Source organism: Carcharhinus amblyrhynchos, chromosome 29 (genome assembly GCF_965287045.1).
Source record: "Carcharhinus amblyrhynchos chromosome 29, sCarAmb.v2.hapA, whole genome shotgun sequence".
Taxonomy (NCBI): Eukaryota; Metazoa; Chordata; class Chondrichthyes; order Carcharhiniformes; family Carcharhinidae; genus Carcharhinus; species Carcharhinus amblyrhynchos.
Window position 1 is genome coordinate 4,780,358 of NC_137352.1, and position 72,089 is coordinate 4,852,446.

Below are 72,089 nucleotides of genomic sequence, written 5' to 3' on the forward strand. Positions count from 1 at the left end.
GCTGTCACACTCTGACTTCCCAGCATCAAGAGTATGAACTGTAAATAATCAATGTGGATACAGTGCTGTGTCAGTTGTATATATGATTGGAATTACATTGATTGGGGTTGCAGTGATTGAGGTTACAGTGCCATGTGAATTGTATACATTGATTGGGATTCAAGTAATTGGGGTTGCAGTGCTGCGTGAATTGTATACAGTGCTTGGGGTTACAGCGCTTGAGGTTACAGTGATTGGGGTTACAGTGCAGTGTGAGCTGTATACAGTGATGGGGTTACAGTTATTCGGATTACAATGATTGGGGTTACAGTGATTGGGATTACAGTGATTGGAGTTACAGTGATTGGGATTACAGTGCAGTGTGAGCTGTATATAGTGATTGGGGTTCCAGTGACTGGGGTTGCAGTGTTGTGTGAGTTTTATACAGTGATTAGGGTTACGGTGATTTTGGTTACAGTGCTGTGTGAGTTGTATACAGTGATGGGGTTACAGTGATTGAGGTTACAGAATTTGGGGTTACAGTAATTGGAGTTACATTGATTGGGATTACAGTATTTGGGGTTACAGTGATGTGTCAGTTGTATACAGTGATTGGGGTAACAGTGATTGGGGTAACAATGATTGGGGTTACAGCATTTCAGGTTACAGAGATTGGGGTTAGAGTGATTGGGATTACAGTGATTGGGGTTACAGTATTTGGGGTTACAGTGATTGGGGTTACAGTGATTGGCATTACAGTGATTGGGGTTATAGTATTTGGGGTTACAGTGATTGGGGTTATAGTATTTGGGGTTACAGTGATTGGGGTTACAGTGATTGGGGTTACAGTGATTGGGGTTATAGTATTTGGGGTTACAGTGATTGAGGTTACTGTATTTGGGGTTACAGTGATTGGGGTTATAGTATTTGGGGTTACAGTGATTGGGGTTACAGTATTTGGGGTTACAGTGATTGGAGTTATAGTATTTGGGGTTACAGTGATTGGGGTTATAGTATTTGGGGTTACAGTGATTGGGGTTATAGTATTTGGGGTTACAGTGTTTGACGTTACTGTATTTGGGGTTACAGTGATTGGGGTTACAGTATTTGGGGTTACAGTGATTGGGGTTACAGTGATTGGCATTACAGTGATTGGGGTTATAGTATTTGGGGTTACAGTGATTGGGGTTATAGTATTTGGGATTACAGTGATTGGGGTTATAGTATTTGGGGTTACAGTGATTGGGGTTATAGTATTTGGGGTTACAGTGATTGGGGTTACAGTGATTGGGGTTATAGTATTTGGGGTTACAGTGATTGGGGTTATAGTATTTGGGGTGACAGTGATTGGGGTTACAGTATTTGGCATTACAGTGATTGGGGTTATAGTATTTGGGGTTACAGTGATTGGGGTTATAGTATTTGGGGTGACAGTGATTGGGGTTACAGTGATTGGGGTTACTGTATTTGGGGTTACAGTGATTGGGGTTATAGTATTTGGGGTTACAGTGATTGGAGTTATAGTATTTGGGGTTACAGTGATTGGGGTTACAGTATTTGGGGTTACAGTGATTGGGGTTATAGTATTTGGGGTTACAGTGATTGGGGTTATAGTATTTGGGGTTACAGTGATTGGGGTTACAGTGATTGGGGTTATAGTATTTGGGGTTACAGTGATTGGGGTTACAGTATTTGGGGTTACAGTGATTGGGGTTACAGTATTTGGGGTTACAGTGATTGGGGTTACAGTATTTGGGATTACAGTGATTGGGGTTATAGTATTTGGGGTTACAGTGATTGGAGTTATAGTATTTGGGGTTACAGTGATTGGGGTTACAGTATTTGGGGTTACAGTGATGGGGTTACAGTATTTGGGGTTACAGTGATTGGGGTTACAGTATTTGGGGTTACAGTGATTGGGGTTGCAGTGATTGGGGTTATAGTATTTGGGGTTACAGTATTTGGGGTTACAGTGATTGGGGTTACAGTATTTGGGATTACAGTGATTGGGGTTACAGTATTTGGGGTTACAGTGATTGGAGTTATAGTATTTGGGGTTACAGTGATTGGGGTTATAGTATTTGGGGTTACAGTGATTGGGGTTACAGTATTTGGGGTTACAGTGATTGGGGTTACAGTATTTGGGGTTACAGTGATTGGGGTTACAGTATTTGGGGTTACAGTATTTGGGGTTACAGTGATTGGGGTTATAGTATTTGGGGTTACAGTGATTGGGGTTATAGTATTTGGGGTTACAGTGATTGGGGTTATAGTATTTGGGGTTACAGTGATTGGGGTTACAGTGATTGGGGTTATAGTATTTGGGGTTACAGTGATTGGGGTTACAGTGATTGGGGTTATAGTATTTGGGGTTACAGTGATTGGGGTTATAGTATTTGGGGTTACAGTGATTGGGGTTACAGTGATTGGGGTTACAGTGATTGGGGTTATAGTATTTGGGGTTACAGTGATTGGGGTTATAGTATTTGGGGTTACAGTGATTGGGGTTATAGTATTTGGGGTTACAGTGATTGGGGTTACAGTGATTGGGGTTATAGTATTTGGGGTTACAGTGATTGGGGTTATAGTATTTGGGATTACAGTGATTGGGGTTACAGTATTTGGGGTTACAGTGATTGGGGTTATAGTATTTGGGGTTACAGTGATTGGGGTTATAGTATTTGGGGTTACAGTGATTGGGGTTATAGTATTTGGGGTTACAGTGATTGGGGTTACAGTGATTGGGGTTATAGTATTTGGGGTTACAGTGATTGGGGTTACAGTATTTGGGGTTACAGTGATTGGGGTTACAGTATTTGGGGTTACAGTGATTGGGGTTATAGTATTTGGGGTTACAGTGATTGGGGTTATAGTATTTGGGGTGACAGTGATTGGGGTTACAGTATTTGGCATTACAGTGATTGGGGTTATAGTATTTGGGGTTACAGTGATTGGGGTTATAGTATTTGGGGTGACAGTGATTGGGGTTACAGTGATTGGGGTTACTGTATTTGGGGTTACAGTGATTGGGGTTATAGTATTTGGGGTTACAGTGATTGGAGTTATAGTATTTGGGGTTACAGTGATTGGGGTTACAGTATTTGGGGTTACAGTGATTGGGGTTATAGTATTTGGGGTTACAGTGATTGGGGTTATAGTATTTGGGGTTACAGTGATTGGGGTTACAGTGATTGGGGTTATAGTATTTGGGGTTACAGTGATTGGGGTTACAGTATTTGGGGTTACAGTGATTGGGGTTACAGTATTTGGGGTTACAGTGATTGGGGTTACAGTATTTGGGATTACAGTGATTGGGGTTATAGTATTTGGGGTTACAGTGATTGGAGTTATAGTATTTGGGGTTACAGTGATTGGGGTTACAGTATTTGGGGTTACAGTGATGGGGTTACAGTGATTGGGGTTACAGTATTTGGGGTTACAGTGATTGGGGTTATAGTATTTGGGGTTACAGTATTTGGGATTACAGTGATTGGGGTTACAGTATTTGGGGTTACAGTGATTGGAGTTATAGTATTTGGGGTTACAGTGATTGGGGTTATAGTATTTGGGGTTACAGTGATTGGGGTTACAGTATTTGGGGTTACAGTGATTGGGGTTACAGTATTTGGGGTTACAGTGATTGGGGTTACAGTATTTGGGGTTACAGTATTTGGGGTTACAGTGATTGGGGTTATAGTATTTGGGGTTACAGTGATTGGGGTTATAGTATTTGGGGTTACAGTGATTGGGGTTATAGTATTTGGGGTTACAGTGATTGGGGTTACAGTGATTGGGGTTATAGTATTTGGGGTTACAGTGATTGGGGTTACAGTGATTGGGGTTATAGTATTTGGGGTTACAGTGATTGGGGTTATAGTATTTGGGGTTACAGTGATTGGGGTTACAGTGATTGGGGTTATAGTATTTGGGGTTACAGTGATTGGGGTTATAGTATTTGGGGTTACAGTGATTGGGGTTATAGTATTTGGGGTTACAGTGATTGGGGTTACAGTGATTGGGGTTATAGTATTTGGGGTTACAGTGATTGGGGTTACAGTGATTGGGGTTATAGTATTTGGGGTTACAGTGATTGGGGTTATAGTATTTGGGGTTACAGTGATTGGGGTTACAGTGATTGGGGTTACAGTGATTGGGGTTATAGTATTTGGGGTTACAGAGATTGGGGTTATAGTATTTGGGGTTACAGAGATTGGGGTTATAGTATTTGGGGTTACAGTGATTGGGGTTATAGTATTTGGGGTTACAGTGATTGGGGTTATAGTATTTGGGGTTACAGTGATTGGGGTTATAGTATTTGGGGTTACAGTGATTGGGGTTACAGTGATTGGGGTTATAGTATTTGGGGTTACAGTGATTGGGGTTACAGTGATTGGGGTTATAGTATTTGGGGTTACAGTGATTGGGGTTATAGTATTTGGGGTTACAGAGATTGGGGTTATAGTATTTGGGGTTACAGTGATTGGGGTTATAGTATTTGGGGTTACAGAGATTGGGGTTATAGTATTTGGGGTTACAGTGATTGGGGTTACAGTATTTGGGGTTACAGTGATTGGGGTTATAGTATTTGGGGTTATAGTATTTGGGGTTACAGTGATTGGGGTTACAGTGATTGGGGTTATAGTATTTGGGGTTACAGTGATTGGGGTTATAGTATTTGGGGTTACAGTGATTGGGGTTACAGTGATTGGGGTTATAGTATTTGGGGTTACAGTGATTGGGGTTATAGTATTTGGGGTTATAGTGATTGGGGTTATAGTATTTGGGGTTACAGAGATTGGGGTTATAGTATTTGGGGTTACAGAGATTGGGGTTATAGTATTTGGGGTTATAGTATTTGGGGTTACAGTGATTGGGGTTACAGTATTTGGGGTTACAGTGATTGGGGTTATAGTATTTGGGGTTACAGTGATTGGGGTTATAGTATTTGGGGTTACAGTGATTGGGGTTATAGTATTTGGGGTTACAGTGATTGGGGTTATAGTATTTGGGGTTACAGTGCGGTCTTTGCTCCTGTTGTTGTGAATGAGTCTGGGGCTACCGCTGCCCTTTGAACCCCCGGCGCCCTGACTTCCGGTTGGAGACGTGGCCGCCGCCGCCATCTTGCCGGCGCCCCGATCGCCGCCGAGAGTCCGCCCGCCCGCCGGTTCCAGCTCAGCGGCATCCCCCTCGGTCAGCGCCGCGGCAAGTTCACCCAGCCAAGGAAGAGGTCTCCAGACGACTCCAAGATGGTGAGAGAGCGCACAGCGCGGCCTTCCTTTTCTCCTCCTCCCCTCTCCGCTTTAGGAAAGTCCAGGTTGAGCCTGAGCTAGGCCGCAGTCCCCTTCAGGATCAAACTCCCCATTCCTTCATCAAAATACCCCCCTCAGTGTGCTTCAAATGGTGGCTTGAGAGGTGGGGAGAGAATCTGGCCTCAATACTGAGCTGAATTGCCTGTTTCCCCTTTCTGAACTGTCAGGACATTACTGATAAATGTATTCCTGCCTCCTAATTCCTGATTAAATGAGTACTGCTCACTTGTAGTAACCTATGAGTCCAGTCTGTCCTTAGGTTCGGTCAAATAACACTTATTTTTCAAACAAACTTTACTTCGTTCGCATTCTCCACCCAAGTACTCAAATTATGACAGTGTGGTTTAAATGTTGGTTTGAAAGGTGGGTGAGAAAATTTGAACAGAAATCCCCTTTCAGGACAATCACTATCGGTAAATGCTATTCCTGTCTCCTAATTCATGTTTTAAATGAATGCATCTTCTTTCTTATGCCCCACAAAGTCAGTCTGCTCTCAGCTTAGGTTAAACAGGACTTTTTTTTAACAAACTTTTCTTCGTTCAGTTAACGCTTTCCACTGAAATATTTAAATTATATTCTGGTTTAAATGATGGTTTGAGAAGTAGTTAAGCAAATCTGAACAGAAGATTACCTCTTTTCCCCTTTCAGAACAATCAAGACACTATTGATCAATGCTTTCTTTTTGCTTGACTCATAATTCCTGTTTAAATGAGCGCAGTTGGGTTCTGATGCCCCACCACGTCAGTCTGCTCTTAGGCTGGATTAAATAATACTTCTTTTCTTTAGCTATCATTTTCCACCAAAACACTCAAATTATGTCAGTGGGGCTGACTGCAAAAAATATGCTGAACATATACTTCATAGGGTATCGAGGCTTGAAAGCCCTGGTTGGAGATCCTTTGTCAGAGCCCTTGCTAATGAATCTGAAACGTTTTTTTTATTTTTGCAGCTGTTGTATTACCAACAATTTCTGATTCTATTTCAACCGTCTACCGTTTCTTTTTCTTGGTATTAAATCTGTTTCCTTCGGTGTAGAGTAAGTTTTAGTGTGGAGAGAGGGCGGTCAGTATCCAAATGTGACACATCATCATTCCACATTAAAACAGTTCAAGATGGAACTGTGTAAAGTAGCTCACCTACTTGTGGTGTTTGGAAGTTCATGTTGGGGTTTAAAATGGAATGTTATCTTTTTAAGCAATATAATGCTCGTTTTTCCTCATTTATGCCGAAACATAAAAGTTAGGAGTTAGTCTAAGGTATAGTTGGTGAACTTTGAGTTTCTGTGTTATTGTCATTAGAATATATTGCCCTGGTCATATTCATATTTGTTTTCTGTCATACAGGTTTTTTGAGGTTGCAGTATTGTTGGGGAAAATGTAAACTTTAGGTTCCACCTGTTTGTCACTTGAGACAGTTTGTTGTGTAGCTGCGCTCGTGATTTTGTTAAATGTGTGCTAGATGTTAGCATTTGAGTATTTATATTGATCCTTCTATGTTGATAGCAAGCTACAATTTAGATTTTAAATGGTGCAAGCTGAGATTTTGCTGTGTTTTTGGATTAGAAGTGTAGAAAGTGGTGTTAGAGCTTAAAGTGAGGGACAATTTTCCCTACATGCTTTTTGGAATGACTTCCTTGCTTGACTTTGGTTGTAAAGTTGCAATTCCTTGATGGCTGCTGTGCAACTGTAAAGTATCAAGGCGTGCTGCTGGTGATCATGAGTTTTTGAAAGCTGTGTGTAAAATGTGCTCTATTCTACTGTTAAATGGAAATTTAAAACAGCAGTGTTATTTGTCTTTTTTTATCCCTTATTAATGTATGAACTGACTGCAATACTGAACATAAAGGCTTCATATTTAATGCCAAGTTTCTACTGAGTTACCTGATCTTGGGCAAGACCAAGTGCCATAGTGCCCCTCAGCTGGAGAACAGTGTGGAAGTCAACCAGGAGGCTCGGCCTTTTGACTAACTTCAAGCATGAGATCAGATGTAATGCTTGTCCTTCTCAGCTTGGACCTGGTATCTTTCTTTTGTGGAGACCATGAATTGGATTCAATTTTAATAGGTTTTTGCAACAAGCAAGGAGATGGATTAAGGGCTTGCCCTGTTCACTCTGCGCAATAGCTTTGTAACTTTAAGACAGGATTAACATTTTTTTAAAAAGGTCATCACTAATTGGAATCCAGTCAGTGTTGCTGTAATTCCCTTCCCAACAGCACTGTATGTGTGCCTACAACACATGGACACAGTTCACTACCTCAGGAGCAGTAGGGATGGCCAATAAAACCACTTCCCATCACTGAATAAAAAAAGTCTGGAAAATGTTATCTTCGTTAAGTGCTGTGGAAACAAGACTAAGAAAATTCAGGATAAAAAAAGCAGTAGAAAATAAGGATAAAAACAAAATGCCACAGACACTGGAACATACAACAAAAACAGAAAATGTTGGAATATCTCAACAGGTCTGACAGCATCTGTGGGGAGAATAGAGCCAACGTTACGATGACCCTTCGTCAGAGCTCAGCTGAACAGTTAGATTTGCTGAGATTTTCCAGAAAATGTGGATAGGGACACGGTGTATTTTCTGCATCAATTAAGGAAAATTACATTAACAAAGGATGCTTAGTTGAGTATATTCAAGACTAAGATCAGTTTTTGGGCACTAAAGGAGTGTGGCAAAGTGAAGATAAAAGATCAGCCATGATCTTATTGAATGGCAGAGCAGTTTTGCGGAGCCTTAGGGTTGCATCATTTAGTGTTCTGTATCACAATTCTTGGTGTGTGTATTTAGGAAGTTGGTGTAGGCGCAGTGAGCTTGCTTGTCTGTGTTTCACTGGCTTTATGTACAGTGAAATATGAGGCTTGCTATCATGCATGCTACTTAACTCAGTGGGCGGAATTCTTCCAAGCCCCTGCTGGCGTCTTTGGTGGGAGAACATGATGGGAGGGGCAGAAATCATTTGCATGTCTGTGCGAATTGCAGCAGGATCTTTGCTGGTGCCCGCTTCAGTAGGTTCCTAGTGAACTATCTTCATCCTCAGGACACCCATACAGAGAATTTGTGGAGATCCATCTTAATTTCCAGGTGGTCCACCATCTTTCTCCAGTAGTGGGTCAGTGATGTTGGACACCTTTTTGATGTGGCACCCCACATGATGGCAGACTAAATCCCATCCAGACCTGGCCTGCCACTGAATGCGGTACCAAGCACTCTGGTAAATCATTTAACGAGGCTAGTTTAGAAGATTTGGTGTGTTTTCCTGCTGACTACCGCAGCAGGAAGCACTCTACCTGAGAAGCAATTCCTCCATCTTTGGACACAGTGCAATTTAGCATGGCCAATGCACTTAACCTGTCTTTTGGATGAGGAGGAAACCAGAGCCCCCAGAGGAAATCCACACAGATGTGGGGAGAACATGCTGACAGTGACCTAAGCTGGGAATTGAACCCAGGTCCTGGGTGTTCTGAGGCAACAACACTGTGCCATCCAAGTTGTGTTGCATGGAGCTGCAGTGTGTAGACCAGCTGGTTTGACTTTTTGGGAAGAAAGAATTTGTAATTGTACAGCATCTTTTAAATCAGTGGAATGTCCCTCAGTGCTTCACACCAACCACCTGCAGCCAAAAATGGATGAGCAATCTTGATCTCCTCCTGGGATTCCCATTATCACAATTGCCAATCTTCAGCCAATTCAATTAATTCTACATAGTATCAGCAAACGGCTGAAGCCCCTGGGTTCGCCAAAGAATATGAGCATTGACAATATCCAATTTATGATCCTGAAGACTTGTGCTCTGGCACTGGCTTCATCCCTAGCCAAGCTGTTCCAGTGCAAATACAACAATGGCATTCACCCAACAATGTGGAAAATTTCTGAGGGTTATAGAAGGTATAACAAATCCAATCTGGCCAATTACTGCCCATCAGTCTCAATCATCAGTAAAGTGATGGAAGGTGTCTAAGCAACACTTGCACAGCAATAATCTCACTGTTCACTTTGAGTTCTGCTGGGGCCACTTAGTTCCTGACTTCGTTACAGCCTTGGTCCAAACATGGACAGATGAGTTGAACTTAAAGTTATGTGAATGAGGCTGCCCTTGATATTAGGTTACCATTTGACTGAGAATGGCACCAAGGAACCATAGATTTAAATCACTGGGAATCTGGGAAATCTTTCCAATAGTTAGCACTAAGGAAGATGGTCTCGTTGAAAGCCAATCATCTCAGTCTTGGGACATCCTGCAGGAGTTCCTAAAGTTACACACTAGGCCCAACTCTCTCTGGCTGCTTCTTCATAAGATGGGAAATGGGAATGTTTGCTGATAATTTTGCAATTTTCACCATTTGCAACTCCTACAGAAACAGTCCACGTCCATATGCAGCAAGACCTTGACACATTCGGGCTTGATCTGATAAGTGGCAAGTAACATTCACATCACACAAGTGCCAGGTAATGACTGTCTCCAACAAGAGAGAATCCAACCATCTCCCCTTGGCATTCATAGAAACCCTACGGTGCAGAAAGGGGCCATTTGGCCCATCGAGTCTGCACCGAACACAATCCCACCCAGGCCCTACCCCCATATCCCTACATATTTACCTACTAATCCCTCTAACCTATGCATCTCAGGACACTAGGGGTAATTTTAGCAAGGCCAATCAACCTAACCCACACATCTTTGGACTGTGGGAGGAAACTCACACAGACTCAGGGAGAACGTGCAAACTCCACACAGACAGTGACCCAAGCCAGGAATCGAACTCAGGTCCCTGGAGCTGTGAAGCAGCGGTGCTAACCACTGTGCTACCGTGCCCTGGCAGTGTCATTGTTGAATCCGCAACTATTAGCATGGAGGTTCCCATTGACCAGAAACTGAACTGGGCCAGGCATTTAAACATTGTGGCTACTAGAGCAGGTCAGAGGCTGGGAATCCTGCAGCAAGTAACTTGCCTCCTGTTTCCCCAAAGCCTGGCCACCGCCTACAAAGCACAATACAGGAATGTGATGGAATAATCTCCACTTGCTTGGATGAATGCAGCTCCACCAACATTCAAGAAGTTTGACACTAGGACAAAGCAGCCTTCTTGGTTGGCACCCTGTCCACCAGCATAAACATTCATTCCTTCCATTACCAATGCACAGTGACAGCAGTGTGTACCATCTACAAAATGCACTGCAGCTCATTGCCAACCTTTCTTCAGCAGTGCCTCAACCACCTTGGAGAGGCTGCAGTTGCAGGGAAACACCACTGTCTGCAAGCTCCCTCTTGAGTCACATTCCATTTTGACTTGGAACTATATTGCCATTCCTTCACTGTCACTGGGCCAATATTCTAAAACATCTGTCCGAACGGCACTTTTAGTGTACCCGCTACACCCATGTAAATTGCTGCAGTTTAAGACAGTTTGCTGACATTTTATCAAGGGCAATTGTGGTGAATAATGAATGCTGGCCTTGCCAGTGATGCGCTCATCCCTTAAGCAAATTTTAAAAATAAATTACTTTAATAAAGTCTGAACAGGCAGGCATTTTTTTTTGTAAAGACTATGGTCTGGCCTGTTGGAAATCTTCCAAGTTATGACAGGGTTTGATAGTGTAGACATAGGGGTCATATTTCCAGTTATAGAGAGTTCAAAGCACAGGATCACAAATAAATGATTGTCTCAAAGAAACCCAGTTGAGAATTCAGGAGTAACAGTTTTCTCCTGAGTGGTAAAAATGTGGAATTGGCTATCACACGGAGTAAGTGGTGATTCAATTGCTAGCTCTGTCACTAAAGAGTCAGAAGTTCAGTTTTGCTCCAGAGACTTGAACAAAAATATCTAGGATGGCATTCCAGTACACGACTGAAGGAGTGAAGCACCATTGGAACTACGCTCTTTTGGATGAGATGTTAAATTCTCAGGTGGGTGTAAGATTCTATGACACTTTGCTGAAGCACCTATTCCACCTGTATTGACCAATATTTATTCTCTATCAAGATCACTTAATGTGATCTGATCATTGTTGCATTGAATGTCTGAAACGCCACCTTCTGCTCTGAAGTTCTCTGTTCCCATTGCTGAATGTGTGAGCTTGCTGTGCATAAATTGGCTGTCACATTTCCTAAATTATGACAGTGGCTAAATTCTTAATTGTTTCTAAACGTCTTTGTTTTTCCTGAGGTTATGAAGTGTGCTGTAGCAAGTCTTTTTCCTTTGAGATGAATAGTGTAAATGCATTTCAGGAAAATTAAGCAGGGGAGAAATTAATAGAAAGTTGTCCTGATAGTGTGGAGACATTTCATGCAGAGAATAAAACATTGGCTTGGACGAGATGCAACAAACTTATGTTGTCGTGCCACAAGTATTTGTATGCAGAAAGATGTCCGAATGTGAAATTATCCTTTTAGTAGTGTTGTAGCAGGAGATGAGTGCCTCTTTCCTCTTGAAAAAAAGCATCTGCAATAATGCAACACTTCACAAATGCTGTATCGAATGATTTCCTTTTTACAAGTTCCAGGGCTGGAATAATTCTTGAATCCAGTCTCCTGACAAGTGAGTGTGCTGTCACTGAACCAAGCTCTTTAGGTGATTGCCGTTTTATCAAAAATCTATTAATCCCAGGTTTAGTGTTAGTAATTGATCTAGCATTAACTGTAACTTGTGAAAGACTGTTCCAAGTTTCCGCTGCCCTTTGTGTGGAGAAGGATATTTTATCTTTAGTCCTGAAATGCCTAGCTTTAATTTTTAGGCTATGGTCCCTAGTCCAAGTCATTTTATTCAACTGAAATATTTTCTTTCTATCCGCTGTTTCCATTTAATGCCTCAACTGCAATCAAATTTCTTAACTTTTGGATTTTAGGAAATCAAATCTTCTATTCGTTTGCATTTTAATTTGTATAGTGATTTAGATTTGGTATTATGGTCATTTACTCATCTTTGAGATCAAAGTGGAAGAAGAAGAGTTGTTTAAAACACTAGGCTGTAACTTCCATGTATACCAATGCCACCATAAGGGTACACCCTGAAGATACACTGGGAACCCCTCAGGCCTTCACAGCTAAGGGTCTGCATGGCAAATGCTCAGGAGTGCTGACATGCCCAGTGTAATTATTAGGTGCTAAGAGCCATCTGGAAACATGTTTAAATTGTAAACTTCACATGATCCTGACAGGGTTGCATCAATAGTTACTCAAAAAAGTTTGGAATTTAAACCTCTTCTAACTTCCGTGTAACAACTATGAAGACCCTGATTGACACCATCTTTGTAATGACCTGATCCTCCCCCAACCCCACCCCCCCACCACCACCACCATCACCGTGGATACCCCCTTTCCTCATTACCTCCGAATCTCCCATTCTGCTCTGCCCCTCAAATCCTTTCCAGTTGCATTAGGCACTTACCCTCTCCCTGGCCTGTCAAGCACCTTTAAATTTCAATGAGACCTTTAATGCATCTGATTTAAGGCAGCTAGTGCCACTTAAGAAAAAAAAGTGGGGGCTTGATGGAGCTGGACTTTGCTGGGGAAGAGCTGCACTACCTGGATCTCTTCCAGCCTGAGTTGGAAGGTCTGGCAAACATGACATAAGAATTTGAGCATAGAGTGGCAGTCTGAAACTGATTGGGCCACAACTTCCTCGTAGCAGCAATTATTCTCCCTTAATGTAACTTGAATACCGGACAAGCTGATTACAAATTGAAAGCGGTTTGATATTCCTTAAGTTCCCTACACATTTCGGTGCTGATATATTGCAGTATGTAATGAACTTGTTACCGGGCAGTGCTCATTCTACAGTATTTGCATACTGGGAGAAGCATAGATAACTACAGCTAAGACCTGGTTGCTTTCTTAAACTTAGAAAATAAGGGAAAGTTTTTGCTAATATTTCCTCTTTTTTTGAATCAGAAATAAAGTGCATGAAGATTTTTGTTTTGTAGGAAGTAATGAGTTTAGTGACTTTCTTCAGTTGGTGGTTTTATTCTCATGCTTCTTATAGGGCTTTACTCGTAATCCATTTTTTTTTATCTTTATAGCCTCTGCTGGTCAGAAGCAGGATGAGTTTTTTCCCATATCACTGTGAATACCTATCTCAAAGCAGCTGGTATGATGGATTTGACAGTGGGTAAATGGGGCAATTTACTACCTTTATTTAAAATTCTCTTGATGGAGAAGCACTTCACCTCAGCAAGATAAGTAGTAGGATCAGGAGTAAGTCATTCAACTCCTTGACTCTGCTCCTCCATTCAATAAGGTCATAGTTGGTCAACCTCAGCTATGTCTCCCTGCCTATGACACTTCAGATTGTTGGGGTAGCTATGGAGTTTAAACCAGTAAACCCTTACTTTACAGTGCTGCAATGTACAACATTTTTTCATCATTTTGTAGGTTTAATTTCTAGAGTTTTGGCATTTAGAATCCAATTTCGAATGGATGTGAAGGTGATGGTATAGAAGTGCACTCAGTTACTCAGCAAAGGTTCTGTGAATCATCAAGAAAATATAAATTTTATATTTGTGCTGTGAATATGTCCTGAGCTTGAATTAAAGCAATTCTTTCGTGCACGTAGAAGGAGCTTTATTTTGCATCTGATCTCGAACCTAACTTGGAAGCTTGAGGCCAGTATTGCAGAAACGATTTTTTTTTTCGGTTACTGACATTTACAATCTTAAGCAAAGTTTGCCCAAATTTTTAACACGCTTTTTAACTTTACACACTGAGGTCCAGACAGAATATTAATATAAAGTTATGAACTTTACCAGATCTCTCTAACTCAGATTACGCACTGCTAATTCTCGCCTTGTGATCATCATGCAGCACCTTTTGTTTTATGAAATGCAATTTTGGATTCAAACTTATTCACACGTTGTAGGTGTAAATTTAGAATCAGGCTTAAATTGGCATTCAAAACGTATTCAACTTGATGTCTGATGTTCTGGTTTCGAGTAGCAACTTGCCTCTTTGAAAAACTTTTGTCTGTTGTGAAATAAAACCAATCACTCTAATTTCCTTTGTGTCAGCCCAGATTTGGAATGAACAAAGGGTATATATTTTAAAATATGGGGCTTTTGTCTTGATAATCTTTATTTGCTTCCTCACCTAAGGGAAGATGTACTTCAAGGTCCAATGTTTCCTGCCTGAATTTGCCTGGAGTAAACTCTACCCCTCTCTCCTCTTGGAGGTTAATGACAGGTCTACAGTCAGTACGGTACTGCCATATTTCATTGTAGCTGAGATCAGAAAGTGGAGGATTCAAATCTCTCCACCACCTCATAGTGGGCGGCATGGCGGTTAGCACTGCTGCCTCACAGCGCCAGGGACTCGGGTTCGATTCCCGGCTTGGGTTACAGTTTGTGCGGAGTTTGCACGTTCTCCCCATGTCTGCATGGGTTTCCTCTGGGTGCTCCAGTTCCTCCCATGGTCTGAAAAATGTCCTGGTTCGGTGCATTGATCCGAACAGGCGCCGAGTGTGGCGACTAGGGGAATTTCAGAGTAACTTCATTGCAGTGTAAATGTAAGCCTTGTGACAAATAACTAAACTTAAACTTCAAAAATTTAGTGTTGGGCGTTGGTGCTTTAGTTTTCTGTAGCATTGTGATGGCAAGTTAAGCAATTTTAATGTGATTAAGTTCATTCTGCATTAATAGTTTTCAGAGATATGTGAATGAACTTAATCAACAATAGTATATCATTTCTGAAGGTTTATCCACAATGAAAATGAGTTGTGAATTTCTGGATAACCTGATTCATTAAAATATATGAAAAATTCAGGTGTGAGTATAACCACAGGACAAATAGAATTTGTTGTTGGAGAACTGGAAAATGGCACTCTTATAGTGCTGCAATTCCATGTTGTACTCCTGTTGAGCAGCGGGCGGAGAGTCAGCCTGCCGCCGGATTCACGAATATGGAGGTGTTCTGACATAGAAACGTGTCATTCTGCCCACTCGACCCGAGACTCCCACACTATCAAACAGATCCTGGAAGATGTCGGAAGTGCCAGACAGTCTGATCCAGTTTTTGATTCATTAGCTGAGGGCTGCGAGGAGTTCCTGGCCCCAGTCAGAGTGGAAGTGTTGCTTCCAGATGTGGAGACTCAGTATTAGCAAAACAAAGCTTATGTTGAACTGAACGTTTACAAGAGGAGCTTGGTGAGTTGGCATTACAATCTGAGGAGTTGAAGAAAGAAAGTATTATAGAAATATTACCATGTGCATGCTATGTAAGTGCTGTATTCTTACCCATGCCCTTGGTGTAGGTAATATTGTAACAAACAAGGAATTTCCACTCGTGCTTGAGTTAACTAATTGTACTACACCACATAAAAATATCATGTTTTCTGAAAGCAAAGTGCTTTGTTGTCAATATTTCTGGACTTGAGGAACTTTTCTGCCTCACCATATTTCAAAACTGGACTGGAATTTAAGGATTTAACACTTTACTCTTCAAAAAATAGTGAACTACTGAGAATTTTTATATCCCACGTAACAGCTTGTTTATAGTTGGAATTGAATGGTGAAAGTGTTTTTATGTATGTAACAAGTGTACCTATTTGGCCATCAAGGGAACAGATGTTTACCCTTTCGCTGTTTCTGTTGAGCACTTTCACAGCTGCTGGATCTAGTTAGAGACTGTACCTATGCAGGTATTTTAAAATTACTCATCAGAATTCTAGTGATGGTACATTGGCAAAGGCTGGAAAAGGTTTATACGTGCCAATACATACCAAAGCCCTTTGCCTGGGATTGGCTTGCAAATAGTCAATATTCAGATTTTTAATCATGACTTAGTGATCTTTGTATATCTATGGACATGAGTGAGCATTGGATCTGGTGTGCCCATATTAGTGGCTACCGTATAGATTCACACCTGAAGGATAAGTCAATTCAGGCAATTTACTATAGACTTAGAAGTATCTAACTTCAGAAGTAGCAAGGTCAAAGAAAAAAATGTTCTGTATATACTTTTTTGAGCATCATTTCATTCTTTAGCATTGTCAATTTGGCTTTCAGCTTCAAGATTTCAGTTGGTTTAAATCCTCAAGTTTCCCATTTTCTTCTGAGTTGTCAGTTAAGTTGTCATTAATCAACCAACATACCTTTCAGTGACCAAGCAAAATGATGCTTTGGCATTTTAAAAGGTTTGCATTATTCTACCCCTCCAAACTTTAGATGCATGACATGCTTGTTAAGTGGTCTTCTCGGCCTTCAATCCTGCAAGCTTCTAGGATTGTAGTTTCAAGTTGATGGTCACCTGGCAACCTATCCCCGAGTAGTTAATCTCCAGTGTTATCTGACTTCCACACCTGAACCTGAGCACATTGTCTAGGCTGATACTTTTCCGCAGTACTGAAGGAGTTTTGGCCTATGGAGTTATTCATCTGATTATATATGTGACCTTGCTGTGTTCTTTTCATAAAGTCACTACAGTACAGAAGCTAGCCACTCGGCCCATCAAGGTCGCACTGACTCTCTGACAGAGCGTCTTACCTAGGCCCTATCCCCAAAACTCCACATTTACCCCACTAACCCCAGTGCACACATCCTGGAACAATTTAGCATGGGCAGTCCTTCTAACCTGCACATCTTTGGACTTTTGAATTTCCCTGTCACCACTGACTCATGCTAAAAATAATTCATTGTAAAACTCAGAACCTGTGCCTATTGCTAGATATGATTCCACAATTGGCTAATATTTGCTGAACAATCTGGAATGGAGTATGCAAAAGAACACCAACAAACAATTAAAGATTATCAGTCAGATTCACAATGTGGCTCATTTATGTTTGCTAATCATACACATGGCCTTGTCTTCTGCAGGCAAAAGGGAAATGTCTAGGCATTGAATTAATTAAAAGCATGGGGAGGCAATAATCCCCTGGTGCATTCTCTATGGCAAGGTCTCGACCAATCAGACTGACTCTCCAATCACTCAGTGCTCTTTTCTCATCCAGTATAAATTATTACTTCCTTTGAAATTTGGAATTTTTGTGCCTATCCCGATGAGTGCAAGATGAAAAACTTCAGCTTGTCCCCTTTTCTTTTCAACAAACTCTAGTTATAAAACACTTTAGGAAATGAAAGAATGTAAGTTCTTCTGCAAGTGAGCTTGGCAAAAATAGTCACACTATTTGTGTATTGAGAATAATTTGCAAGGACATAAAGAGAGAATGGAAAAGTGGGGCTAACTCAGTTACTCCTTAAAAGAGCTTGCCCAGATTAAATGAGTCTAAATCCCTCTTTCTGTGTTGTAGTATTGTATGATTGAAGACCTGTCCAATCCTGTGGCATGTCTCAGGTTAAGTTGCCAATTTGTCCCTCTTTGAGGCCACTTTTTAGTGTTTGCTTCTAATATTTGGTGGAAGGTTTTTTTGCTCATTATATACCAAATAGTCTGAAGCTCAAAATTTGTGCACATGCAGTTAGGTCCAAAATTACATCCCTGCTGAAGTCCTACTGAAGATCTGAAGTCAGACAGTCCATAGTTAACCAGTCTGAGCTGCAAGCATTTGACATTGCCAATGTTTTTGATCAGAGACCCTGACTAGAATCTTTGTCCAAAGAATATTTACTGCATCCTATGATAAAAATATAGGATTGTTCAAAAGAGTATTTTCTGATGTCCAATTCAAGTCACTCCTTTGCCTGGTACATATGAAATGCTGTGTCTGAGGTATTGATAACAACTGAATTTGGCTAGCCAGCATATTTCAGTCTAGTTTATTTTATTAGAGTGGGAACATGCTGTACTTTCCCCATTGATAACTGCTTTTTCTCTCCTCTCTCTCTCTCTCTCTCTCTCTTTTTCTGTCTACTTCAGGTGCTGTTGGCTACAGCTGTTTGCACCAAGGCTGGGAAAGCAATTGTCTCACGGCAGTTTGTGGAAATGACAAGGACCCGAATTGAAGGTTTGCTGGCAGCATTCCCCAAACTAATGAACACTGGGAAGCAGCACACGTTTGTGGAGACAGAAAGCGTGCGGTATGTGTACCAGCCACTGGAAAAACTCTACATGGTATTGATCACAACCAAAAACAGCAACATCCTGGAAGATCTGGAAACGCTCCGTCTCTTCTCTCGAGTGGTAAGAGCAATAAACTCTGGCAGCTGCGAATACTGAAATTGATCTGAATTTATTGAGGCATGCCACTGATAATTGGTGCAACTGGATTTTGTCATCGTTTAGATCAACCCAGAATCCTCCATTCCTGTTGCTTTTGTCACAACCTATTGCAAAATCAAACTATTTGGCCAACTAACAATGACACAAGTTTGAGATTCATAGGATTTGAATGAACATGCCAAGTGGTAATTCACATGAATGATTCCAGTGATAAACATCTGTAGCTATGAGGATAGTTTGGAGAGGGTGGGTCTGTTTTCCTTGGCAAAAAGAAGGCTGAGAGCAGACTTGACAGAAAGATTCAAGATCCTGAGGGATATGGACAGGGTGAAGAGTAAGAAACTGTCCCCCCCTCAAAGAGTATATCAGGAACTAGAGGGCATGGATCCAAATGAATGGACAAAAAGTCAAAGTGATGTGAAGAAAAGATTTTTTTCAGCGAGGTGTGGTTGGAAATAACTTCCTGCGAGAGAGATGGAGGTAGATTCAATCGAAATATTCAAAATAGAATTGGATATCTATCTGAAAATAGAGAATGTGTAAGGTTACGGGGTTAAAGCAGGAGAGTGAGACTAAGTAGAATGCTCCTTAAGAGAGCCAATGCAGACTGGATGGGCTAAATTGCGTCCTTCTGCACTTAAAAAATTTTGTGATTAGAAAATCTTGCATATAGCAGATGTAGAGAAAAGCATTGGGATGTATGGTATGAGAATTGGAAATGAGTAAAATGACACTGGTAGGAAGGTTACCAAAATTAATCCACTGAAAATTTGAGTCAATTCAAAATATGGCCTTGAACTAGCTATTAGATTTGTGATTTCTGCCATAACATTAAGCAGACAGGCTTCATTCCCACTTAACCACTCTCTTAAATGTATGAATGGGCCTGTTCACATGCAAGAAATGGTAACAAAACTAATGTGTCACCACAGCAAGTCAATTCTTCACGTTACCTCAGCTGTGGGATTGATTTATTTATTTGGAAATGAGGTTTAGTTTGTTTAAATTTCATTTGATTAAGGATAATAAAGGATGAACATGTAGCAGTCCTCTAAGCAATACGTAGTAATATATTAGGTGGTGACACCCGGACATAGTTTTGCAACAGGTGGAAGAGCGATCTGAGATATTAAGTGAATGTCTGGGCCAGCTGAATAATATGAGGAATGGCAGCTGCATTTTCATGGTGAACAATATGTGAGGCCTGAAGAAGTGAGACATATTTCTTTAGTAATTACACTAATGTTATGCTAAGTTGCATTGTCCTGTCAGTCCACATTTTGAGAGTTAGGAAGTCTGCTTTGATCCTGTGGGTAACACTTTTGTCAGTCTGAAAGTTGTGAGTTCAAACCCCCAGTCCAGAGACTTGACTATAATCTCAGCTGATGCTCCCAGTGCAGTACTGTAAGAAGGCCGTACTCTGCAAGATTCACAGCTTGGCTACCACATTTACTGACAATTAAGTTACTACACACAAAATGTAATTAAGCAAAGTGCTGAAGCACTTTGGAAACATCACGGGAAGAGTGTTTTATAGATGCTAGTTAATTTAAATGCATCTTCATTTGAAAGGTAATTTAATGTTTAAATGAGAAACCGTCTGTTTCAGGCACACGGGAGATGATTGTCATAAAAGGATAAAGTAAGATTTGAGTGAGATGTGCTAAATTTTACACAATGTTTTAATTGCCCTTTAAGGAACTTGACCCAAATCTGAAAAGATGATGGAGTTAATTAGTCCATACATCCACTTCTTATCTCATGTGATTTGTATGCTACCGCGCTGCAGAGAATCATAAACCTTGTAAAACAGTACCCTAGGGATTATCTTTCATGATGCCTTCAACTGAGGGTGCATTGAATGGTCTAAATTGTGCCTATGATATAATGTTGTGTTATATGTTACTACCCTACAACTGATCCCAAACTTTTGTTGCTGTCCTGGCTGAGGCCCCCAGTCTGGTTTGGGACCCACTGATCTTTTTTTTTGTTCAAATGGACAAAATTTGAAATCTTAGCTATCTATGAAGAGCATGAAACCATATAAGATTCCATGGTTTTGAACAAACAGAAGGAATTTTACTGTGTACAAGTTAATAAAACAAGCAGTCAGTACTATCTAGCATGCTAATATGCAGAATTAACATGAGGTAAACATGAATTAAAAATTAACAAACTGGTCAAACGCACTGCAAACTGCACATTAAATAGCCCTCCCAAACCTTCTCAGCAACCCACCCAGATATTGGTAAGTCACAAAGATTCATTAAAATTCTTCCTCCTGGGGGAATTCAGGGATTTTCTTTCAAAGATCTGCCTCTGATTTCCCTCAAAAGCTGCTTCAATGACTGCCTGTCTCACTGTTGCGTGATCTCTTTTCCCAAAATTGTGTCTTGCTGGACTTCCTAATGCTGCACCCCAACATTACCAACATGATTCCATCTCCCGAGCTAACAACCACTGTTTACAGGCATTACTCTATCCCAACTGCCAGTTTTCTAGCAGACAGCTTTCCCTCTGCTCCACTGAACTGGTAAGATCTCCAGGACGTCCCCAAACCCCACTCTCCTGCAGCGCAGGACCAGTGACTTTGCCTCTTCATGACTGGCTCCTCTGAGCTCTATGAGGCTGGCAACTGCTGCTTGAGGCTCGTTTTACTAAATTTCTCTCTGTTCCAGCCTGGACTAAAAACTGGTCACAGGTAAGCAAAATATGCTCTCCAACTGCCTCAGGAACGGGCTGTGATGTGAATGAGGCTCTTGGTTTGATGGCTTCAGGAAAAAAAATGTTTCAAGCCACTCCTGAACAAGTGTCAAAGAAAATCTGGAACTGGGCATCTGTGACCTGTCTCCTTGCTGCACTTACAGTAATACCCCGGGCATACCTGGAGTTGTAGTTGTCTAACCAGGGATTGACTTCCACCCTGAAAACGCAGAGCACAAAGGGAAAATATAGATTCCCTGGCAATGTCCGCTTAGCTGAGCTTGTAGGAAGGCCAAATGAAAATAGCCAGTACGGCAAAGCTGAGGTAAACATCCAAGTTTGGTACACTTGCCTCAGAGAGATGTGCATTTCAGAACAGGTTTTGAAGAATGTCCACATGAAAACCTTCTGTATGGGAAAAGGCAGTAATAATCTTTGGACTTAACCAATCCTGTTTTTAGTTGATTCTTAATACAGAGCTTCAGGATTGGTCATCTTTATTCATATTTCTCATATTTTCTTTTAAAATTACAATGATTTGCTTGTAGAAATGTTGAGTTTGTTAATAGTTTGTTTTGTTCCTGGTGGTTTGCTGGTGAATCTTCACACTTGTGTTGTGAATGCTTCTGCTCCAAAAGTCACAAGAAGTCATAGAATTCAGAATGTTGAGCCATTATTTTGATTTGAATTTCCCAAAAAATTATTTGTACGTTTTTTTGTTAGTCTTTGTTGTTGGTGTGTGTATTCAAATAGTGATAACATGTCAACTAGAGCCTAAAATGAATTGAATGCAGTAATTTGGGTCAGAGGTGCATTTCCACGTGCAATAGTGCAACTGTGTTTAGAGCTCTGGTTTGACCACCAAAATGTACGAAATATTTATGTCATGGAGTCTACTCAGAAAAGCCTCAAGGCTGATGCCTAGCATCCAAAGTTTGAACTTGAGCAACTGAGGCAAGCTTGCTTTGAATGTGGGTGATTGCGTGGATATCATATGGAAGTGAGAGAAACAAAAACACGGTTAAATTTAGTTTTGAACACCACAAAATGTGCCAGGATTCTTGAATAAGGAAAAACATCATGGGTTAAAACATAGGATTGGAAGAAAATCTTCATGTAATAGGGCAGGGGAATAAGTGGTGACTTTCCTCACTAACCAATTGAGTGAGTTGATGTCAGTTTCCTGTGGCATCTTAAAGCTAATTTTCTGAAATTGGATAAAATATCATTGTGTTTGAGTGATTTCAAAATTTCTTGTAGTAATCCTGGATAACCTGAAATCTACAAGAAATCAGTGTATAAAGTAGTCCTCTGATTGAATTTTTATATGTGGATATGCCAGCATTGGGCTTTTTTTAGAATTTTTAGAAACAATTTGAAATGTATTTTTTTGCTGATTTTGCTTGCCTTCCTGTTGGGTGCTACATCTGTCATTTACAATAAGTATTTATTTTGGTTTTTAATAGATTCCAGAATATTGCAGAGTTTTGGAGGAGAGTGAGATATCGGAACACTGCTTTGATCTAATTTTTGCCTTTGATGAGATAGTGGCTCTGGGTTACCGTGAGAACGTAAACTTGGCCCAGATCCGAACCTTCACAGAAATGGACTCCCACGAAGAGAAAGTTTTCCGAGCTGTTCGAGAGGTAATGCAGATAAAAATGAATGCGGTGCATGAGTGACAGTCAAACTGTGGAGTTCGGACATAAGGGGTAGAGCATCAAACTATTCCAATTGATATTATTGCAGTGAGAATATTCTCAAACTAGTTACTGCGCAGAAGCAAGTTACTCAGTCCAACAGGCATGTGTCAATGTTTCTTTTGTGTACAAGCCTTCTCCCACCCTACTTCATCTCACCTGATCAGCATATTCCTTTCCCTTTGTGTTTATCTAGCTTCCCCTTAAATTGCACATTGCTGTTCATCTCAGTTATTCCCTGTGGTAGAAAGCTTTATATCCACTTCGCTCAGCAGAATGTTTCTCTTTTTCTTAGAGGAAAAACAGCCCTTACTTTCTACAAACACGGACAGATAAAATGTGTATGAGTAATAATAAATAAGATGTCAGGATAAATTTGGAAAGTTTGATCAATGTAGTAGCTCTAGAGAGGGTTTATTTGGTAACGTGTTTTCTCTGAGTTAAAGCTCCAATTCAGATACTTGAGCATGTCGTCTACACTGTCATTCCACTACTACGTTGTGGGATTGCTGTACTGTTGAGGGTATCACCAATCGGATGGTTAACCAAAGGTCTTTTCAAGTTGACTAAAAATGTCTGTGATACTATTTTAAGAAGAGCGAGAGAGATTTACCTAGTGTCCTGGCTAACGTTTACCTCAACATTGCTAAAACAGAATACATGCTCATTTATCTCATTGCTATTTGTGAAACTTTACTGTGTGCAAACAGTTACTCTGCTCATCTCCACTACAACAGTGATTATAAAACTATATCATAGAATTAGCAAGTATGAATAAGTGTATATTCAGTTATTTTTCCATAGTGCATTTTCATAGTTTGGAAGCTAATGTTTCAAATTGTATAATGCAAGCTGTATAATTAAATTGAAATTGAATCTTTAAGGTTTCATTATGTTGGAACATTGGCAGATCAGAAGTACTGAAGTATAAATGATCAGTTAGCCACTTGACTTCCGTTTCTTGCACCTGAGTTCAAATCTAGCTCAGACTCATGAGTGAAATTCAGCCATTTTGGGTCCCTACATAAATTAATTTGTGGCATTCTAATCCATTTATTCATGGGCATTTATTTGTTTTCTGGTCACATGCGATGCTGGGAGGGCTAAGAGTTGCCTTGAGAAAGTGGTTAAAGGTGCTCTTTAACCTTGCAGCTGGTACTCCATGCGGTGATTGCCAGAGAAGGAGTGCTTTGTCCCAGCAACAACAAAGAAATGTTGATATTTGCTTCAGCTGAAAATGGGAGACTTGTCGGTCAAGTCTTTGTTGTTCAATGAAAATTGACAATCTAAATGGATATACAATGGTAGGTTTAGGAATCGGAATCAGAATCATAGTGGAGTAGGGAGAGTTCTTCTGTTCTGTGTTGCCATACAGTTTCTCAACTGGGGAATGCTTGGTTAGCACTCAGTAACTAAAGAGAATAATGTACCATTTACTGTATAGCAGACAAAAACTCATTACAAAATTAAAGAATGTTCACGCTCCATTTCTGGGTTTTTGTGAACTTTGGACATATGGAACTGTTTCTTTTCGAGTATGACAGTTGTCTTTACGTTTCCCATTCAGACACAAGAGCGTGAAGCAAAAGCAGAGATGCGTCGGAAGGCCAAGGAGTTACAGCAGGCTCGCAGAGATGCCGAGAGGCAAGGCAAGAAAGCCCCTGGCTTTGGTGGGTTTGGCAGTGGAGGAATGTCTGGCAGCTCAGCAGCATCCATGATAACTGATGCCATCATCGAACCAGAGAAACCAAAGATGACACCGGCCGTAATGAGGTAGGTTGCAATTCCCAGTGTTCACAAGACCAAATAAATGCAGAAAATCCCCTTTGTCTTCTGATTGAGCTGCAGACTGTACTGTAAGCGAGGTTGTCATGACCATATGTTGCATGGATGTGACTGACCTTTTGCTTTTTTTCAAATGTGTTCTGTGGGGGCATTTCACCATCAGGGTGAGAACTACTGAACTTGGCTTCTGTCGTGCATCATGCAGTTTTTGTTGTTAAAGTGCAGTTTTATTTTTTAATGAGAATATGGCAATGATTACCAGTCCCATTTTCCTTAATTGGGGTAAAAAGAGGAAACATACTAATGTTTGTAAATAGAGACTCTGGAAGTACTGGTTAGGTAAATCCAAACCTGGATTTCAAAATCCTTTAGAAGGAAGGAGAAACTGAAGAAAGATGGAATTTACATTGCACTGATGCGCAGTAAAGGAATAACTTTGCAAATGGCACAGAGTCTTCATCTGAACAGGCAACATGTAGGAATTAGAAGGACCATGCAGGATGGTCCAGTGGGAGTGTTGAAATGCTTCAAATGACACAGCACTTGAGCTTCACTCTCCCCTCTTGACGCCAAAGGGGATGATACGTATGCATGAAGTTAGGGTAAACAAGCGAGTTGAAACAACAGAAAATCAGAAAAGTGGCTGCATGTCCAGAAAGTTTTGGGATGAACAAAATTCTGGAATACTGCTAGGACCTTTATTAAACAAGGGTGATACTGTGCTCTGCAATGAAAATCGAAGTGGAGCATCCTCTACATCCCTTCTTCCCCTCATCAGTCACTCACTTAGGACCACCTCTGTTTCCCATCCTTCTCCCTCTAGCTTATACAGGAAATTAAAGAACTTGCATCAGGTGAAATTGATTTTGTTTTGATGTACTGTTATGTTTGCTGTGATGGCCTAGGCTTGGTGGACTATTAGCACTGCTGCTGTCAGCTGCCTGATTACCGTTTGCTCTTCTAATGCACCAAATTGACAATGTGAAATAAGTTCTCCCTGTGTAACAGAAATTAATATGACAAAGATCTTTTACATTGAAAGTTTAAGAATTGCATTACCAAAGGTCAGAATGCCTAAATTCTATTATTTTTCTTTTCAAAACAAGTGTCATCTCTGAACGTTCGTTCTTTTCCCATTTATGGCGCAAAAACTATACTTTTTAAAAAATAGACTATTGATAGTGAAGGTTTGGATCAGACCAGCATGGTTTACAATTCTTATCAATGCCAACAGGTGTGTTGGCTCATTGCTAACAATATATATTTTTTAAATCTTTAAATGGTTAGGTACTGAATATATCTGGAATTTCTTGAGCCAGGAGAAAATGGTGTTTCATTCTTGCAGCTTCTTTATCTGCCAGTAGAGAATTTGTTCAATTACTCTTGTTGGATAGCATGAAGAATTTTGGAGTCAGTTAGTTCCTTTGGCCTGTTTCAGTTTGTGCATTATGATAGTTATAATATGTGTTATAGACCAAACCTGTGCCATTTTAAACCCATTATCACTTAATTGTGTTCTCTTGTGGATTAAGGGCTGATGCAGCAGGTCTTGCGTGTGAAGCTGGTTTATATATAATCAGGTATGGTTTGCTTCAATTGCTTCAGTAATGCATGGGGAGGGGGCCCTTCCTGCAACACCCAGTACATGGTAGCCCATTGAGTTGAAGGCCTTTTTTTTTCATTATTCTGATTGCTTCTGCTTATCCTGGCTTGATTGTGGAATCGCTGTCTGCGTAGACTAAAACGTTTACAGATTTACGTTGGTGCAGATGTATAGTTGGTGTACCAAACCAAGTGTTTTGGGGAAGTACTGCATTGTCATGAGTGTTAAAAGTTCATGTCTTCTGTTGTACGTGCAAAAAATTAGTAGATTTACATTGGCAAATGTGAACATTTTGGCATGTTTTATGATTAGTGGTCGATGAGCTAATTATTTGTACTTGATTATCCTTTGAAGTCTAAAGTGGAGGCTTCTCGCTTTGTTTCCTCAGACCTTCTGGTCCAAGCAAGGCCTTAAAACTTGGGGCAAAGGGAAAGGATGTGGAGAATTTTGTAGACAAACTGAAGTTGGAAGGTGAACAGATTAGTTCCTCAACAAAGCGTTCATCAGAAGTGGCTAAAGTGTTGTCGCCTCCTGTTAATATAGAAAGGTAAGTGCATTAGCTTTATCGTTTCTAGGCTTGACTGTTCTATTGCGCTTCTGGCTAATCTCTCTCTCCTTGTACTCTGGAATTCTCTGCCCATTGAATATATACCTCGCTGAATATATTTAAGTCACGGGTAGATAAGTTTCTGATAGACAAGGGAATTAAACATTATGGGGAGAAAGTGGGAGAGTGGAACTGATCCACTTCAGATCAGCCATGATCTTGTTGAATGGTGGGGCAGGCTCGAAGGGCTACATGGCCTACTCCTGCTCCTATTTCTTATATTCTTATGTACCCTCCACGAGCTTGAATTCGTTCAAAACCTTGCTGTGTGTATTTTGAATTATATTCGGTCCCATCATCTTGTGCTCATTGACCCCTGTTAGTTCCCAGTTTGGCAATGTGTTGTATTTAAAACTCTACACCATGTTTTCAAATTGTTCTTGGCCTTGCCCTTTCCTGTCTCTGTAGCCTCCTTCAGTCCTGCAAATTATATGACACTGTGGCACAGTGGTTTGTGCTGCTGCATCACAGTGCCAAGGTTTGATTCTGGCTTTAGGTGACTCTATATGGAGTTTGTGCTCTCCCTGTATCTGTGTAGGTTTCCTCCAGTTGCTCCAGTTTCCTCCCACAGTCCAAAGATGTGCCGGTTAGGTAGATTGGTCATGCTAAAATTGCCCCTTTGTTTCCAAAGCTGCTTCACTGCGTTGCAGTTGGGCCAGATTCTTATTCTCCCCATACATTCTGGATAGTCTCTGCATCCCTGACTGATATCCTTTCTTCGTGTAGTTGCCATCTTGCTTTCAGGACCTGAAGTTTGGATTAATTGTTAACCATTCTTCTGAAAGCACATAGCAGGACACAGGCCCTAGTTCAAACTTGCAACATTTCATCGGCATGTAACAGTGGCTGGGTTTCAGAAGCAATGTGTGAATTTTGAAGAGTTTTGGGATTTAATGAGATGTTACATTAAAGCAGATTTTCTGCTTCAGTGCTAACTAACAAACATTCACATTCTCTTGTATCTTTTACAGTGTACATCTGAAGGTTGAAGAGAAGATATCACTGACGTGTGGCCGGGATGGAGGCTTGCAAAACATGGAGGTACATGGCATGATCATGCTCCGGGTTAGCGATGAGAAGCAGGGGAGAATTCGCCTTCAAGTGGAGAACGATGACAAAAAAGGAGTTCAATTACAGGTGAGATTGCTTTGTCGGTGATGTCACATTCACCCCCCCCCCCCCGTTCCTGACTGGCTTTTCTGCAAGTTTTTGTTCCGATATCCTCCTCTTATACACGCCTTTCAACATTGCGTGCTGGTGATTTTATTGAACACTCAAGCACGCAACTCAGATGGGTCCTATCTTTGCTTGACCTGCAAACGTGTGCATCCAAAAATTGCATACTGAACAGGGGAAAACTGGAAGGGGAAATACTGATTAAACTGTCAACAAATCAGTGTCTAATTATGTCTCACTCCGATAATATCACCAGCTATCACTTGCATTCATCTTGTACCAGGGACTGTTGTTTTGTGTTTTGATTACTCATTTTGACCCTGTTAGGGACCGCCCCAATGGTGTTGCTGTGGTTTTCACCTTTAAGTGTTGGATTCTAAAATGTTAGATTTTAGCTTAAAACCCTGGTTCTTCGGCGAGTCAGTGATGAGAGACAAACTTTTAGTTAAAACTTTTATTTCAAAGCCACATGGTGTTCAGTCCAGTAGTACAGTGTCCTAACAAAAATGGTTTCCTCATTTTACAGTCTCTCTGTTGCTGGACAGGTTTCATAATCTAAGCACCTTTCGACAAGGTTCACCATGGTAGGCTTCTGCAGAAAATGCAGATGTATGGGATTGTGGGTAATCTAGGAAGTTGGATCAGGAATTGGCTATCAGATAGGAGACAGAGGGTGGTGGTGGATGGTAAATATTCATCATGGAGTACAGTTACGAGTGGTGTGCCTCAGGGATCTGTTTTGGGGCCACTGTTGTTTGTAATTTTTATTAATGATCTGGATGAGGGTATAGTTGGGTGGATTAGTAAATTTGCTGATGACACCAAAGTTGGAGGTGTGGTAGATTGTGAGGAAGGGTGTCATAGTCTGCAGGGAGACTTAGATAGGTTGCAGAGCTGGGCCGAGAGGTGGCGGATGGAATTTAATGTGGAGAAGTGTGAGGTAATTCACTTTGGTAGGAGCAACAGATGTGTCGAGTATAGGGCTAACGGGAGGACTTTGAATAGTGTGGATGAACAGAGGGATCTAGGTGTGTGTGTACATAGATCCCTGAAAGTTGGGAATCAAGTAGATAAGGTTGTTAAGAAGGCGTACGGTGTCTTGGCGTTTATTGGTAGGGGGATTGAATTTAGGAGTCGCAGTGTAATGTTGCAACTGTACACTACTCTAGTGCGGCCGCACTTGGAGTACTGTGTGCAGTTCTGGTCCCCGCATTACAAGAAGGATGTGGAGGCGTTGGAGAGGGTGCAGAGGAGGTTTACTAGGATGTTGCCTGGTATGGTGGGGAGGTCCTATGAGGAGAGACTGAGGGATTTAGGGTTGTTTTCGTTGGAAAGAAGGCGGCTAAGAGGGGATCTTATTGAAACATATAAGATGATTAGAGGTTTAGATAGGGTGGATAGTGATAGCATTTTTCCTCGGATGGAGAAAGCTAGCACGAGGGGGCATGGCTTTAAATTAAGGGGGGGTAGCTACAGGACGGATGTCAGGGGTAGGTTCTTTACCCAGCGGGTGGTGAGGGATTGGAATGCCCTGCCTGCTGCAGTTGTAAATGCGTCTAGTTTGGGGGCGTTTAAGAGATCTCTGGATAGGTTTATGGACGAAAAGGGATTGGTATAGGCTAGTGGGTCATTGTTTTTGTAACTGGTCGGCGCAACATCGTGGGCCGAAGGGCCTGTTCTGCGCTGTAATGTTCTATGTTCTATGTTCTATTGTTCTCTTGGCTGCAGTTTGAACTGGTTCTAACCAGCTGCACAACTGCAAGCCTGTTGGCAAATGACCTTTTGTCTTAACCACTTGCCCAGCACAGTAAATCCACCATATGTTACAACAGTTCAATACATGATAAGAGATACATTCCCTCAGAGGTCAGGGGGAAGAACTTTTTTTTTATGTTCACCAATATTTATTTTGTTTGATCGTGCTCTTAATTGTAAAACCCATAGGGACAAAGTGATTTTGAATTGAGCCGCTATTCAAATTCCATTTTATATATTTTCTCAAGCTTAGAACCATAGAAAATTTACAGCTCAGAAACGGGCCTTTTGGCCCTTCTTGTCTGTGCTGAACCATTTTTTGCCTCATCCCACTGAGCTACACTTGGACCATATCCCTCCACACCCCTCTCATCCATGTTCCTGTCCAAGTTTTTCTTAAATGTTAAAAGTGACCCCACATTTACCACTTTATCCGGCAGCTCATTCCACATTCTCATCACTCTGCGTGAAGAAGCCCCCCCCCTAATATTCCCATTAAACTTTTCTCCTTTCACCCTTAACCCATGCCCTCAGGTTTTTTTCTCCCCTAGCCTCAGTGGAAAAAGCCTGCTTGTATTCACTCTGTCTATACCCATCAAAATCTTATACACCTCTATCAAATCTCCCCTCATTCTCCTACGTCCCAGGAAATAAAGTCCTAACCTAAGCTTCTGGTCTGTATTTTCTCAAGATTAGCATTTGCTTTTGGGTCATTTTGGAATTTCGTTCCCTGAAGGTGACCATGCGATTCCTTTTAAAATAACAGGTTACTTTTTTTCCTGATAGGAGATGGCCATGATTAAATAGACATCTGATTCTCTGCACTATGTTTTATCTTAGACTTTAAAGTTTATTTATTAGTCACAAGTAAGGCTTATATTAACACTGCAATGAAGTTACTGTGAAATTCCCCTAGTCACTACATTCTGGCACTTGTTCAAGTCAGTGCACCTAACCTACCTCATGGAAACTTTGGGGTGACCGCCATGGAGAAACCTCGACACAACTCCATAGCTAGAAATGACAAAGGGACCTTTTTATAGAGAAGTACAACTAATTCATTGGGGTAGAGAAGCTAAACCCAATCTGGTGCAATGCATCATGTGTATTCACAAAGTTGCAGCTTGTGAAATTTATAGGTGTGACTGGTTCTGTACGTAGAGGGTGATGAGTAATGAGATGTTCATAAAATCCCTAAATGCAGAAGGAGGCTATTCAGCCCATGAAGTTTGTACCAACCACAATCCCTCCCAGGCCCTATTCCCGTAACCTGCTGCATTTACCCTGCTGGCCCTCCTGACACTAGGGTCAATTTAGCGTGGCCAATCAACCTACCCCGCACATCTTTGGGTTGTGGGAGGAAACCAGAGCTCCCAGGGGAAATCCACGCAGCCACAGGGAGAATGTGCAAACTCCACACAGACAGTGACCCAAGGCCAGAATTGAACCCGGGTCCTGGCACTGAGAGGCAGCAGTGCTAACCACTGTGCCACCATGTCGCCCCAAGTATTACCAAAGAGGGTTATTAAGAGCAAGATAGTTAACTTACTCATGCAGGTGAGTGCTGGAATGGTGAGGACGTCATTGCAGTACAAAGGTTCATTGCCCAATCTTGAGTTCAAACTCTCAAGTCTGTGCATTTTGTGTTTCTGAAATGTTATCAAATCGGATTGGCTGAATTAGCTCATAAAACAATAACTGTGTTTAACCATAGATTCCTTACAATACAGAAAGAAGCCACCCAGCCCTTTAAGTCTGCATTGACTCTCTGAAAGAACATCCCACCCAGGCCCTCCCTGAGTCCCATTCCCTATAATCCTGTGCATTTACTATTGCCAGTCCATCTAACCTGTATGTTTTTGGACTGAGGAGAAACTGGAGGAAACCCATGCAGATGTGGAGAAATCACATCAGTCTGTCACCCAAGACCAGAATCAAACCTGGGTCTAGATCTATGACTTTCTTGGCCTGCATGGTTTAATACCATCCCGGCTTGACTAATTTAATTTTTTAAATACATGAGATATGAGAGTTGCCGACAAGAGCAATGATCATCCTGATTGCACCTGAGGCAAAGGAGTTGTCTTGTCAGGCAATTTGTTCGATCCTCTATGCTATTGTACCTAAGAGCTGGTCTGACCCCTGGTGTAGGACTTGACTGTTTGGCCCTTTGCGTTTGCTCCACCGTTCAATAAGACAATAGCTGATCTGGTTGTGGTCTTAACTGTATCTTTCTGTCTGTCCCATAACCCTTAACTCCCTTTCATAACAAAAATCTGTTTAACTCAGCCTTGAATAATTTTAAATACCCAGCCTCCGTTAATTTCTGGGGAAGAGAACTCCACACACCAGTGACTCTTTGGAAGAAAAAAAATTCTCGTCTCTGTCTTAAAAGGGAAACTTCTTATTTTTAGACTGTGTCCCCTAGTTTTGGTCTTCCCACAAGAAGATACATCCTCTAAATATCCAACCTGTCAAATTCCTTATGTTTCAATCAAATCGTCCCTCATTCTTCAAAACTCCAATGGGTAGAAACTTGTTCTTTTTTCAAAAAAAACCCATTCATCCCAGAAATAAACCCAATGGACCTTCTGTGAACTGCGTCTAAAGCAATTCTCTATTTTTTAAATAAGGAGACTAAAACTGTACATCTGTTCTCAAGATGTGGCCTTTTGAATGCATTTACTGTCCTAATCACTTGCTGCACCTACAATAGTGAGTTTGTGATTCTTGTAACAGGTTACCTAGATCCCTCTACAGTTCATTTCTGTATTTTTTCTCCATTATGGAATGGAATGGTGGAATAGAAAAGGCTGGAAAATGTCAGGTCTGGCAGCATCTGTGGAGAGAGATTTTCTCGTTCCACAGTTGCTGCCAGACCTGACATTTTCCAGCCTTTTCTATTTTTGTTTCAAATCTGTAATATTTTATTGTTCTGCTTTTCTGTTCTTCCTGCCGAAGTAAACAAGTTCACATTTACCCACATTGTACTTAGTTCATCTTTCAAATTTTTGCCCGCTCACTTAACCTGTCTATATTCCTTTGCAGACACGACCTCCTGTTGGTGTCATCAGCAAATTTAGCTAAAATATATTTATTCCCTTCTTCCAATTGGGAGAGATTGTGAGTCATTGAGGATCTAGTATTGATCCTTGTGACTCTCCAGTAGTTACAGTTTACTGATCTGAAAAAGACCCATTTATCCCTACTCTCCGCTTCCTGTTAACCAACCGATCTTTTATTCATGCTGATACGCTAACCCCTACACCATGTGCATATCTGAATGTAAAACTAGAACAATAAGCACACCTCAAGCTGCAGAAGCTCAACTGGAAATAAGATGTCAAATCTATTTAATTACAGACTAAACCCATATTTGTTGTGTCTTTGCCTCCAGACTCACCCGAACGTGGATAAGAAGCTTTTCACAACAGACTCCTTGATTGGCCTAAAGAACCCGGAGAAATCTTTCCCACTGAACAATGACGTTGGTGTCCTGAAGTGGAGGTTGCAAACCAACGATGACGCCTTGATTCCCCTTGCCAGTAAGTATTTAAATCTGTGTTGACAATTAATATTTAGATATTTTCTATATTGGTGAGAGAAAATGTACAAAGTATTTCCAGAAATTATTGCCTCATTAAAAATGCTGTGGGATGCATTGCATTATGATATGTTGCTTCTTGTGTGAAGTAGGGGAAGGGTTAATGGATTTTGTACCTAGAATATGTCACAAACATAACCCTTCATCATGACTGACCACCTCAAACTTATACTGCTCCTGGGAGTAATATAAGTTATTTGTTCATGTATTACCTGCTTTAACTCTCATTTTTATAAAGACAGATAATTTAATGTGGCTGTTATTTTGTAGACTTTGCAAATCTTACCTATTTGTGTTAGTTGGACATCATTACACAGATAGTAGTTTACGATACTGGCTTTTGACCGCTGCTGATGGCAGATCGCGATACCGGCTTTTAACAGGAAGAGTCCTGCTGGGACAGCTGCAATCGCGTAAGTAACTTCAAAGACAGGGATGCAGGTACTGCTGCAGAAGGGTTTTGAATTGTGACGAGATTGAAGACTGTATCGTGACTGCAGGGTTGTGATCCCTGATTAAACCTGGGGCTGCATCACGACCAAGGAAGGAAGACCTGAAGGCCTGGCTGGAATTGGAACTTTGAATCGTGATTACTGCTGGAGCTCATAATGTCTAAATGCCCACTTGTGTTTGTGTTCTATGAGAAGTCTGGTAGTCCATTGTGAGGAACCAGTTTCTCCCAAAACTCTGGAATAAATGCCAGAGTTTTGAAATAAAAACCACTGTATTTTAACTCACTAACAGTCTCAGAGGTATTATTTTACCTACAACATGTGCATCCCCAGTTTTCATGGCTTCAAGAATGGTGGCTGTTGTAGATTGTACACTAAGCAATTTCCTATTGAATATGTACGCTGACATTGTCAGAAAGTGTGAGCTTACGCGAGTGGCATCATTGGTAGCATGGGCTTGCGCAGGTTGTTGTTGCCAAGAGGGATCTATTCATGCTGTACCATTTTATTTTGTATTTCTGCAAATAAGGGTGATGAACTATTGCATCCTCCTTGTCAAGTTAGTGGATCTTTTGGTGACACGGTAAAATTTGAGCCTCAGCTTGGCGACTCAAAGTTTTGCTTACTAGTTGGAACACTGAGTAGCTAATTTACACAACATGCAGTGGTTAGCAGTAAAGGTCAAAGACTGATCGGTGGTTCTGAGAATATGCTAAAGGTAGACAAGTCAGCAGCACCATGGCTATGTTTGGGCTATCAGTTTGTGGGGGAGGATGAGAACTAGACTGAGTATGTGGAAAAATTGGAACACTTTTTTTGGTGAATGTACTTGCAGGTAAGACTCAAAAGTTCATGCATTTACCCTGCTAATGTCCTTGACATTAGGGTCAATTTAGCATGGCTAATCAACCTGACGTGCACATCTTTAGACTGTGGGAGGAAACCAGAGCACCCGGAGGAAATCCACGAAGACACGGTGAGAATGTGCAAATTCCACACAGACAGTGACCCAAGGCCAGAATTGAACCCAGGTCCTGGCACTGAGAGGAAGCTGTGCCAACCACTTTGCCACCATGTCGCCCTAAGTATTTACCAGAGCGTTATTAAGAGCAAGATAGTTGACTTACTCATGCAGCCATTCGGCCCGTCGAGTCTGCACTGACCACAATTCCACCCAGATCCTATCCTCATATTCCCACGTATCCCCGGACACCAAGGTCAATTTAGCATGGCTGATCCATCTCGCACATCTTTGGACTGTGGGAGAAAACTAGAGCACCCGGAGGAAACCCATGCAGCCACCGGGGGAATGTGCAAAATCCACACAATCAGTGACCTGAGGGTGGAATTGAACCTGGGTCCCTGGCGCTGAGAGACAGCAGTGCTAACCACTGTGGCACCGTGTCATCCTTCACAGGTTCACAGGCCTTGGATGAAGTCCATGAGGCTCCCCCGGGTGCCTCCTGAATGAGAAGGTTAGCAAGATCATACATTTGGTGGCCTATTATGGAATGGGGCTTGGAGAACAAGGTGTGATCCTGTTCTGAGTGTCAGATCAACCAAACAATGGCACCACCAGTACATCCGTGGGAATGGCCTGACCGTCCTGGCCCAGGCTTCATGTGGGTTTTTCAGGGCCTTCAATAGATCTTATTATGTCATTGTGGACACACTCATATGTGGCTGGTAGCAACATCACTACAGCAACGTTAACTATTAGCTCAGCCTTCAACACCATTATTCCTACAAAACCTATCTCCAAACACTGTGGCCTAGGGCTCAGCTCCTCCCTCTGTGACTGGATCCTAGACTTCCTAATCCACAGACTCAATCATTAGGATAGGCAACGACAATTCCTGCATGATCATCCTCAAGGGTGCCCCACAAGGCTGTGTCCTCAGCCCCTTACTATACTCCTTGTACACATAAGACTGTGTGACCAATTCACCACCATCTCGATTTTAAGTTTGCTGATGATATCGCTGTAGCGGATTGGATCTCAAATAATGATGAGATGGTGTGGTGGAAAGAGAATTTGGTGAATTGGTGCGACAACAATATCCCTCATTGTCAATAAATGGAGGAAATAGTCATCAACTTCAGAAAGCGCAATGGAGGACATGCCGCTGTCTACATCAATGGGGACGAATTGGAAATGGTCAAGAGCTTCAGGTTTCTAGGTGTCCAGATCACCAACAGCCTGCCCTGGTCTCCCTATGCTGACGCTATAGTTAAGAAAGCCCACCAACACCTCTACTTTCTCAGGAGGTTAAGAAAATTCGGTATGTCTGCTACGACTCTCTCCAATTTTTACAGATGCACCATAGAAAGCTTGGTATGGCTTCTGCTCTGACCAAGACTGCAAGAAGCTACAAATGGTTGTGAACGTAGCCCGGTCCATCACGCAAACCAGTGTCCCATCCGTTGACTCCATCTACATTTCCCGCTGCCTTGGAAAAGCAGCCAGCATAATCGAGGTCCCCACGCACCCCCAACACATTCCCTTCCATCATCTTTCATTGGGAAAAAGATATGAAAGCCTGACCAACGGACTCAAGAACAGCTTCATACTTTTGAATGGCCCTATCTTATATTAAGCTGATCTTTATCTACACCCGAGCTATGACTGTAACACTACATTCTGCACTCTCTCTTTTCCTTGTCCCGTGTGTACTCTGAATGATATGCTTTGTCTATATAGTGTGCAAGAAACAACTTTTCACTGTATCCCAATACATGTGACAATTCTCACTCAAATCACAGCCCCCATTATGATACAGAAGCTGTGCCAACTTTTTGTGGCTTTAGCAGATTCTCTTATCTCTGATAATGGCACAATGTTTACTGGTGACTTGTTCCAGGAATTCATGCAGACAAATGGAATACGCCATGTGCACACTGCTCCTTTTCACCTCACCTCAAATGGTTCAGCAGAGCGAACTGTGCAGACACTAAGAGAAGAACTGAAAAGAATGACAGGTGGGATCCCTGGGTGCAAGCTCTCCCAGATCTTGTTTCAGTATCACATCACACCACAAAGGATTGCACGGCCCTCACCGGCTGAAATGCTGATGGATAGGAACCTAAATCTGTTCTGGATGTGCTGCATCCAGATGTCAGTGATAGTGGGAAGGAGACAGGAAAAGCAGAGGGAGAGATATAACCACCATGCTAGTGAGAGACATTTAAATCCAATTGGATAAATTTGGGCAGAAACCAACACTGGCTGCCGGGTGATCCAAAATGATGCAGTCTCTTTAATGGTGAAACTAACTGATGAAGGAGTCATCTTTAGACACCAGGATCACATTTCAAAGAACAAAGAAAATTACAGCCCAGGAACAGGCCCTTTGGCCCTCCAGGCCTGCACCGACCATGCTGCCCAACTGAACTAAAACCCCTTCTGGGGATCGTATCCCTCTATTCCCATTCGATTGATGTATTTGTTAAGATGCCCCTTAAAAATCACTATCATATCTGCTTCCACTACCTCCCTGGCAGCGAGTTCCAGGCACCCACCACTCTATTTAAAAAAAAATCTTGCTTTGTACATCTCCTTTAAATCTTGCCCCTCGTATCTTAAACCTGTGCCCCCTAGTGATTGACTCTTCCACCCCGGGAAAAAGCCTCTGACTATCTGTCCTTGCCCATTTCGTCTGCGCTAAGACTTTGAAGCAAAGTTTCCGGTGTGCACAGCAGAAGAAAATGCTGTGAAGAAGCACAACAGGAAATTATTCATGGTGTACAGGGGCATCCAGTAGTCCCTGCTGAAGGAGAGGATGAGGCTGCACAGTCATTTACAGATATTCGACCCACTCCTGCGCCCACAAGCCCAGCTCCATTGAGACCACCCTCACCAATGTTTACTGAGACTGCCAGATCAGTGTAGTCGCAAAGCTTCTGTGGAACAGCCAAGATATGAGTGTCATTGTATGTTAGTGTTTGAATGATGAGGTTAAAAAGTTTTTGCCTTGAGGGGGATTAAAATGAAGGGGTGAAGTGTTATGGAGTGTACATTAAGCAGTTTCCTGTTGAATATAAACACTGATGACATTAATGTGAGCCTGTGTGGGCAATATCATCAGTAGCATTGGCTTGCGTGGGTTGATGTTGCCACAAGAGATCTGTTCATCACTGCTGCCAGACTTCCTTCATGCTAAAGTTAAAGTTTATTTATTAGTCACAATAACACTGCAATGAAGTTACTGTGAAAATCCCCTAGTCACCACATTCCGGCGCCTGTTTGGGTACACTGAGGGCGAATTTAGCATAGCCAGCCACCTAACCAGCACACTGTTTTGGACTGAAATCGAAGCATCCTAAGGAAAGCCATGCGGAATGTTCAGTCTTCACACACTGACCCAAACTGGGAATCAAACCCAGGTCCCTGGCGCTGTGAGGCAGCAGTACTAGCCACCGTGCCGCCCCGTACCATTTTATTTTGTACTTCTGCAAATAAAAGTGATTTGAGTATTAAAATGTGTGAGTCCTCCTTGTTAAATTACCATAGTGTCAATGCTTTCATCTCCCTCAACTCCGAGTGTTGGAATTCCCTTGCTAATCTTCTCCCCCCTCTTAAGATGCTTCATGCATCCTCCCTCTTCGAGCTTTTGGTAGCCTGTCCTACATTTTAGAATGTGACTCAGTGTTAGACCTTCTTGCCGAGTCTCCTGTCAAGCACCATGGGGTGCTTTAAATGTGTGGCATCATGCAAAAAACTCAGTAGCAGCATTCTAAGGGTTAAAATTAGAGTCTGTCACCTTTAGTTTTCAACTGGCTGGTTATACATCGGGTGTGATTTATTGCTCAGAACTACTCAATCTGTCAAGCACACTGCCCCTGGGGCTTTGCGAGATACCCTGACCAACTCAAAGGGAAGTGTTGACATTGTCTACTGTTAATGTGCTAGGATTTTCTTGTGCCCTAAAACATTTAAATATTTGGTGGGGAAGAACTAGCACAGGCTGAATGGCTCACTTCTGTGCTGTAAGTTTCTATAAGGGGCTAAATAGCCTACATTGTGTTTCTGTTCCGAAGAAAATCTCAATTTAAAGTTGTGAGAGCTATTGTCTTCAGAGTGATTTCATTACTTTCTCTTTCTAATTTAGTTAACTGCTGGCCTTCGGAGAGTGCCACTGGTTGCGATGTAAATATTGAGTATGAGCTACAGGAGAGCACTCTGGAACTAAACGATGTAATCATCTCCATTCCTGTTCCGTAAGTTTTTGTAACTTTGAAATGTGTTCTCCTCTGATTCCTTCCGAGTAACTCCATCTTTGCTCCTCCTAATGCTGGTTCCACAAGGAGCAGCATTCCTTCAACTTGCCCCACGAAAAACCTAACCAATGAGGTTGGCTATCTGATTGTTGGGGGGAGCCATTGCAGCTGAATATTACGATAAAACAAGGCATCGTGCTTTTCAAAGTTTGAGACAGTCACATGGTTCCTGATAGCTCTTTCTGGCCTTGTACACTCGTATAATTAAAACTAGAAAGTGCTGGCAATATTCAGCAGATCAGGAAGCAATTGCGTTGAGAGAGATGTCATTTTAAAACATTTTGGATTTTTATTTCAGATTTCTAGTATCTTCAGTCCCTTGCTATTTAAATGGTTTTTCTCTTTCTACATTTTGCGGTTAATAAGACTGTAAGACACAAGAGCAGAATTAGGCCCTCAGCCCATTGAGTCTGCTCCTCCATTCAATCATGGCTGATATTTTTCTCATCCGCATTCTCCTACTTTTTCCCCTATAACCCCTGATCCTCTTGTTGATCAAGAATCTATCTATCTGTCTGTCTTAAAGACAGTCAATGACCTAGCCTCCATAGTCTTGTGCGGCAAAGAATTCCACAGATTCACCATTCTCTGGCTGAAGAAATTCCTTTTCAGCTCTGTCTTAAAGGATAGTCCTTTCAGCCTGAGATTGTGCCCTCAAGCTAGAGGACACAAATAAAGTTGAAAATAATGTTATAAATAAAGCAATGCCTGATGTCTAAGAAATTGCGTAATGAATGGGATTTATTTTAGTGACACAAAGCTAGAGTTTTAAAAAAGCTCCAAGCAGGCAATCTGGAATTGCTGGAGACAGCAGTAATACTGTGTATGGTTGTCCTATACTGATCTCTTGTGTTCTACCTAGGGCTGGTGTTGGCGCCCCATTAATTGGTGAACTCGACGGCGAGTATCGCCATGACAGCAGGAAAAACATTCTCGAATGGTGCCTACCCGTCATTGATGCCAAAAATAAATCTGGCAGTCTGGAGTTCAGTATAGCGGGACAGCCCAATGATTTCTTCCCAGTCACCGTGTCTTTTGTGTCCAAAAAGAACTACTGCAATATACAGGTACAAACTCCCATCTATAAAACAAAGCTATTCTGATCAGGTTTCTTCATGTGTATTTGGTTGTTCTATTTGACGCTAAGATGAGGTCCTGGTGCACATCGCACCTTGCCAAGGTTGCCTATTTCCACCTCTGTGACATTGATCAGATCTGTCCTGCCTCAACTTACCTGCTGAACTCCTTACTGGTGCCTTTGGTGCCTCTAGATTTCCAACGCACTCCTGATTGGCCTGCCATCTTCCACTCTCCATAGACTTAAACTGACCAGAAGTTTTGCTGCCCATAATCTTAACTTGCATCAGTCCCATGCTTGTCATCCTTGTGATTTGTATTTTCTCCCAACTCAGCAATACTCAGTTTTTAAATTGCCATCCTTGCTTTCAAATCTATGGTCTTCCCCATAGCAACTCTGTAAACTCCTAACCCTCCTGCCCTCCTCTAGCCTTGACTTCTTGCACGTCCCCTATTGTAATTGCTTCTCTACTGGCACCCCTTAACTTCAGAATTCCTTCTACAAACCTCCCCGTTTCTCTACCTCTGTTGCCTTCTTTACAGCCCTTCTTAATACTCTCCTCTTGGGCCAAATGTTTTGGGCATCTGTCATATCTTTGTGGCTCAGTGTCAAATTATGTTTGATAGCACACTTTTTGAAGCATTTTTGGAGATGATTTGCAGTTTGAAAAGTACTAAATAGATTCACTGCATTATTGGACTTCCAAGTGTTGAGTTTATGCAGGTTTTTTTTGTTTTAGATGGTACTGACTGATACAAACCTAATGTTTAGTGAGCAAGCTGTTGACCTTGTCAAACAACATTTGGTGTAAATACAGGACAGTCTTTCTAATCCCAAACATGTAAATTTTCAGAAAGTATACATTGACGAGAAAAAGCGCAAGGCAGCATCAAAATGAATACACACAATAAAATGTTTATTTATTAATGTCACAAATAAGGCTTATGTTAACACTGCAAAGAAGTTATTGTGAAAATCCCCCAGTTGCCACACTCCAGCGCCTGCTCGGGTACGCTGAGGGAGAATTTAGCACGGCCAATGCATCTATCCAGCACATCTTTCAGACTGTTGGAGGAAACCCATGCAGACATGGGGAGAACATGCAAACTCCACAGTCGGTGACCCAAGCTGGGAATCGAACCTGGTTCCCTGGCGCTGTGAGGCAGCAGTGCTAATCACTGTGTGCCACCGTGCCGCCCCACAATTTATCGATGACCTAACAACATTAAATAACTGGCAGTGAGTTTAAGACGGTAAATCCCAATTCCATAGTTCCACAGTTGTAGAGAGTTAAAATCCGTTAATAATCTCACGTGGAATGATTATCTATCAGACTGACTGTCTTCGTGAGTAGACAGGTTCTCTTTCAGCTGAGATTCTCTTTGCCATCTGCATAGCCCTTTTCCAATCTCTGCTGAGGCTTGCACACTGAGTGTCAGGCACCGAAGTCAAATATCTAGTGGGTGGTTAGTATACACGAAACTGGCCTCTTCTTCTGGGAGAAAGTTAAGGAAAAGTAAAAACATTTTTTCCCCCCCCCCATCCCCTTCATTGCCAGGTGACCGGAATCAGTCACGTCGACAGCAACAGCCCTGTGAGGTTCTCCATGGAAACCATGTTACTGGTTGAAAAATATGAAATACTGTAAAACAAAAATCAATGCACAGCGGATATCCAGAAATCACGAGAACAGATGTCGCCGAGCTGCACACAAGATCGAAGACCCTAAACTTCAAAAAAAATTGCACAGTGTTTGTGTATGTGAAAAGATCCAGAACGCCTAGACAACAATGTGGTTTATTATCTGTCATTCAAACCTGCCGACTATTCTCAGATCTAAAAGAGGAATTTGATATTAATATTTTAATTAACCAACAAGTAAATACTTGTCTTTGTTTTGAAGGGGGTGGGGGCAGGGGAGGGGGGTTTGCGGGGAGGAAGGAATGGGTGGGGGGGTGACTTTTGGTAGCATCTACAGTGTCATGTATGCTGCAGCGCCTGTTATTCCCTATCATATTGCCTCCATGGCTGTAATTATCGTTTTAGCCCTTTTGTTGAGTTAGTTTCCAACGTAAAGTGACAATTTTTTTCTTTTTCTCTTTGATTTGATGAAAGATGAGTGAAGCAGACATTTTGTAACCCTGTAAAATGTATAAGAGGGAATATGACAACATTCCAGTGTAAAAAGATTTAACAAAAAAAGTGTAATCTTTAAAAATGATTAAAAGTATATTATAAAACCAAAAAGACTGCAGTGCTTTGCTTTCTCTCCTATCAGCTGAAAGGTTGTTTTCAGTCACACCTGTGGAGTTGGGTTACCTTTGTGGGCAAAAGGTAAAGTTTTTATTTATTAGTCACAAGCAAGCTTGCATTAACACTATAATGAAAATCCTCTAGTTGCCACACTCTGGCGCTTGTTTGGGTACACTGAGGGAGAATTTAATATGGCCAATGCACCTAATCACATTTTTCAAATTGTGGGAGGAAACTGGAGCACCCGGAGGAATCCCAAGCAGACGTGGGGAGAGCTTGCAAACTCCATACAGGCAGTGACCCAAGCCAGAAATTGAACCCAGGTCCCTGGCGCTGTGAGGCAGCAGTGCTAACCACTGTGTCACTGGGCTGCCAGGTTTGGCAATCTCAACAAAAACGACATCAAAATTATTGTGGATGCTGGAAATTTGAAATAAAAACAAAATGCTGGGAAAACTCAGCAGGTCTGGCAGCATCTGTGGAGAGAGAAACAAGAGTTAACTAAACCAGATTAGGCACTTTACAGCCTTCTGGACTTGATATTGAGTTCAACAACTTAAGATTGTGAGCTGCCTTTTTTTTTGTCCCAAGCCCTGTCGCTTGTTAACTTTAGCTTTTACAGAACCCTTGTTCTGCCTTCAGTACATTAGAATCATAGAATCTCTATCATGCTGAAGGAGGCCATTCGGCCTATCGGGCCTGCACTGACAACAATCTCACCCAGGCCCTACCCCTGAAATCCCATGTATTTACTCTGCTAGCCTCCCTGACATGAAGGGGCAAGTTAGGATGGCCAATCAACCTAACCTGCACATCTTTGGACTGTGGGAGGAAACCCATGCAGACACAGGGAGAACGAGCACACCATGCATACAGTGACTTGAGGCTGGAATTGAACCCGGGTCCTTGGCACTGAGGCAACAGTGCCAACCACTGTGTCAGTGTGCCATCTATTCTGTTTCCTCTTGTATCTTTAATACACTTTCTTTGTATTGTGTCCATGGCATCTTTGTCAAATTCTTGACCTATTTTGCTTCACCTATTTTTCACCCCCTCTTAGACAGCATGAAACCCATCACGTTTCTCCCCCCTACCTTTAACTTGAAAGAGAGTCATAAGGACTTGAGAGTTTAATTCTGCTTCACCCAGCACAGATACTGCCGGATGTGCTACCTACCTTTGTCTTTATTGGCAATCGCACAGATGTATGAAGTCTTGATGGGCTAGGGAGAGAAACTGGATGTTAATCGATGTTCATCTGATCTGTTGAAAATCCAAGGGTCACATTTTCTGATGAAAAATGATTAATGGCAAAGTAGAAACATGTTGTACTTAAAAGGATCACCTTTTTAGTATAAGCAGTCAGCATTTTCTACCGAGGAATTTTCTGCCTTCCACATTTGGTTTTCCCTCATTTTTCATTCTCATCCACTCAAGAAGGGAAGGATTTAAATAACAAAGGGGACATGTACTGTTTTGATGTGTTATTGGCAATTAATGGTGGCTGTTTCTTCATTTGCCAGCTTTTTGCTCTTGTATCCACAGAAGCTGCAGTAGTGAGCCAGTGGGGAAAAGAGCAATGCACTAAAGCTGTTCTTGAGTCTGCGATTTCTTTGGAGAAAATCCTTGTCATTGAAACAAGGAGTAGTTAATAGTTCTGATGAAAGGCCATCAACTTAAAACATTCTTTGTGTTTTATTCTCCACAGATGCTACCTGCCCATTGTCTCCAGTATTTTCTGGCTTTGCTTTGAACAGTAGTTAAATCGGAGATAGTGATGGATAATTCACTCCTAGTGGTTTGTGAGCTGACGTGAGTTTGATGTCTGCCCAAGCTGTCCTGTAGATTGTTAATTGCACATGTGGCTATAAATACTCAGCGTTAACAGTTGAGAAACAGAAACTGCTCTCTAGGTTTGGAGATTAAAGGTAGGAATTGAGTTTAATGAAGTAGGCAGCGATCAATGTTTTCAATAAAGGAAGTTTTACTTTACCTAGAATCAAGTCAGGAGATATGATTTTCTGAACTCTGTTAGACTTCCTATCATAGCTAGATTTTCCATTGCTTCCAAAATCTGCGCTTACAGACTCTCTCAGGTCTGATTTATTTCTACATTAATTCCTCTTACCTTGCCCCATTTGTCTTTTATTGGCTTCTGCAATCTTCCCCTCATCCACACTCCCTACATGAACACACAAAATAAGAGTTGTAAGCCATTCAGCTCCTGGAGCCTGCTCCACCATTCAGTAAGATTGTGGCTGATCTATTTGTATTTCAAATTCTGCATTTATTTCCCTTGCCTAATGGGAATCTTTCTACGTCCACCTGAACATTGAATGACTCTATTTCATTGAAGCCTTTCAAAGGAACTGTAGTTCTTTCATTATCCACCTTGTTAAGACTATTGTATACTTCAATCAACTCACCTCTGTCTTCTAAACTCCAGTGGAAATTAGTCCAGTCTGTTTGACTCTTTTATAAAGGAAGTCATAGAGGTTTACAGCATGGGAACAGGCCCTCCCACCTAACTTGTCCACGCTGCCCATTTTTTAAAACGCGTAATTAGTCCCAATTGCCCGCATTTGGCCCATATCCCTCTATACTCATCTTACCCATGTAACGATCTAAATGCTTTTTAAAAGACAAAATTGTTCCCGCTTCTACTGCTACCTCTGACAGATTGTTCCAGACACTCACCAAAAAATTGCCCCTCTGGACACTTGTATCTCTCACCTTAAACCTATGCCATCTCGTTTTAGACTCCCCTATCTTTGGGAAAAGATTGACTAGCTGATCTATGCCCGTTATTATTTTATAGACTGCTCTAAGATCACCCCTCGGCCTTGTACACTCCAGAGGTAAAAAAGCCCCAGTCTATCCAGCCTTTCCTTATAACTCAAACATCAAGTCCCGGTAGCATCCTAGTAAATCTCTTCTGCACACTTTTTTATTTAATAATATGCTTTCTATAATAGGGTGACCAGAACTGTACACAGTATTCCAAGTGTGGCCGTACCAATGTCTTGTACAATTTCAACAAGATGTCCCAATTCCTGTATTCCTTTATAGGAGGTGAATGTATAAACTGCCTCCAACACATTAAAAAGGAAATCATGTTTAACCAACAATGTTCCTTAAATAAAGAGACCAAAAGTGCAAACAGTACTCAATTATGGTCTCACCAATGGCCTTTATAACCAAAGCATGCAATCCTTGTTTTTGTGTTCAATTCCTGTACTAAAAAATGATAGAATTCAGTTAGCCTGCTTAATTACTTGCTTGGGCTGCACACTAACTTTTTGTGAACACTTAGATCCCTCTGTACCTCAGAAAATTGCAGCCATTGTCAGTTTTAAGTAATGCTTTTTTTATTCTTCCTACCAATGTGGACAACTTTTTTCCCACATTATATTCCATGTTAGATTATTGTCCACTCACTCAATCCATCTGTATCGATCTGCAAACTCGTACTGCTCACAACATACTTTCCTGCTTATTTTTCTGTCATCTGCAAATTTAGCTACCATGTCTCATTCCCTTCATTTAAGTTATTGATTTAAGTTGTTAAAAAAGAGGTACAGTAACGATGCAGTGCTGCTGGATCCAAATAAAACAGCTCTGTTAAAATGGAAGGGACTAATCATAGAATCCCTACAGTGCAGGAGGAGACCATTTGGCCCATTGAGTCTGCACCAATAAAAATCCTCCCAGTCTCTATAACCCCACACATTTATGCTAAGGAGCGAATTAGCCTGATACTGAGGCATCCTAAACACGTTCAGCACAGAAATGTGACAAATACATTTCTTAAAAGTACAGTACCATCACACCTCTCCCTTAAGAACCTTTGATATTCACAGATGGCTTCATTTTTCAATACCTGTAATTTCACAGGATTAGTACTCCATATGCACATTTTATCAAATCGAAACATGCAAACATTACACTAAGTATTACAGTCCATTTCGGTCCTTCTCTTCCAGTATTGAACAATCTTTTGACGCGTTTCTTCCTCTTTCCCAAAACCAGTTCAGGTCCTTAATCCTGTTGTGATTCTAAGTTCGAGCTCAATCTTGTCGATATGATCACAAATTAGTTCAATGTTCTCAGACAGCTAAGCAGGATCAGGAGAATAAAACACAACATGATTACAATGTGGCACAAACCAGTTTGAATGTGATTTTCAATTTCCCTTGTGGAGTCCAAACAGTCCTTTGGATCCTCAGAATCCCAAAATATCAAAACAAAGTAATCTTTTCCCAGAACGTTGAGCTGCGGACAGACTTTGACAAGGAAAGCCTGTCTCTGATCTTGCTTTCACGTGTGGGGTCAGGGTATTCAGAGAGGTCTGTCTCTCTCTGTCCCCTTTCTTGTCAACTTTGTTTGCTGTGGAACTTCACCACCCCTTTCTGCGCACTTTGGCAAAAACACACAATAGGTTATCTTGCTTAGTGTCAGAACCTTTTGCAACCACAGTTCCAGAGATCACCGTGGCAGTTATGCTACTGCAAAAACCACCGTCATTTAACATGTCATTTAAGCAGAACTGTTACACTGGGTATCCGCATCCATGCAAACTGTACAGTTTCATGAAGTGGGTTCATGTCACACTATCTCTCTAACAAAATCTCTCTAACTGTCCTGGCTGGAGACAACACACATCTTTTTAATCTGTGCTTGGCCCTCTCTCCACTCACATTATATACACCTTTAAGACTTGATTACCTGTAAAGACTCACATTCCAACCAACATCTTGTAAATTGAGCTTGTGTCTTTATATGCCTGTTTTTGTGGACACAAGTCCTCACTCACCTGATGAAGGAGCTTGAGGCTCTGAAAGCCAGTGCTGCAAAATAAACCTGTTTTTTTAACCTGATGTTGTGAGACGACTTCTTGCAATTTCATTAACCCAGCAGTTCATTTTGAATAATGATGCAGTTTCAGCAAACAAGTCTCACTTCACACTTTCGCCCTTTTGTCTGCCATAGTAGCATATTGCTGTTCCTCAGTTTCCACTTTGGGATTACACATTTTTGAGTCATCTACAATTTCCCTTGTATTGATGGTAAGCTGTATTTGACAATCCTGCAGTTTATGTTCAGATGATTTTGAACAATTCAGAAATAAGTTTCAAATCAGTCAACTTGTCTTTTATCTGTCTCTACACCTGTCGACTTTCCTCCTTTATATCACTGTCCAGGAACTGGTCCTCCTCCGCCTTCACCAGTTCTATATGATTGATCGAGACTTTCGACTGCTGTATCTCAGAGCGAGTAAACATCAGCTGCTTCTTCCGAACCTGTGCCAACACTGAGTTTGCTCAATTGGAACAGCAATTTCTACAACTACCTCATCCACAATTATTTTACTGCTTCCCAGCTTATTCCCACCTGTCTCTCCAGGTGATTATAATAACTTTAAGGTCGTTCTCATTTTCCTCCGGAAAGTAATTTTTCTTTGATCAATTTAAGTGGTCCTCAATACTCGTGACCAAGATCAATTCATAAGAACATAAGAAATAGGAGCAGGAGTAGGCCATCTAGCCCTTCGAGCCTGCCCCGCCATTCAATAAGATCATGGCTGATCTGTTGTGGCTCAGTTCCACATTCCCGCCCTCTCCCCATAACCCTTAATCCCCTCTTATCAAAAACCCATCAACCCGCGTCTTGAAAATATTTAGCGAGGTAGCCTCCACCACTTCAACGGGCAGAGAATTCCAGAGATTCACCACCCTTTGAGTGAAGAAGTTCCTCCTCAACTCTGTTCTAAACCGCCCCCCCTTTATCTTGAGGCTGTGCCCCCTAGTCCTACTGTCCTTTCTGAGCGGGAAGAGTCTCTCCACCTCTATCCTATCCATCCCATTCATCATCTTATACGTCTCAATGAGATCTCCCCTCATTCTTCTAAACTCTAACGAGTACAAGCCTAGTTTATTCAGCCTCTCCTCATAGCTCAACTCTGGCATCAGCCTAGTAAACCTCCTCTGCACTCCCTCCAAGGCCAAAATATCCTTGCGTAAGTACGGTGCCCAAAACTGCACACAGTACTCCAGCTGCGGCTTCACCAGTGCCCTATACAGCCGCAGCAAGACCTCCCTACTTTTATATTCAATCCCCCTCGCTATGAAGGCCAGCATCCCATTCGCCTTCCTGACCACCTGCTGCACCTGCAAGCTGGGTTTTTGCGACTCATGCACAAGGACCCCAAGGTCCCTCTGCACCGTCGCCTGCTGCAGTTTTTTGCCACGTAAGTAATAATCCTTCCTGCCATTATTCCTACCAAAGTGGACCACCTCGCACTTGCCAACATTAAATTCCATTTGCCAGTTCCTGGCCCATTCGCTCAGCCTATCTAGATCCTTCTGTAGACTCTCCACACCCTCCGCACAATTTGCCGTTCCACCAATCTTGGTGTCATCAGCAAATTTCGACACCATACACTCAGTTCCCTCCTCCAGATCATCTATATAAATGGTAAATAGCTGAGGCCCCAGCACCGACCCCTGGGGCACTCCACTAGCCACCGTCCACCAATCCGAATAGCACCCATTGACCCCCACTCTCTGCCTCCTATTTGACAATCAATCCTCTATCCACGCTAACACCCTACCCCCAACTCCATGCCCCCGACCTTCTGCAATAACCTCTTGTGAGGTACCTTGTCAAACGCCTTCTGAAAATCCAGAAAGACCACATCCACCGGCTCTCCTCTATCCACCGCCCTAGACACATCCTCATAGAACTCCAGTAAATTTGTCAGACATGACTTCCCTTTAACGAAACCGTGCTGCGTCTGCTCTATCAAGCAATTCCCCTCAAGATGCCTCGCTATTTCCTCCTTGATGACGGATTCTAACATTTTACCTACAACAGATGTTAAACTAACCAGCCTATAATTCCCTGCCTTTTGCCTGGCACCCTTCTTAAACAACGGCGTAACATTAGCCGTTTTCCAATCCTCCGGCACTTCCCCGGAATCCAGCAACGTCTGGAAAATAACCACCAAGGCATCCACTATTACCTCCGCCATTTCTTTCAGAACCCACGGATGCATTCCATCCGGTCCTGGGGACTTGTCCACAATCAGCCCCTCCAGTCTGTCGAGCACCGCCTCTCTAGTAACAGTAATGTCATTAAGACCCTCCAGTCCTACCACCTTTCCATCTCTAACACCCGGCAAATTATTCACGTCCTCCTCCATGAAGACAAACAAAAAAGTTATTCAAGACCTCAGCCATATCCCCATCCCCTACCACTAAGTCCCCCTTCTCATCCTCTAATGGACCAACGTTCACCCTAGCCAGCCTCTTCCTTTTTATATATTTATAAAAACTCTTGCTATCCTTTTTTATATTAAGCGCTAGCCCAGCTTCATAGTTTCTCCTACCCTTCTTTATCAAATTCTTTGTCAATCTTTGTTGACATTTAAACCTCTCCCAATCCTCTTCTCGCCCACTACTCTTAGCTACTCTGAACGCCTCCGCTTTTAATTTAACACTTTCCTTCACCTCCTTCGTTATCCACGGCTTATTACCTCTCCTCCTACGGTCCTTTTTGACCATCGGAATAAATTTTTGCTGAGCACCAAGAAAGATCTCCTTAAAGATCCTCCACTGCTCCTCAGCAGACCCTCCCTCCAACGCGCTCCCCCAGTCAACATTCGCCAATTCTTCTCTCATCCTACCGTACTCCCCTCTATTCAAACAAAGGATGCGTGTCCGGGAACCCACTTTCTCCTCCTCCATCTGCACCAGAAACTCCACCATACAATGATCACTCTCCCCAAGAGGATCCTTCACCGCGAGGTCCCTAATTCTACCCGCCTCATTACATAACACCAGATCCAAGATAGCTCACTCCCTCGTCGGCTCCAACACACACTGTTCAAGGAAACTATCCCAAATGGATTGAATTTAGTTGACCTATTAGGTGCAGCCTTTGCAAAAAGTGCAAATGGAATTCCTTTATCCTAATCCTTTGGATAATCTTGACTATAAGCCATCAACATTGTCTTTAAAGTTTGATTCCACTGTCCTAATGGAATGGTTTCTGGAAATCTAGTAGGCACATGCATTATAGTCACCAGATATTGATTCCCACTTTTGTTTTAGAGAGGGATCCTACACAATCAATTAAGGCCCTTGAAAAAGGCTCCTCAAATGCTGGAATAAGTATTAAAGGTGCTGTTTTCATGACTGCTTGAGGTTTTCCTATTACCTGACATGTGACATGTCCGGCAAAATCCAACGACATCTTTATGCAGGCCGGGCCGATAAGAATGTTTTTATATTTTAGCTCGAGTTTTCTTTATTCCCAAATAACCTCCTACAGGTAGCTCATGTCACCCACAACAATTCTTTTCTATAATCCAGCAGTAATGCAACTTGATGAACTTCTGCCCATTTTTCATCACCTGAATATATAATGGTCTCTGTTTCCAGACATTTTTAAGGTAATAATACTCCAGTATACACTCAGATTCTGCTTCCATGTATCTTACTGATACAATTGTTGTTTCTTCATATCTTCTTCAATTTCTGGTACATTATTCATGTCTTCCTTTCTGAAGACTGAAGCAATGTATGAATTTAATTCCTCAATCATTTATTTATTCCCCGTTATGAATTCTCCCATTTCTGACTGTAAGGTATCTACATTTTTGTCAATCTTTTTCTCTGTACATACCTATACAAATTTTTATAGTCTGTTTTTATGTTCCCTGCTAGCTTTCTTTCATACTCTATGTTTCCTTTATTAATCAATCCCTTGTTCCTCCTTTGCTGAAGATATTAGATAACGCTCTAAGGATCAAGGGATATGGGAGGGAAGTGAATCAGGATATTGAATTCGATGATTAGTTTTGATCGGGTGTCAGTTAGCTCAGTTGACTAAACGAATGGAGTGCGATGCAGAATGATGTCAACAGTGTGGGTTCAATCCCTATACTGGCTATGCTATTTCATGGAGGCATTGCCTCTGCCTTGCTCTCGATTTACAGATTGCAGCATGCACATTTACAGATTGGTGCCCCTCAAGCTTGGAGTCGCTAGTCTCCCTGAAATGGAGAGCAATGCCTATGGTCCTTTGGGATTGTTGCTAGGTGAATGAAATCTCTCTTTTGGGATGGCACAGTGGTTAGCACTGCAGCTTCTCAGTACCAGGGACCCAGTACAATTCCAGCCTCAGGTCACTATCAATGTGCAGTTTGTACTTTCTCCCTGTGTCTGCTTGAGTTTCCTCCGGGTGCTCCGGTTTCATCTCTCAGTCCAAAGATGTGAGTTAGGTTGATTGGCCACGCTAAACTTACTCTAGTGCCGGGGGATTATTAGGGTAAATAAGGGTTATGGGGATAGGGCCTGGATGAGATTGTGGTCAGTACAGATTCAATGGGCTAATTGGCTTCCTGTACTGTGGGAATTCTATGAATTCCATTCTATGAAACTGAATGGCGGAGCAGGCTTGAATTACCTACTCCTACTCTGCTTCTAGTTCAAAGCCTTATTTCTTCTTCTAAAGTGCATCATCTTGCTTTCTCAGGGTTAAGTACTATGTCACTCCTTTGCCCACTTGACCAATCCATATCTTCCTGTATCCTATGACCTTCTTCACTATTAATCACCCCACCAACCTTGGTGTCATCTGCAAACTTGCTTAACATTTCCTCCACATTGTCATCTATATTATTTATGCATGTAACTAACAATAAGGGTTCCAGCACTGATCTTTGTGGTATGCCACTGGACACCATTATCTAGTCACTCAAACGTCCTTCTATCCTTTGTGTCCTACTACTAATGATGTAGAGATGCTGGTGTTGGACAGGGGTAAACACAGTAAGAAGTCTCACAACCTCTTAATGTCCTACTACTAAGCCAGTTTCTGATCCATCTAGCCAAATTTCCCTAAATCCCTTGTGCTTCAGCCTTCTCAATCTCCATGTGGGACCTTGCTTAAATCCATATAAACTACAGTGTGGTGTTCCAATGTCCTGTCCTTCCATGTGGTTGATTTCAGAGGTTTAGAAGGTGCTGTTGAAAGACCCTTGGTGAGCTGCTGCAGTGCCTCTGTTAGTGGTAAAGGGAGTGAATGTTGTAGGTGGCAGATGAAGCGCCAGTCAAATAAGCTGCTTTGACCTGGATGGTGTTGAACTGCTTGAGTGTTTTTGAGCTGCACTCATCCAGATAATTGGAGAATATGCCATCATATTCCTGACTTGCACATTATTTGGGGAGTCAGAAGGTGAGTTACTTGCCTTAAAATTCCCAGCTCTGACTTAAGCTTATAGCCAGTGTATTTATATGGTTGCTCCAGTGCAGTTTCTGGTCAATGGTAACCCTACGATGTCGACAGTGAGGGGCTTCTGCTACCGTTATATTACTGAATGTTATGGGGAGATGATTACATTCCCTCGTGGGAGATGGTCATTGCCTTACAAATGTTCCAAATGTACAAATGTTGCCTTACAGAGGTTGAGAGGTTCTTCCCGCTCAGAAAGGACAGCAGGACTAGAGGGCACAGCCTCAAGATAGGGGGGGGTGGGGGGTTGCAGTTTAGAACGGAGTTGAGGAGGAACTTCTTCACTCAAAAGGTGGTGAATCTCTGGAATTCTCTGCCCGTTGAAGTGGTGGAGGCTACCTCGCTAAATATATTTAAGACATGGGTAGATAGGTTTCTGGTAGGCAAGGGAATTAAGGGTTATGGGAAGAAAGCGGGTAAGTGGAACTGAGCCACTTCAGATCAGCCATGATCTTATTGAATGGCGGGGCAGGCTCAAGGGACTAGATGGCCTACTCCTGCTCCTGTTTCTTATGTTACTTACTACCCCAAGCCTGAATATTGTTCAGGTCTCGTTGCATCTGGGTACAGAGTGCTTCAGTATCTGAGGAGTCAGGAATGGTGTTGCGTAATCATGAGCGAACATCACGACTTCTGACCTCCAGGATTGAGGGAAGGTCAATGATGAAGCAACTGAAGATGCTCATGAGGACATGATCCTGAGGAACTTCTGCACTGACCTCCGACAAATATATGCAACTTCTTTTGTGCTGTGTATGACTGCAACTAGTACTGGGACTTGTCCCTGTTACAGTCCCAGTAACTGGATGGGAAGATCCCAGAACCAAACTCTAGCTCAAAGGACTGTAATTTTTACTTTTTCAAAAAATTAAACATGGAGGAAGAGTCACAGGACCATTAATTAGTTTTAACAATCAAGAAGAAAAAAATTAAATATGAAAAAACTGGATTATAATGCAATACTCCTTTATTTCCCCTTAGTTTAACAATCACACACACATGCCATATTTAAGAACATTAGATTATGAGATATTGGAATAGAATTAGGCCATTTGGTCCATCAAGTCTGCACAGCCATTTGATCATGTTTCTCAACCCCATTCTCCCACTTTTTCCCCCTGTAACCTTTGATCCCCTCACCAGTCAAGAACCTGTGTTAAATGCACTCAATTACTTGGCCTCCATAATGAATTCCATAGATTCACTATCCTCTGGCTGAAGACATTCCTTCTCATTTCAGTTCCAAAAGATCATCCCTTTATATGAAGGCTGTGTCCTCAGATCCTAGTCTCTCCCACTAATGGAAATATTTTCCTTACGTCCACTCTATCCAGGTCTTTCAGTATTCTGTGCATTTCAATGAGATCCCCCCCTCATTCTTCTAAACTTCATTGAGTACAGACCCAGAGTTCTCCAACACTTCTCATACATCAAACCTTTCACTCCTGGGGTCATTTTTGTGAACCTCCTCTGGACCTTCTTTGAGGCCAGCACATCCTTCCTTAGATACGGTGCCCAAAATTGCTTACAGTATTTCAAATGTGGTCTGACCAGAGCCTTATAAAGACTCTGCAGTACATCCCTGCTTTTGTATTCTAGTCCTCTCAAAATGAATGCTCACATTGCATTTGCCTTTATAATTGCCAATTCAACCTGAAAGTTAAGTGAATCTTGAGCTAAGATTCCCAAGTCCCTTTGCGTTTCTGATTTTTGAATTCTCCCCATTTAGAAAATAGTCAATGCTTCTATTTGTCCCACCAAAGTGCAAACTTTCCCATCTTGTATTCCATCTGCCACTTCTTTGCCCACTCTCCTAACCTGTGCAAGTCCTTCTGCAGTCTCCATGCCTCCTCCATACCACCTGCCCCTCTACCTATCTTTGTATCATCTGCAAACTTCGTCACAATGCCGTCAGTTTCTTCATCTAGAAGATTGATGTACAAAATGAAAAGTTGTGGTCCCAGCATTGACCCTTGTGGAATGCCACTGGTCACTGGCTGCCATCTTGAAAAGGACCCCAATATTCCCACTCTCTGGCTGACTGGCAGAAGGCAATCTCCTATCCATGCTTGTCCCTTGCCCCTAACACCATGGGATCTTATTCTAGCAGGTGCAACGTCAGCCAATGCAATATTGGAACTGTCTGAATTCCTGAATGGAATGGAGACATGGCACGGTAACATGAAGGAATGTGAAAGGGAGGGCAAGCTTATGGTACATTATTCAAACAGACAGCTATCGTTTCATCTTTCCCCTCTATTGCCTTCTTCAAAGCGAAGGTGTGAAGACTGTTTCTCTCCTCAGTGCACAGGAACCAGCCGCACGCCCATGCAGATTCAAATTTGAAATATGTGCTGTCAAAGCACTGCTGGTAAAAGATGATGTTCTTCATGCTGTCTCCCACGTCCGTTGGTGCGACACCTTCCTAAACACAAACACAATTTGTTATTAAAAAAAAAAATCACTGTTTCAACTTTGTCAATCAAACCAAAAATAAATCTTCAGATGTGGATGGACAGGAGCATTGGAGAGCACCCCTCCCTGCTGGTTAGGCTGCTTTCCATGTCCATTATCACAAAAATATCTCTGATCATCCAGCACATTCCGATACAGAGACAAAGGAACCTCGATGAATAACAGGCCGGTGATCTATCCCCTTAATCAATGAGATGTAAGGTTAGTGGAGGAACAAAGAATCGTAGAATCCCTACAGTGCAGAAGGAGGCCATTTGGCCCATTGAGTCTGCACCAACCACAATCCCACCCAGGCCCTATCCCCATAACCCCATGCATTTACCCTGCTAGTCCCCTTGACACTAAGGGGCAATTTATCATAGCCAATCCACCTAACCCGCACATCTTTCGGACTTTGGGAGGAAACCAGAGCACACAGAGGAAACCCACGCAGACCCGGAGAGAACATGCAGACTCCACACAGACAGGAATCGAACCTGGGTCTCTGGTGCTGTGGGGTGGCACATGCTAACTACTGTGCCACCCTAGAGTGAGGAAAAGTGAATTGGAGTTGAAAGAGATGGCGAAGGAAAAAATAAAATGAGGAAGCACATTTCTTCAAATTTAACCTTTTTTTTTTAAACCCTCGGAGAATTTATGACCTGCAGAAATAGTTTACTTCCCCGACCTTGTTAATGAATTTGTAAATTGATAATGTGCACCATAAACACGGTTATTTCAATAGCAAAACCTGGCCCATTACCTCTCCTGTCCTCAGTGAGATACTGATGTTGTAGACAGATGTGTATGAGGTGGTCAGTAATCTCCACCCTGTGTACGCAGCAAGGCTGACTGCAACAGGTCATTTCATAAGGAAGACATTCCTAATCAGACACCAAGTAGAAGTGGCAATACCGACTTAAAAATGCAGAAGTGCAGTCTTTTGGTTCGATTTCCACCATGTGTTTTGTGGTAATGTGCTTCCTGATGTCACTTGTAAATACAGATCAGAAATGCCATTCAATCCAGTTTATCCCATTCAAGTGCCTACAGGTTGCATCACCCGTACACAACCGCTTTTGAAGCGATTAAATCAATGCTATGCGTCATTTACTGTGAGGGGGCAAAGTTTGGTCATATCAGTCTTGAACTAACTTTTTTAAAAAACAGATATGAAGCTTTCCTATTTGTTAATTTGAAGTAATGCAGAATATTCCTCATCCGCACCCACTCATGTTGGCAAGGACTGGCTGAACTTCTGGAACAGACTGCAGGGCAGTGCATTGCCAGGACTCTCTTTGTAATATAGATAAACGATTCAGAGGAAAAGGTAACTGGTCTGACTAGCAAGTTTACGGACGACAAAAAGGTTGGTGGATTTGTGGATGGTGATGAGGACCATCAGAGGATAAGCAGGATATAGACTGGTTGGACACTTGGGCGAAGAGATAGCAGATGGAGTTTAATCTGGACAAAATATGTGAGGTAATGCACTTTGGAAGGTTTAATACAGATAGGAAATATACAGTAAATGGCAGAACCCTTAAGCGTATTGATAGGCAGAGGGAACTGGGTGTACAGGTACACAGATCACTGAAAGTAGCAATTCAGGTGGAGAAGGTAGTCAAGAAGGCGTACGGCATGCTTGCCTTCATCGGCCGGGGCACTGAGTTTAAAAATTGGCAAGTCATGTTGCAGTTTTATAGAACTTAGGCTGCACTTGGAATATAGTGTTCAATTCTGGTTGCTACACTACCAGAAAGATGTAGAGACTTTGAAGAGGGTACAGAAAAGATTTATCAGGATGTTGCCTGGTATGGAGGGCATTAGCTATGAGGAGACATTGGAGAAACTTGGTTTGTTTTCCCTGGAACGACGCAGCTTGAGAGGTGACCTGATAGAAGTCTACAAGATTATGAGGGGCATGGACAGATTGGATAGTCAGAAGCTTTTTCCCAGGATGGAAGAGTCAATTACTAGGCGGTGTAGGTTTAAGGTGTGAGGGGCAAGGTTTGAAGGAGATGTGTGAGACAAGTTGTTGTTTTTTTGTTTACACAGAGGGTGGTGGGTGCCTGGAACTCGCTACCAAAGGAGGTAGTGGAAGCAGATACAATAGTGACTTTTAAGGGGCGTCTTGACAAATACATGAATAGGATGGAGATATAGGGATATGGTTCCCGGAAGGGTAGGGGATTTTAGTTCAGTCAGGCAGCGTGGTCGGTGCAGGCTTGGAGGGCCAAAGGGCCTGTTCCTGTGCTGTAATTTTCTTTGTCCTTTGACTCAGGTTCAATATGAGCAGGGAAGCTTTGGTTTGGAAATATCTGCTCCCTCCTCATGCACCACTCTCCCCACCACCCTTCCCCACCAGTGCTGAACTAGCTGGGGAATATATACAACTAACTAGCCCAACCGATTGCTTAACATCTTCCAGCCCTATAATCCTTCAAAATCCCCATGCTCCTTCTATTCTGATCTCTTGTGCATTCCTTGCTTCCTTATCCCCAATCCTTAAAACCTACCTCTTTGACCCAGGGAGATAGGTGGGGAAATGCAAACAGAAGTTTGCAATCTTTGCCTGATTACGCTCCGATTAAGTGCACTGGGATCATAGAATCCCTGTAGTGCAGAAGGAGGCCATTCGGCCCATCGGGTCTGCACCAACAACAATCCCACTCAGGCCTATCCTCGCAACTCCACATATTTACCCCACTTATCCCTCTAACCTACACATGCCAGGACACTAAGGGATAATTTAGCATGGTCAACCTACACATCTTTGGACTGTGGGAGTACCCGGAGGCAACCCACGCAGACATGGGGATCCCCTGATGCTAATAAAAGCAGGGGGAAAAAAAACCACTCCACATACAGTGACCCAAGGCGGGAATTGAACCCGCGTCCCTGGTGCTGTGAGGCAACAGTGTGAACCACTGCGTGATATTTGTTATGTAGAAGTGTGGTATAATTGCAAATTGTATTTACCTTAAACTTGACAACTTTTTTGTCTCCCTCCTCAGTGCAGTACATATGATAGTCAGATCCACAAACTTTAATCTGGAAGACTATTGGGAGACCATGAGGTGTTCTGTAGCCCAGCTTCTTGCGGTAGAACACAAGATTAAAGTTTGTGCCATCACCTGTAAATAATTAGATGTCAGGTATAAAAGGTTTTTTTCTCTATAAAAGATAAATATGTAGAATCATGCAGTTGCAGATGGCCATTTGGCCCAACATGCCTATGCTGGCTCATTATAAAAGTTGTCTCATTAGTTTGGCTCCCCCTGCTCCTTACCCATAGCTGTGCAAATGTTTCTTTTCAACAACAACAATAATATATTAATATAGCATCATTAACATAATGAAATGCCCCGAAGTGCTTCACAGGTGCATGATAGACAAAGGCATAATCAAAGCTATTAGGTGAGATGACCAAAAGCTTGCTCAGCGAGATACGTTTTTCAAAGTTTGTCAAAGGTGGAAAAGTGATGTAGAGAGACATAAGGAGTGTATATATCCAACTACCCATCCAACTTTCTTTTGAAAGCTATTGAACTGCTTTCACCACCCTGGTGGCACACTGTACCCAACAGCATAGTTTAGATCACTAACTCAATGAGCGAGCAAATTCTTCTTATTTTCCCTCTGCCTCTTTTGGCAGTTACCTTCAAATCTGTGTTCTCTGGTCACCAACTCTCCTGCCGCTCTTTATCCACTGTAATGTTGGCGACATGGTGGCACTGTGGTTAGAACTGCTATCTCATAGCGCCAGGGGCCCGGCTTTGATTCCCAGCGCGGGTGACTGTCTGTGTGGAGTTTGCATGTACTCTGCATGGGTTTCCTCCCGGTGCTCCAGTTTCCTCCCACAGTCCAACGGTGTGCAGGTTAGATAGATTGGCCATGCTAAATTGCCCTGTAGTGTCAGGAGGATTAGCAGTGTAAATCAATGGGTGTTATGGGGATAGGGCATTGTGATTGGTGTAGACTCAATGGGTCAAGTGGCTTCTTTCTGCACTGTAGGGATTCTAAATCACAATTTTGAATACCTCTATTACTCTTCCCTTAGCCTTCTCTGCTTTAATCCTCACTGTGAGCACTGAAAGTCCTTCGCACCTGGTACCAGTTTAATAAAATCTTCTCTGCCCCCACTCCCAAGTCCTTAACCGCTGGCATCTAAAATTGGATACAGCTCCACTGATGTCTAAGCATTTGTTCTGTTTAAATGGTGGTGGGAATGTGATTTAATTTGATTTATTATTGCCACATGCATTTTCATACCATGAACAGTATTGTTTTTTGCGTGCTATACAGACAAAGCATACTGTTCACAGAGATGGAAATGAGAGAGTGCAGAATGTAGTGTTACAGCCATAGCTAGGGTGTAGAGAAAGATCAATGTGAGGTATGTCCATTCAAAGGTCTGACAGTAGCAGGGAAGAAGAAGCTGTTCTTGAGTCAGTTAGTACGTGACCTCAGACTTTTGTATATTTTTCCCCGACGGACAAAGGTGGAAGAGAGATGTCTGGGATTTGTGGGTCCTTAATTATGCTGGCTGCTTTGCTGAGGCAGCGGGAAGTGAGACAGTCAACAGATGGGAGGCTGGTTTGCATGATGGATGGGCTGCATTCGTGACTTTTTGTAATTCCCTGCGGCCTTGGGCAGAGCAGGAGCCCATACCAACCTGTGATATAACCAGAAAGGTTGCAGGGACTGTGACGTAAATGGGAAATACTTGCCTCTATTTTCCATAGTGTCACCAAATTCCCCCATCCCAGTTCTGTAACATTGAAATTTGCTGATGCCATTAGTGCTACTGTGAACAAATCTGTTCTAAGTAATTATTGGCCGTCATTATTCCGAAGGCTATCAAATTTATAAAATCCCCTGATGCTAATAAAAGCAGAGGAAAAAAAAACACGGTGTTAAAAAAAAGTTCCATTTTCTTATGGCACTTTTTATTCATGGGGAGATAATGACCCAGTGATATTATCACTAGACTATTAATCCAGAAACTCAGCTAATATCCTGGGGACCCGGGTTCGAATCCCACCACAGCATGTGGTGTAATTTGAATTCAATTAAAAAATATCTGGAATTAAGAATCTACTGATGGCCATGAAATCATTGTCAGAAAAATCCACTTGGTTCACTAATGCCCTTTCGGGAAGGAAATCTGCTGTCCTTACCAGGTCTGGCCTACATGTGACTCCAGAGCCACAGCAATGTGGTTGACTCTCCACTGCCCTCTGAAATGACTGAGCGAGGCACTCAGTTCAAGGGCAACTAGGGATGGGCAATAAATGCTGGCCCAGCCAGCGACACCCACGTCCCACGAATGAATAAAAAAACTTGTGAAAATATTGGCAATGGGGAAAATTGGCTGTTTGACTAGTAAAGAATCTACTGACTTGATATGGGAAGGCAGCTTAGTGCATGATAGGCTGTTTTGGGGACTGGTAATAGCAGCAATGGTAACAAGGTGGGCAAAAGTGAGAAATCATGTGTTGAAACCATCCAACCAGAGATACCAACTCCAGCTCCACAGGTTACTGGCTAGTTCTTGCCCAAATGACCATCATTCAAGTCTGATCTCTTAGAGAGATCTGCTGGGGCTATTTGGTAGCATTAGGGCAACAAGTGGTTAGCTGCCTCACAGCGCCAGGGACCCTAGTTAAATTCCAGCCCTGTCTGAGAGAAGTTTGCATGTTCTCCCCGTATATGTGTGCGTTAGTGCCCCAGTTTCCTCCCACACTCCAAAGATGTGCAGGTTAGGTGGATTGGGCATGGCAAATGTGTGGGGTTTCAGGCATAGGGCAGGGGAGAGGGTCTGGTAAGATACTCTATCAGAGAGTCAGTACAGACATGTTGGGCCAAATGGCTTCTTCTGCACTGTAGGGATTCTATGAAGTAATCGCTCCAATTCTGTCATGTTAAAGAAGAATCATTATCTGCTAATCAGATTGGAGGACTCTACGGGTGGGGTTTTACGTTCTCGCTCATCCCAAATCTATAAAATCCACTTAACGTCAATAGACCTTCCCATTGTCCATCCCTTGCCTGCTCTGATTCCCATAGCGGGCAGAGCAGTAAAATTCCAGTCTTCACTTACCCTTCCTCAGAGAGTGCTATTAACGCAGGTGAATCATACTGAGATCTGCCTCACCTCTAGCTTGGCTCAGTACTTTTGGCTATTACAATTATTCCATGAACTATCATGAGTTTTCTTCATTTTTAGGCAAGCATTGCTCACATAACAACATTCTGTATTGGATACAGAAAAACAACTCAAAAAGTAGTCAATATTTGACACTGAGCCGCAGGAGGAGTTATTAAGAGACCCAATTAAAAGCTTGGTCAAAGAGGTTGGCTTTAAGGGAGAGTTGCAAAAGGAAATGAGAGAGGCAGAGACTAAACTCCAGATGAGTGAGGAAATGGCTGTCAATTCTGGAAGTGAGGAAATTGGGGAGAGGTTAAGAAGCTGGAGTCGGAGGAATGCAGAATTCTCAGTTGGCTTTATCATAGAAACCCTACAGTGCAGAACAAGGCCATTCGACCCATCAGATCTGCACTGATAACAATCCCACCCATGCCCTATTCCTATAACCCTACGTATTTACCCTGCTAATCCCTCTCTAACCTACACATCCTGGGACACTAAGGTGCAATTTAGCATGGCCAATGCACCTAATCCGTCTTTAGGGATTTATGTCTGAAGGAGGATCACAGCGATGGGGAGGGGGGTGGGCGTGAGGGAATGATAACAAGAATCAGCATCTTGTGAAACATAATTCTGCTTCATTCAGGTCTGCAGAAACTGTCAGCATTTTCTCATTTATGGCATTCAGGCAGAGGATTTGAACACTTGCACAGAATTAGAATCATAGATTCGGAAATCTTTGATTCTTTTAGGAAGGAGGTGAGGAGAAATTTCTTCACCCAGAGGGTGGTGAATGTGTAGAATTCACTACCACAGAAAGTAGTTGAGGCCAAAACATTGTGTGATTTCAAGAAGAAACTAGATATGGCTGTTAAGGTTAAAAGGGATAAAAAAGGTATGGAAGGAGGGATAGCAGTGCAGGCCCGAAGGCCGAATGGCCTACTCCTGCTTCTATTTTCTAAATTCCTATCAGTGGAACTAATTGGAAAGAGCTTTCAAGAGATTTAGCCCAGGCATGATGGACTAATGTTCCCCTCCAGTCTACAATACAATGATTCTACAATACAATTTGTATCCAGCTGCTTTATAAACTGTGAAGTCAATATAGAAACCTGTCTTTTCAGGAAACGTGCGATGCTCAAAGACCGGCACTGGCTCTGTCTCTCCGTCACAGTGTGCCATCAGTATCTCGCCGTAAATGTTCTTGATAATCTTCAAACTGCTTTCTCTGTCATATTTTTTGAAGCAGTTATCTATAGTCAGAAAGACAAAAATAAAGAGCAATGTGAAATGCCATGTTAATCCAGGTCAGAACAATGGTTTTGGATATAATGGTGTGCACCAGGATCTTACCACTGACACTCACAGCGTCTGTGTGGGAAAAGAGAATTTAACATGAGCCACGCCATCGCATAAACAAATCAGAGTTAGTGCATCAGGCTCATCCTGCCCCCAAACCCAAAGAACCTGCATTACCTTGCATATTAGATGCTCATAGCAAGGATATTATTACAATTGAGATCTTTAAGAGGGAGTGATAGAAACAATGCTTGGTGTTGGAAATATTTTAGGAGGAAAGTTTAAGGGGCTGAAAAGCAAATCTCATTGAATGGTGGAACTGACACAATGGGCTGAATGGCCTTATCCTGCTGTTATATCTTATGTTCTAATATAGAGAAATCTCTGCATTGCTTTTAAGAGTTTAGCTATTGAGCAATATCTATTTCCTCTTTCAATTTGTTCGGTTCTCCTTAATTGCAAGAATCACAAGAGTGGTTATATTCAGCCTGTCGTGTCTATGCTAGCTCTCCGAAGTAGCAATTCACCCAGTGCCACCCCCTCACCACCTTCTTCCCGTCGCCCTGAACATTCTTCCTTTTCAGATAAGAATCCAATTCCCCTCTGAAAGCATGTGCTATACTTGTCTTTGTTAGCCGAGGCACAGAGTTTAAGAATGGGGAGGTTATGCTGGAACTATATAAAACATTGGTTGGGCTACAGCAGTTCTGGAATCCACATTATAAAGGAATGTGACAGCACTGGAAAGGGTGCAGAGATTTACCAGGATGTTAAATCTTGCTACGAGAGGACACAGGTTTAAGGTGCCGGGGAGTAGATACAGAGGAGATGTCAGGGGTAAGTTTTTCACTCAGAGTGGTGGGTGAGTGGAGTCGGCTGCTGTCGGTGGTGGTGGAGGCGAATGCGGTGGGGCCTTTTAAGAGACTTCTGGATGAGTACATGGGATTTAATGGGATTGAGAGTTATAGATAGGCCTGGTAGGTAGGGATATGATCAGCACAACTTGTGGGCCGAAGGGCCTGTTTGTGCTGTACATAAGAAATAGGAGCAGGAGTAGGCCATCTGGCCCTTCGAGCCTGCCCCGCCATTCAATAAGATCATGGCTGATCTGAAGTGGATCAGTTCCACTTTCCCACTTTCTCCCCATAACCCTTAATTCCCCTGTCTCTCAAAAACCTATCTACCCGTGACTTAAATATATTCAGCGAGGTAACCACCACTTCAACGGGCAGAGAATTCCAGAGATTCACCACCCTTTGAGTGAAGAAGTTCCTCCTCAACTCCGATCTAAACTGTACCCCCCTTATCTTGAGGCTGTGCCCTCTAGTCCTGCTATCCTTTCTAAGCAGGAAGAATCTCTCTACCTCTACCTTATCCATCCCTTTCATTATCTTATACATCTCTATAAGATCCCCCCTCATCCTTCTAAACTCCAACGAGTACAGACCCAGTCTATTTAGTCTCTCTTCATAGTCCAACCCCCTCATCTCCAGTATCAGCCTAGGTGAACCTCATCTGCGCTCCCTCCAAGGCTAAAATATCCTTGCGCAAGTGCAGCGACCAAAACTGCACACAGTACTCCAGCTGCGGCCTCACCAGAACCCTGTACAGTTGCAGCAAAACCTTCCTACTTTTATATTCTATCCCCCTTGCTATAAAGGCCAGCATTCCATTTGCCTTCTTGATCACCTGCTGCACCTGCAGACTGGGTTTTTGCGACTCATGCACAAGGACCCCCAGGTCCCTCTGCACCATAGCATGCTGCAGCTTTTCTTTAAATAGTAATCCCTCCTACTATTATTTCTGCCAAAGTGGATAACTAGTTGTGTTCTATGTTCCCTGGGCTAGAGAGAAATGGATGGACTGGGGTGGTTTTCCTAGGACAGAGGAGACTGAGACTGGACATGCTTGAGATGTTTAAAATTATGGGGGTCATACATAGAGTAGACTCTAAGGATGGTGGGAGTCTGGAACTCACTGCCTGAAAGGGTGGCGGAGGCAGAGACCCTCATAACATTTAAGTAATATTTGAATGTGCACTTGTGACGCCAAGACTACAGGTTAAGTGCTGGGAAATTAGATTAGAATAGTGAGCAATAGTTAGAATATTTTGGCCAGAGCATATGCAATGGGCCAAAGTGCCTTTTTCTGTGTTGTACACCCCTATGACTGACTCCACCACTCTTTCAGGTAATGCATTCCAGATTCTTACCACTCATTCTGTCAAGATGTTTCTCCTCCTGTCGCCATTGCTTCTTTTTGCCAATTATCTTAAATCCCCCACAGGATTGTAGGCAGTGAGTTCTGTACTCTCACCATCCTTTGAGTTTCTATGTATGACCCCCATAATTTTAAACATCTCAAGCATGTCCACTCTGTCTCCTCTGCTCCTAGGAAAACCACCCTAGACCATCCATTTCTCTTCAAAACGCTCCAGCCCAGGCAACATCCTGGTAAACCTCTGCGCCCTTTCCAGTGCTATTACATCCCTCTATAATGTGGATTCCAGAACTGCTCTACCGGTGGCCTAACCAATGTTTTATATAGTTCCAGCATAACCTCCCTGCTCTTAAACTCTGTGCCTCGGCTAACATAAGGATAGCATTATTGCCTCAGTGCCAGGGACCCAGGTTCAATTCCAGCCCCGGGTCACTGACTGAGGAGTTTGCACATTCTCCTCGTGCCTGCGTGGGTTTCCTCCAGGTGCTCTGGTTTCCTCCCACAGTCCAAAGATGTGCAGGTTAGGTTGATTGGCCATCTCAAATTAACCCCGTCAGGGAGATTAGCAGGGTAAATATGTGGGGTTACGGGATTGGGCTTGTGTGGGTTGATGGTCAGTGCAGACTAGATTGGCCAATGGCCTCCTTCTGCACTGTAGGGGTTCTACAAATTGTTCTCAATCCTCCCGCTACCTACAGACCCCTCATGATGTTGAATACTCTTATCAAATCTGCTGAAAACCTTCTCTTCTTGAAGGATAACTTCTCTAATCTATCAGCAAAACTGATTTTTCTTTCATGGAACCATTCTTGTAAATTTTTTCTGTATTCTCTCTAATACCTTCAGAACCTTCCTAAAGTGTGATTCTCAGAACTGGCTGCAGTCCTCCAGTTGAAAAAAGATCGTAAGAACATAGAAATGGGAGCAGGAGTAGGCAATTTGGTCCCTCAAACCTCCTGCTCACCGTTCAATATGATCACGGCTATCGGATTGTAGTCTCACATGCACCTTCCTACCTGCTTCCCATAGCCCCTTTAATCCTTTGTCCAGCAAAAATATCTCTAGCTGAACCCTGAATATATTCAATGTCCCAGCCTCCATTTCTCTCTGGGAAGAGAATTCCAAACACACTAATGTAGAAGGAAAATTCTGCAGATACTGAAAATCTAAAATAAAAACAGAAAATGCTGGATAAATCTGAAGGAGACATGTGGACATGGAACTTGGACTCTGCCTCTCTCTCCACAGACACTGCCAGACCTGCTGAGTTTATTCAGCAACTTGCTGTTATTATTTCCAAATACCAACGACCCTCTGAGAAATAATTCCTCCTCATCTCCATCTTAAATGGAAGAACCTCTCATTTTGAAACTGTGTCCCTTATTTCTTGATTTCCTCCCTATGAAAGGGAAAACATCCTCCCATCGTCTACCCGGTCAAGCAATCCCCACCCCCAACCCAGCACCACCACCATAATGCCCAGCCTCCCCCTCACACCGCAAGGTCACTTCTCAATCTTCTAAACTTCAATTAGTACATGCCCAATGTGATAAAACCTTCCTCATGAGCCTTCTTTGCTCTCATACTTTGGCCCCTATTAATAAAGCCCAGGATGCTGTATGCTTCATTAACCAAACTTGCAACCCATCTGTCCAGCGTCAATCACTTCTACGCTCAGGTCCAGTTGCTGCTGCACTCACTTTAGAATTATACTCTTTATTTTGTGTTGTCTCTCTGCACTTCTCTGCATTAAGTTTCATCTGCATTAACCCACCTAATGTCCTTATACTAGTCTCCTCACAATTCACAAAACTTGCAAGTTTTGTGTCTCCTGCAAATTTTGAAATTGTGCCGTGTACGCCAAGGTAGAATCCATAGAATCCTTGCAGTGCAGTAGGAGGCCATTCAGCCCATCGAGCCTGCACCAACAACAATCCCACCCAGGCTTTATCCCCATAACCCCACATATTTACCCTGCTAATCCCCTTGACATTAAGTATCAATTTAGCATGGCCCATCCATCTAATCTGCACATCTTTGGACTTTGGGAGGAGACCGGAGCACCCGGAGGAAACCCACACAGAAACGGGGAGAATGTGCAAACTCCACACTGACAGTGACCCGGCTGGAATTGAACCCGGGTACCTGGTGCTGTGAGGCAGCAGTGCTAACCACTGTGCCACCCATAAAGTCCAGATCTTTAACTGATATCAAGTTTATTATACTGACTGAATTGATGGATGCACTTCCAAGTCTCAACTGTCTCCAGTGAAGGTGTGACAGCTGTCCTGCATCTACTCATTTCCCTTAGCTGAGAATTTGGAAACAACCTTGACACAGAAGTCATTGGACTGGTTTATCCTTTGTCAGAATGAGGGGAAACAGCCAGTCACTGAACAAGAAACCAAAGGCTCCTCGACCCGGCTTCCCAAAATCTCAGTTGGAGAAGAATTACGTTTCTATCAGGTTTGAGAACTTTCTCAGAACCTAAACTTTCTCTCTTCTTGAAAATAACTGCAGCTGTATGCCGACAATCTGCAACATTCTTTAATGCGAATAAATTCAGTAAAGAGAAACTTTTTTTTTCCCTAACTTACCATTTGATGTCATTCTGGATCAACTTCTGAGCTGCCGGTAACTTCAATGTTTGCCTGAAGCCTCCTCTCCCCAGGGTCAAACTGAATGAAGTCAATCAGCTACTGGGAAATGCTATAGCGACAGTCTTTGGCCTTCTCAGACAAACCATTGCGTCACTCATATTTTTTTCAGTTCCTGTTTTACTCCATTCATTTAAATACAGGTTTGGTAATATTCATTCCGAAAATAATCAGACTCATCATTAACCAGGTCATTTTGGGCAGTATAAAAGAAAGCAGAAATCAGCGATTTCTGAGATCTAAGACGAGTTTTACATTGTTGGAAATTTTCAGTGGCAGCTGAGCATTGCTTCTGGAATGAAGTATAGTATCAGCCCTAAGCATGTGGTCCCTGATCGAGTATCACACAAGCTGACACTGGGTGCTCTGTATTTGAGCCTCCGTTGCAGTTCAGTAAAGTAAACAGGCGTTCTGCTTCTTCATAAACTACTGATTTCTTTGATCCAACTCCACATATAATTCTCCACCAACAGCCACTGCCATCTGTAACCCCTTTATGTAATACAAGTCACTGGGATATATAATGTGGAAATGCCAGCGTTGGATTGGGGAGTAGGCTCAGTAAGAACCTGGTGTTGTGATACTGGATATCGATTACACGATTAACATCCAGTTTAGGACTTAAGTGAAAGGTGACTGTTAACCCATTCCTACTACCCTGTAGGGGAAAGTGTCCCATTCAGAAACACTTCAACTAATAAACAAAATGCATGAGTTAATTTTGTGAAATTTCCACCTCCACGCTGTATCTTGCTAGACACGGCCAGAGGGTTTTGGAAATAAATAATGAGAAGAACAATGGGTCATGATGGGAGAGTTAAGAGACACTTGACCTTTCTTCCACCTACCTCCCCCAATCTTACTCTGTCACAGTTGACCTTTAAATTTCAGCTTCTCTGCTGCTTGGCCATTCACACGCTCTATTCTCCCTATGGACTGCTAGTAGCAGCTCTTAGCCTTACCCCTAGTTTCTGTGGAAATAACTTATCTTTCATTCCCTCACCCTACAGTATTTGATTTGATTTATTATTGTCACACGTATTAGTATATACAGTGAAAGGTATTGTTTCTTGCGCGCTATACAGACAAAGCATATTGTTCGTAGAGAAGGAGAGGAGAGAGTGCAGAATGTAGTGTTACAGTCATAGCTAGGGTGTAGAAAAAGATCAACTTAATGCAAGGTAGGTCCATTCAAAAATCTGACAGCAGCAGGGAAGAAACTGTTCTTGAGTTGGTTGGTATGTGATATCAGACTTTTGTATCTTTTTCCTGACAGAAGAAGGTGAAAGAGAGAATGTCCAGGGTGCATGGGGCCCTTAATTATGCTAGCTGCTAAATAAATATTTATTAATAAATATTATATAAACAAGTATAAATATTTGCCACTTCTTGTGTCTTTTAGCTTTGACAATGAGACATTAGCTCTTTCCTCTCCTGACAGATGCTGAGATTTTCCAGCATTTTCTCTTTAGGAGGAAAAGGCGTTCCTTGATGAGGTTTTTGAAGCAGGGCAGGGAGGTGAAAAAGAGGGGCTGAGGTGGTTGAAGGTTTTGTCATTGGTGGGGTTGTGATGGGAGGAGGGAAACAAGCCTAGATCATAGGGTGTGAAAACAGTGCAAGAGCCTCCATGAAGGTATCCAAGGGCAGAATTTTTCGGATGGTGCGTGCTCAGTGCTTGCCATCTCGATTCGGAGTGTAATGCCCTCCTGTCAACTTTCGCAAGGCCATTGCTTCAAAGTTGATTGACCTCTGGAAGGAGACCCCGCCTTGGAAACTGGCTAATCAGATTGGCCAACTGCTCACCAACTCATCCAGGCGCAGCGCCTCAGTGGCCGGAAGAAGTACTGCAGTGCTGTGCCTGGAAATAAGTCCTGGAACTGTTCCCAAGCTAAGTCCCAGAAGCGGGACAGTTAGGGATGTCCTAGGAGAGGCAGGTGAGTAAGGACTAGTGGAGCTCTCAGGTCCCCGAGGGGAGGGTGCCCCTTATCCGCAGGGGCCTTCATTGATGTGTTCCTCCCTCCACCTTGTGCCCCCCACTTCCTGTCCTTGATTGAGAAAAGTTGAGAAGTGAAGAGCCCACCTGTCCGTGCGATGATTAAAGATCAGATGGCCAGTGTCATATTTCAGGCAGCAGGGCAGCAAATCCCTTCCATTGGCTCCATAATTGTTGGTGGCCATGCTGCCAATCCGCTGATTGGAATATCGTCCGAGTGCAGGATGATGTCAAGATGCACCCCCAACCCCATCATGTACACACAGAATTTTGCCCCCTGAGCTACTCACATTTGCTGTTGGAACTGAGGATGGAAGGTCAAGATCAGCATACTCTCCTGACTTGCAATGTTCCACACAAGTAACAGTCTCCTTTAGAATCATACAGTACAGGAGGCCATTCAGCCCATCCAGTCTACACCAATCCCACCCAGGCCCTATCCTTACAACACCATGCATTTATCTAATCTAGTCCTATGACTCTAAGGGGCAATTTAGCTTGCTCAATCCACCTAATCCGTACATCTTTGGAGTGTGGGAAGAAATCGGAGCACCCGGAGGAAACCCATGCAGACACAGGGAGAATGTGCAAATTCCACACAAACGGTGACCCCAAGCTGGGAATCAAACCCAGGTCCCTGGTGCTGTGAGGCAGCAGTGCTAACCAATGTGCCACCATGCTGCCCTGTACAGTTCTTCCTGTCATTTTTTTTTTTAAACAGTCCTGAACTCAGGTTGTACATAGCAATGACATTAATCACAAATGTCAAGAATGGATCACATTGTTACATTGCTTGTAAGTGGAAATTGAACTTACCTTTCAAGATTGGAACATTATTGCTAAAATCCCAAAGGTGCAGTTCAAGATGTTTCTTGTCCATCTATAAAATAACAGCAAAGTAATATTGATTGGTTTAGTTTCTGTTTGAATTTGGCAATTAAACCTTTTTCACAAAGCGATAGTACTCCATGCAAAGATAGCATGCATCAGAATCAAAAGGATAGAGCGTGGAACTCAATATGCTGCCCCCTCCAACAGTGCAGCACTCCCTCAGTACTCAACTGGACTGTTTGCCTGATTTTGCACCCACTCCACTGTTCTAAGCATATAATTTTGGTTAAAAGCTCAAAGTATGACAGAGTTCCTTGGGAAGCTGCTGTGAAGGTGTTTGTGTGCAGTTCCCACACTTACAAATGGGGAGCACAAACAAGATAAACAAGGGATAAGAGGATGGGAACTCTGAACCACTTGGAAATAAGTGGACAAATTAGTGAGAGGCAACATGGTTTTGTTAAGGGGAGGTTGTGTCTCATGAACTTGATCGAGTTTTTCAAGGAAGTGATGAAGATGATTGATGAGGGTAGGGCAGTGGATGTTGTCTACATGGACTTCAGTAAGGCCTTTGACAAGGTCCCTCAAGGCAGACTGGTGCAGAAGGTGAAGTTGCATGGGATCAGAGGTGAGCTGGCAAGGTGGATACAAAACTGGTTCGGTCACAGAAGACAGGGTAGCAGTGGAAGGGTGTGTTTCTGAATGGAGGGCTGTGACAAGTGGTGTTCCTCAGGGATCAGTGCTGGGACCTTTGCTGTTTGTAATATATATAAATGATTTGGAGGAAAATGTAACTGGATTGATTAGTAAGTTTGTGGATGACACAAAGGTTGATGGATTTGCGGATAGCGATGAGGAACATCAGAGGATACAGCAGGATATAGATCAGTTGGAGACTTGGGCGGAGAGATGGCAGATGGAGTTTAATCGAGACAAATGTGAGGTAATGCATTATGGAAGGTCGAATACAGATAGGAAATATATATTAAGAGTATTGATAGGCAAAGGAATCTGGGTGTACAGGTATACAGGTCACGAAAGTGGCAGTGCAGATGGAGAAGATAGTCAAGAAGGCATATGGCATGCTTGCCTTCACCCACTGGGTCACTGAGTTTAAAAACTGGCAAGTCATGTTGCAGCTTTATAGAACTTTAGTTAGGCTGCACTTAGTGTTCAATTCTGGCCGCCACACTACCAGAAGGATGTGGAGGCTTTGGAGAGGGTACAGAAAAGATTTACCAGGATGTTGGCTGGTATCGAGGGCATTAGGTATGAGGAAAGGTTGTAGAAACTTGGTTTGTTCTCACTGGAGCGACAGAGGTTGAGAGGAGACCTGATAGAAGTCTACAAGATTATGAGAGTGGATAGTCAGAAGCTTTTTTCCCCCCCCCCCCCAGAGTGGAAGAATCAATTACTAGGGGGCAGGTTTAAGGTGCAAGAGGCAAGGTTTAAAAGAGATGTACAAGGCAGTTTTTTTTAAAAAAAACAGAGTGATGGATGCCTGGAACTTGTTGCCAGAAGAGGTAGTGGAAGCAGATATGGTAGTGACTTTTTGGGGGCATCTTGACAAGTGCATAGGAATAGAGGGATATGGTGCCCAGGAGGGCAGGGGGTTTTAGTTCAGTCAGGCAGCATGGACGGTGCAGACTTGGAGGGCCGAAGGGCCTGTTCCTGTGCTGTAATTTTCTTCTTTGTTCTTGGAGGTAGCCATAACAGCAGGCATGGATGTTTGAATGGTGTAGCCATGTTTCGTTAGTAATTAATTATTATAATTAGACAAGTATATAGAGGCTGTAACTAGTT

General features: G+C 42.5%; 2 protein-coding genes across 4 annotated transcripts in view; one reads left to right on the top strand and one right to left on the bottom strand.

Annotated features, from left to right (window-relative positions):
- Positions 1–5,085: 5,085 nt before the first annotated feature.
- LOC145359789 (coatomer subunit delta) lies at positions 5,086–42,376 on the top strand. 2 transcript variants are annotated; one of them, XM_080214566.1, is made up of 11 exons: positions 5,086–5,228; positions 18,087–18,350; positions 22,559–22,738; positions 24,360–24,565; positions 26,110–26,157; positions 26,569–26,727; positions 27,759–27,924; positions 33,116–33,263; positions 38,883–38,991; positions 39,914–40,118; positions 41,688–42,376. In XM_080214566.1, exons 1-11 carry the CDS (start codon positions 5,226–5,228, stop codon positions 41,775–41,777), a joined length of 1,578 nt encoding a protein of 525 aa, XP_080070692.1. In that variant the 5' UTR covers positions 5,086–5,225; the 3' UTR covers positions 41,778–42,376. The 2 variants fall into 2 exon arrangements, with proteins under 2 accessions (XP_080070692.1, XP_080070693.1); XM_080214567.1 differs by lacking the exon at positions 26,110–26,157.
- An 11,970-nt stretch (positions 42,377–54,346) lies between these two features.
- Positions 54,347–72,089, bottom strand: part of LOC145359899 (interleukin-18-like) — a 20,640-nt gene continuing 2,897 nt past the window's right edge. The window contains exons 2-5 of one of the 2 annotated variants that reach the window (XM_080214740.1): positions 70,272–70,335; positions 62,399–62,539; positions 58,115–58,269; positions 54,347–55,103 (exon numbers count right to left, since the gene is read on the bottom strand). In XM_080214740.1, the coding sequence (XP_080070866.1) occupies positions 54,888–55,103; positions 58,115–58,269; positions 62,399–62,539; positions 70,272–70,335 (576 nt within the window). In that variant the 3' untranslated portion in view covers positions 54,347–54,887. Of the gene's footprint in view, positions 55,104–58,114; positions 58,270–62,398; positions 62,540–67,402; positions 67,489–70,271; positions 70,336–72,089 lie in introns of those variants that run through there. The other variant, XM_080214741.1, reaches the window with a different exon arrangement.

Bases quoted from the DNA above. Each gene is read 5' to 3' on its own strand.
- LOC145359789 (XM_080214566.1), top strand. The intron at 26,728-27,758 runs GTAAGTGCATTA...TATCTTTTACAG, and splicing joins CCTCCTGTTAATATAGAAAG to TGTACATCTGAAGGTTGAAG. The intron at 27,925-33,115 runs GTGAGATTGCTT...CTTTGCCTCCAG, and splicing joins AAAAAGGAGTTCAATTACAG to ACTCACCCGAACGTGGATAA.